This window comes from Myotis nattereri (assembly GCF_964212035.1).
Source record: "Myotis nattereri genome assembly, chromosome: X".
NCBI lineage: Eukaryota > Metazoa > Chordata > Mammalia > Chiroptera > Vespertilionidae > Myotis > Myotis nattereri.
In genome coordinates this window covers 92331730-92403818 of record NC_138078.1, presented here as the reverse complement: position 1 = coordinate 92403818, position 72089 = coordinate 92331730, and the positions used below count along the sequence as shown (strand labels likewise).

The 72089-nt window shown below is 43.4% G+C and overlaps 1 protein-coding gene across 1 annotated transcript; it reads left to right on the top strand.

Moving 5' to 3' along the window:
- Nucleotides 1–39604: 39604 nt before the first annotated feature.
- LOC308512149 (nuclear RNA export factor 2-like) lies at nucleotides 39605–45828 on the top strand. The gene is made up of 9 exons (XM_081081972.1): nucleotides 39605–39817; nucleotides 40201–40649; nucleotides 40770–40828; nucleotides 40933–41048; nucleotides 41143–41185; nucleotides 41745–41817; nucleotides 42362–42544; nucleotides 45364–45424; nucleotides 45559–45828. The coding sequence occupies exons 2-9, from the start codon at nucleotides 40549–40551 to the stop codon at nucleotides 45601–45603; spliced, it is 681 nt and encodes a 226-aa protein (XP_080938098.1). The 5' UTR covers nucleotides 39605–39817; nucleotides 40201–40548; the 3' UTR covers nucleotides 45604–45828.
- The last annotated feature ends 26261 nt before the right edge of the window (nucleotides 45829–72089 follow it).

The window sequence follows — 72089 nt, the reverse complement described above, 5'->3', positions numbered from 1 at the left end:
GCAGTGGGGGGGCAGTTAGGGGTGATTAGGCAGATAGTGGGGGTGCAATTGGGGGTGATCAAGCCAACGGAGTGTAGTTGTGAGCAATCAGGCCATTAGGGGGCACAGTTGGGGATGAACAGGCCTTCAGGGAAGGGCAGTTGGGGGCCATGAGGCTAGCCAGGGATGGCAGGTGGGGGCGGGCAGGCCAGCGGGGTGGGGGGGGGGCGGGCAGTTGAGAGCAAGCAGGTCGGCAGGGGGGGTAGTTGGGTTGAAGAAGGCTGGCAGTGGGGGACAGTTGGGGGTGATAGACCAACAGGGGGTTTGCAGTTGGGGGCGAGCAGTCTGGCCGTGGTGGGCAGTTGGGACCAATCAGGTCGGCGGGGGCGGGGGGGTCAATTGGGGACAAGCAGGCCAGCAGGGGAGGCAGTTGGGGGCCATGAGGCTGTCTGGGGAGGGCAGTTTGTGTGAGCAGGCCAGCAGGGGGAGCAGTTGGGATCCATGGGGCTGGCTGGGGAGGGCGTTGGAAGTGAATAGGCCGATGTGGGTATTCTTTTGGGGGTGATCTGGCCAACAGGGGGAGTGCAGTTGGGGGTGATCAGGCCAGCAGGGGAGCAGTTGGGAGGGATCAGGCCGGCCAGGTAGGGCAGTTGGGAGCCATGAGGCCGGCAAGGGACAGCAGTTGGGGGCCATGAGGCTGTCTGGGGATGGCAATTGGGGGTGAGCAGGCTGGTAGGGGGCGCAGTTGAGGGTGAGCAGGCCATCAGGTGGGGCAGTTGGGGGAAACCAGGCTGGCATGGGGGCAGTTAGGGGCAAGAATGCTGGCAGTGGGGGCATTGGGGGCTATTAGGCCAGCAGGGGGGGCATTTGGGGGCAACCCGGCTGGCAGTCGTGGCCAGTTGGGGGTGATTAGGCTGACAGGGGGGTGCAATTGGGGGCAATCAGGCCAACAGGGAGATTGCAGTTGTGGGTGATCAGGCTGGCATGGGGGGGCCAGTTGGGGATGAGCAGGCCAGCAGGGGAGGGCAGTTGGGCATGAACAAGCCAGCAGGGGTGGCAGTTGGTGGCAGTCAGGCCAGAAGGGGGCAGCTGGGGCAAGCAGGCCGGCAGGGGGGCACAGTTGGTGGTGACACAGGCCAGCAGGGCGTGGGGAAGTTGGGGGCGAGTAGGCCAGCAGGAGGGGCAGTTGAGGGCGAGCAGGCTGGCCAGGGAGGGAAGGTGGGGGCAATCAGGCAAGCGGGCAGGCAGTTGGGGGCAATCAGGCCATAAAGGGGGGGCTGTTGGAGGCAAGAAGGCCAGTGAGGGGGCAGTTTGTGGAGAGCAGGCTGGCAGGGAGAGTGGTAGGGGCACTGAGACAGGCAGGCAGGTGAGCAGTTAGGACTCAGCGGTTCCAGATTGCAAGAGGGATGTCCGACTGCCAGTTTAGGACCGATCTCTGTGGGATTGGGCCTAAACTGGCAGTCAGATATCCCCCAAGGAGTCCCAGATTGGAGAGGGTGCAGGCCCGGCTGAGGGACACCGCCCTCCTGTGCATGAATTTTGTGCACCAAGCCACTATTCCTATATAATAAAAGGGTAATATGCAAATTGACCCTAACAGTGGAACAACCAGGAACGACCAGTCACTATGACACACACTGACCACCAGGGAGCAGATGCTCAATGCAGGAGCTGCCCCTTGGTGGTCAGTGCTCTCCCACAGGGGGAGCTCTGCTTAGCCACAAGCCGGGCTGACAGCTGTGAGCGTAGCGGTGGTGGCAGGAGCCTCTCCCGCTCACTTGGCAGCGCTAAGGATGTTGAACTGATGGCCTAGGCCCGATCCCCCGGGGAGCGGGCCTAAGCCAGCAGGTGGACATCCCCTGAGGGGTTCCTGATTGCGAGAGAGTGCAGGCCAGGCTGAGGGACCCCCCCACCCTGAGTGCATGAAGTTTCGTGCACCAGGCCTCTAGTGTAATATATTTAATTGAGGATATGTTATTTTTATGAAATAGCCAGAATAAGGTCTATCATAAGCAAATGGGAAGCTTGATTAACAGAGCACTTGACAACAAAATTGGTTGCAAGCAAAGGGACCTAAAAGAAATGGGGATCTGGGATAGGTTATCTGACCTACGATCCAATTGAAGTTAGAGGATGAAATACTGGTATTCCATGGCAGGCAGTGGTAAAACAAATGCAGGAGCTATCACCTGTGGACACTTGAATTGAAATGTCATTGAATGCAATTTTGGATGGACCAAGTAGCTGCTGTTAAAGACTCAGAGGACCCCCCTTTCCCCACAGCATAAGGGGAATATCTTCATTTTGAAGTGTTCTGAAGTTGCTGAATTGTGTAGGCCTCGGATGAGATAGGAGATACTGCCATTGACATGGGTCCCTTATTTCAGTGGGTATGGTGGAATTCTGGAGTCGTAGGGCAAGTAGAAGTACTTCACGTCCCAGGTCAAGGTGAGTGCTGTTTACCATAATAGGTAGCAGAGATGGAAGGGTAGTGATGTTTTTTTTGAGCTATAGAAACCTTTAAAGGTGACTTATTGACCAGAAGGGTAGTGATGTTTTTTTGAGCTGTAGAAACCTTTAAAGGTGACTTATTGACCAACAGATCTTTGGGTCTTGAAATATCTGAACATTCTCAAAAGTTGCATTTGATCAGTATAAAGATAAATTAAATCTATCTATATATATAAAAGGCTAGGTGACCAACTGTCCAGCCACCCATCCATCCATCTGTCCATCTGATGGTCCAACCGACCAATGGACCAGTACATATGACACGCATTGGCAATTTAAAAATAAACGTTGACTCACGCATGCATGATACATATAAAGCTCTGAAGTATTAACAGGATCTGTGGAAGCAGAGCTTGTTCTGATTCCAAGAATTAATTTGTCCCCATCTGACACTGGCCTCCTATTTAAATCAATTTGAAGACAGTTTCCCGTGATGCCAGCATTTGTGATGACTATTAATAAATCACAAAGACGAATTCTAGACAGAGTAGGAATATTCCTACCTGAACCTGTTTTCAGACATGGTCAGTTATATGTTGCTTTCTCAAGTTTGAAGAAAGTGTGACATTAAACTTAAAGTTGTAAATACTTCATCACAAGGGAAATTAGTCAAGCACTCTGAAAGTGTTTTTACTTTTAATGTGGCATACAGGGAGATAGTAGAATAAGTTTAATCACTTTATCAGTCATTGTTTTTTTTATCAATGTTGCATTTATATCATGTTTTTGTTGTTTTTATATCATGTCTTTGTTGTTATATCATGTTGTTATTATTCATTTATCAATTTATATATTTTCATATACATTTTTTTAAAAATTGTTTTATTGTTTAAGATATTACAAAGAGTATTACATATGTCTCCTCTTTTTCCCCCGCCCTTGACAATCCTCTGGCCTCCCCTACCTCCTAGTGTCTTATGTCCATTGGTTATGCTTATATGCATGCATACAAGTCCTTCAGTTGATCTCTTACCCCCCACACCCCCCAACCCTCCCTGGCCTTCCCACTGTAGTTTGACAGTCTGTTCCAGTCTGCTCTGCCTCTGTATATATTTTTGTTCATAAGTTTATAATGGTCTTTATTATCCATACATGAGTGAGATCATGTGGTATTTTTCCTTCATTGACTGGCTTATTTCACTTAGCATAATGCTCTCCAGTTCCACCCATGCTGTTTCAAATGGTAAGAATTCCTTCTTTTTTACAGCAGCATAGTATTCCATCATAGATGTACCACAGTTTTTTAATCTATTCATCTACTGATGGGCACTTAGGCTGTTTCCAGATCTTAGCTATGGTGAATTGTGCTGCTATGAACATAAGGGTGCATATATCCTTTTTACTAATTTTCTTTCATCTCTGACACTTCTATTATAAAGAAAGGGCAAATAGTGATATTAAAATATTTCTTCTAATTAATTTCCTTTTAAAAATATTTTAAATTTTATTGCAGTGACATTAGTCAACATGAACATATAGGTTACATATGTGGATTACTAATTTACAAAATTTATATAGTAGTATAGGACCATGTGCCCACCACCCAAAGTTAAATCTTCTCTTGTCACCTCATATTAGGACCCCTTTCTCCCCCCACTCCCCTCGCTCTGGCAACTACCACACAGCTGTTTGTGTACATAAGTTTCAGTTTTATATTCCACATATGAGTTAAATCATGTTGTTCTTAGCTGTATCTGTCTGACTTATTTCACTTTGCATAGTGTTCTCAAGGTCCATCCATGTTGTTGTAAATGAGGCTATTCCATCCTTTCTTATGGCCGCATATACTCCATTGTGTATATATACCACATCTTCTTTATCCAGTCTTCTATTGTAGGGCACTTTGGCTGTTTCCAACTCTTAGCCACTGTAAATAATGCTGCAATGAACATAGGGGTGCATACATCTTTGCATATAAATGATTTCGAGTTTTTCATGTATATAGCCAGGAGTGTGGTTGTTGAGTCATATGGTAGCTCTATTTTTAATTTTTTGAGGGATTACCAGACTGCTTTCCATAGTGGTTGAACTAGTCTACATTCCCACCAGCAGTGAATGAGGGTTCCCGTTTTCCCACAACCTCTCCAACACTTGCTGTTGCTTGTTTTGTTGATAATGGCCACTCTAACTGGCCATTGTAAGATGGTATCTCATTGTTGTTTTAATTTGCATTTCCCTGATTGCCAGTGAGGTTGAACATCTTTTCATATATCTATTGGCTGTTTGTATGTCTTCTTGGGGGAGGTGCATTTTCAGGTCCTCTGCCCACTTTTTGATTGGATTGTTTATTTGTTTGGTGTTATTACGAGTTCTTTATATATTTTGGAAATTAAACCTTTGTTAGAGCTTCTGTTTCCAAATATCATTTCCCATCTGGTTGGCTGCCTGTTTGTTTTGTTGTCCGTTTCTTTTGCTGTGCAGAAGCTCTTCAGTTTGTTATAGTCCCATTAATTTATTTTTGCCTTTACCTCCTTTGCCTTTGGGGTCAAGTCCATAAAATGTTCTCTACCACCCAGGTCCATCAGTTTGGTACCTATATTTCTTCTATGTGACTTATAGTTTCGGGTCTTATGTTTAAGTCTTTGACCCATTTTGAATTAATTTTTGTACATGGGGACAAACTGCAATCCAATTTCATTCATTTGCATGTGGCTTCCAGTTTTCCCAGCACCATTTATTGAAGAGACTATCTTTACTCCAATGTGAATTTCTGGCTCCTTTATTGAAAATTATCTGTCCATATTCATGTGGTTTTATAACTGGGCTCTCTATTCTGTTCCATTGATTTGTGTATCTGTTTCTCTGCCAATACCATGCTGCTTTGATTATTGCAGCTCTGTAGTATATTTTGAAGCCAGGTAGCATGATGCCTCCAGCCTTGTTCTCTTTTTCTCAGGATTGCTTTGGCTATTCTACGTCTTTTGTGGTTCCATACAAATCTCATGATTTCTCATTCTATTTCTTTGAAAAATGACATTGGGATTTTGATGTGAATTGCATTAAATCTTTATATTGATTTGGGTAAAAAGGCCATTTTAACTATGTTGATTCTTCCAACCAATGAACATGGGATATTTTTCCATTTCATTGTGTCTTTTTCAATCTCTTTAATAATGTTTTGTAATTTTCAGTATATAGGTCTTTCTCATTCTTTGTTGTTTATTCCTAGGTATTTTATTCTTTTGGTTGGGATTGCAAAAGGAATTGTTTTCTCCATTTCTTTTTCAGAAGTTTTGTTGTTAGTATACAGGAAGGCAATGGATTTTTGCACGTTGATTTTGTATCCTGCAACTTGACTGTATTTGATATTGTTTCCAATAGTTTTTTGGTAGTCTTTAGGGTTTTCTATATACAGCATCATGCCATCTGCAAAAAGTGAGAGTTTGACTTCTTTCTTCCCTATTTGGATGCCTTTTATTTCTTTCTCTTGCCTTTTTGCTCTGGCTAGTACTTCCAGCACTATCTTAGAAACATGGTAATTAGTGTACGTCCGCTACCCTTTTCATTGGCTAATCAGGGTGATATGCAAACTAACCGCCAGCCAAGATGGCGGCTAATTTGCATACTGCAGGCAGGGCGGGACAGTGCCAACGCCAGCTCGCCTCTATCAGGGGCTGGCGGCAGAGGTCCCCGCCCTCATCCAGGCCTCCTGCGGGGGACCCAGGGTTGGCGGGTGGGACCGCGGTGATCGGGCACCCGCCCTGGTATCCCCTGTGTGAAGGGACACGGGGCGGCAGCAGCGATCGGCCAGCCAGCGCATCCTATGTGCCACCCAACCCGGGGTGGGTAGGTCGCCGGCAGCCTCAGTCAGTACCTCAAGCCCCAGCAGCAGCAGCAGCAGCAGCAGCAGCGGCGGCAGTGGCAGTAGCGGTGGCGGCAGTGCCCTCGACCTGCCCGCCCAGGTGTGAGCGGCCCCAAGCGGGCAGTGCGTTCCATCAGCTGCCACCCGGGCACACATGCATGCAGTTGAAGTCACCGGCGCCTGCAGGTGCTGTGAGCTGGTGATCCCAAAGGCCTGTTAGCCCGGCAGTGGAGGTGGTGTTGGGACTGGGGAGTGGTGAGCGAGCAGAACATGGCCCTGATGGGGCCAGTCGCTATGACACCCACTGTAGCCAGCACACGCCTGATCAGGTGGTGGGGCCAGCAGCCAACTTCGCAGCCCTTCCCCCCTGCAGGCCTTCCCCTGATCAGACTCTCCCATCCACATCAAGAGCAGGGCGAACAGAGCCTGGACCCTTCTTGGCAGCCCTGAGTCCCTGGGGTTGAGAATTCTGATGGCCCTGCCCAGAGAGTAGAGGTGCCTGAGTGGCAGGGACAGGGACCACAGGCCTCCAGGGAGCACTGCAGAGTTGGCGATGAGAGGAGAGGGCCTGTGAAGGGGGGGAAGGTGAAGCCAGTGGACATCAGCCCAGAATCCAGCACTTCCCATCCAGAGGCGGCAGGACCTAACCCAGAACCCCAGCCCAAATTGGAAGAGCCTGAGGGAGCTTCAGGAAGCTCTACGCAAAGCTGCACATTGAGAACGAGAGACTTTGTGAGGCCCTGACCCAGACCACGCTGTGGCTGGCGCAGCTCAAGGTAGAGCTGGAGCGCACCATGCAGAGGCAAGAGCGCTTTGCAGAGAGGCCGGCTATCCTGGAGCTGGTGAGATTTGAGAGCAGGGCCCTGGAGTGCAAGGCTGCTGAACTGGAAGAGGAGCTGAAGGGCCTGTCCAATCTCCAAGCTGACAACCAGTGCCTCAAGGATGAGAATGTGGCCCTGATCTGCGTCATCAGCAAACTGTCCAAGTGACCCCAGAGGACTTGCCCCTGCACTCGCATTTATACAGCTGCTTTTGCCACATGCACCCCTTCCCTGTGTGAACATGAGTGACAGGGCTGTCGAGGAGTCTCTGAGAAGCCATAACCTTCCTTGAGATCTCCAGGTTAGGAGGGGAGGACAGAGCCCCCAGGAGCCAAGGGGGCCATCTGAGTCCAGGATGGAGACAGGAGGCTGATCCAGGTAGGGGGACCAGGGCTGCAGGAGGGACCAGAAAGGAACTGGGGACCAGGAAGTGCCAAGACCAGTAGCCAGGACCAGAGTGGTCACCCAGAGTTCCCCTCTCACGTGTGCTGCCACCAGTCACCCCTCCAGCCCCTGAGCAGAGATCCTAGAATGTGCCAAGCATCCTGCCGGCCTGGGCCAGGTGAGCCTGTATATAGGGCCCGTGTGCAATAGGAAGGGATGTCTTCTATTTTTTGCTGCCCCCTTCCCATCGTTGTCCCGGGCAGGGGGAGAAGGTATTTTTCAGACATAGCACAGGCACCACAAGTAAAAGTTGTGAAGTTGCCAAAAAAAAAAAAAGAGCAGGCTGGCTGGCCAAATACCCCCTCTCTTCCCCCCCCCCCCCCGCGCCAGCCCCGCCCTTGATCAACCTGCCCCACCACAATAGGCTCACAGCCCCTCCCCGTGGCTGTCTGCCCCTGATTGCACCCCCCCCAAGAGGGGGCAGGGCTGGGCGGCCAACGTCCTGCAGCCCCTCCCCAAGCCAGTCCCACCCCTGATCCCCCCACCCCAAGAGGGAGCAGGGCTGGCCAGCCAATCTCCTGCAGCCTCTCCCCTTGCCCAGCCTGACCCCAGATTGCCCCCCCCCCACCACAATCAGGGGCAGGGCTGGCTGGCCAACCACCCATGGCTCCTCCCCCAGACCACTGGCCCCGATCGCCACCCCCAACCCATTTGGGGGGGTGGCTGCCCAGCCCACCAACCACAGCCCCTCCCCATGGCCAGCCACTCCCCCAATCAGCCCCCCAACCCCAATCAGGCTGGCGAGGGGGGGCAGTTGGGAGCAATCAGGCCGGTGACGGGTTAGTTGGGGGCAAACAGGCTGGCAGGGGAGGCAGTTGGGGGGGATCAGGGTGGCAGTTGGGGGTGGTCAGGCTGGCAAACAGAGTGGTTAGGGGCAATCAGGCAGGCAGGCAGGCAGGTGAGTGGTTAAGAGCCAGTGGTCCTGAATTGCGAGAGGGATGTCTGACTACTGGTGCAGGATCGGGCCTAAACCAGCAGTCTGACATCCCCCAAGGAGTCCCAGATTGGAGAGGGTGCAGGCCAGGCTGAGAGACCCCCCTCCCCCCCAGTGCACGAATTTCGTGCACTGGGCCTCTAGTATATAATAAAAGCCTAATATGCTAAGTGTCTGCTCTTCCAGTCAGCTGTTCAACCAATCAAAGTATAATATGCTAATGATATGCTAAGGCCGCTCAACCGCTCACTATGATGTGCACTGACCACCAGGGGGCAGACCCTCTGACTGGTAGGTTAGCTTGCTGTTGGGGTCCAGCCAATTGGGACTGAGTGAGATAGGCCAGACACACCCTGAAGCCCTCTTGTGGTCCCTTCCCAGCTGGCCAACCTCCCGTATCTTTCCCTGGCCCCGATTGTGCACTGGTGGGGTCCCTCGGCCTGGCCTGAGCCCTCTTGCAATCCTGGACCCCTCAGGGGATGTCGGAGAGCCATTTTTGGCACGATCCTGCAGGCCAGGTGAGGGACTGCACTAGTGCATGAATTCATGCACCAGGCCTCTAGTGTTGAATACGAGTGGTGAAAGTGGAAATCATTGTCTTGTTCCTGATTTTAGCAGAAAAGCTTTCAGTTTTTCACCACTGAGTATGATATTGTCTGAGGATTTATCATATATGGTCTTTATTAAGTTGAGGTACTTTCCTTCTATTCCTATTTTATTGAGTGTTTTAATCATAAATGGATGTTGTATCATATCAAATGCATTTTCTGCATCTTTTGACAAGATCCTATGATTTTCATCCTTTTTTTTTGTTAATGTGGTGTATTATGTTGATTGATTTGCGAATGTTGAACCATTCTTGTGCCCCTGGAATGAATCCTACTTGATCATGATGTATTATTTTTTGGATGTACTGTTGTATTTGATTAGCTAGTATTTTGATTAGGATTTTTGCATCTGTATTCATCAGGGATATTAGTCTGTAGTTTTCTTTTTTGTGTGTTATCTTTGCTGGGTTTTGGTATTAGGGTTATATTCGCCTCGTAGAATGTGTTGGGAAGAATTGCCTCTTCTTCAATTTTTTTGGAAGACTTTGCAAATAATAGGCTTTAATTCTTCATTGAACGTTTGGTAGAATTTACTGGTGAAGCCATCTGGTCCTGGATTTTGTTTTTTGGGAGGTTTTTTGATGGTTGTTTCAATTTCCTCATTGCTGATTGGTCTATTTAGATTTACCAGTTCCTCATGATTTAGTCTAGGAAGTTATATATTTCTAGGAACTTATCCATTTCTTCTAGAGTATTGAATTTGGTGGCATAAAGGCTTTCATAATATTCTACTATGATCCTTTGTATATCTGCGATGTCTGTGGTGCTTTCTGCTCTCTCATTTTGATTTTGTTTATATGGGTCTTTTCCCTTTTTCCTTAGTGAGTTTAGCCAGGGGTTAGTCAATTTTATTAATCTTTTCAAAGAACCAGCTCCTTGTTTTATTAAATTTTCTACAGTCTTTTTATTCTCTATTTCATTTAATTCTGCTCTGATTTTTATTATTTCCTTTCTTCTAATAACTTTGGGTTGCTTTTGTTCTTCTTTCTCTAGTGTTTTAAGGTGTGATGTTAGGTTGTTTACTTGGAATTTCTCTTGTTTTTTGAGATAGGCCTGTAGTGATATAAACTTCCCTCTTATTACAGCTTTCACTGCATCCCAGAGGTTTTGATATGTTGTGTTATCATTCTCATTTGTCTCTATGTATCTTGATCTCATCTTTTATATCTTCTTTGACTCAGTCATCTTTTTTAGTAGTATGTTGTTTAATCTCCACAAATTTGTAGGTTTTTTGTTTTTGTTTTTTACCTCCTTTTTGCAGTTGATTTCTAATTTTATGGCATCATGGTCAGAAAATATACTTGGAATAATTTCAGTCTTCTTGAATTTGTTGATGCTTGTTCTGTGACCCAACATATGATCTATCCTTGAGAATTTTCGATGTGCACTGGAGAAGAATGTATAGTCTGATGTTCTGGGATGAAATGTTCTATAAATGTCGATTATATCCATTTGGTCTAGTGTTTCATTTAAGGCCAATATTTCTTTATTGATTTTTTTGTTTGATTGATCTGTCTAGAGCTCTCCATGGAGTATTAAGGTCTCCAAGTATAATTGTGTTTTGATTTGTTTCTCCCTTTACTTCTGTGAGTAGCTGTTTAATATCCTTCAGTGTTCCCTGATTGGGCACATATATATTAAGAAGTGTTATGTTTTCTTGATGTAGTTTCCTTTTATCATTGTAAAGTGTCCATCTTTGTCTGTTACCTTGAGATCTATTTTGTCAGATATAAGTATGGCTACACCTGCTTTTTTGTAGATGTTATTTGCTTGGAGAATCATTTTCCACCTTTTTATTTTAAATCTATCTTTGTCTCTGCTGTTTAAATGTGTCTCTTGTAGGTAGCATATGGTTGGGTTTGTTTTTTGATCCACTCTGCTACTCTGTGCCTCTTTACTGGTGAATTTATACCATTTACATTTAGGGTAATATTGATGTGTGAGGATTTTCTATAGCCATTTTATCTTTTGTTTTCTGGTAACTCTGTGACTCCATTGGTTCTTTTCCTTTATGCTTCTATCTGTTGTTTTTTTCAGGAAAAATGATTTTAAATATAATGTTACACGCAATAAACCTTAATATTTCAAGAAAAATGATCTTAAATATGATACTGTTACATGCAATAAACACCAATTAAAGAAAAAATGATCTTACATATAATATTACATGCAATAAACATTAATATTTCAAGAATAAAAATATTTTAAGTATAATAATATTACCAAAACTGTACTAACTTAGTATGATATCACAAAAGTTGCAGGAAATATTAAAAATCTGTAAATAACAGAATTACTTCTATTATATTCTAGAATATTTTCCCCCTCTGGTGCTATTTTTGTTTATCAGTTTATGTTGTTCATTATATTCCTTCCACAAATGAGTGAGATCATATGATATTTATCTTTCTCTGACTGGCTTATTGCACTTAGTGTGATGCTCTCCAGGTCCATTCATGCTGTTGCAAATGGTAAGAATTCCTTCTTTTTTACTGCAGCATAGTGTTCCATTATATAGATGTACCACAGTTTTCTAATCCACTCATCTGCTGATGGGCACTTAGACTATTTCCAAATCTTAGCTATTGTAAATTGTGCTGCTATGAACATAGGGGTGCATATATCCTTTCTGATTGGTGTTTCTGGTTTTTTTGGATATAGTCCTAGAAGTGGGAATACTGGGTCAAATGGCAGTTCCATTTTTAATTTTTGGAGGAAACTCTATACTGTTTTCCACAGTGGTTGCACTAGTCTGCATTCCAACCAGCAGTGCATGAGGGTTCTTTTTCTCAGCATCTTTGCCAGCACTTGTTGTTGTCCCTCTTCCCCCCCGCCCATAGCTCCCCTCCAACAGTTCCCACCCCACCCCAGGCCCTTGCCACCATATCACCATATTTTCTGTGTCCATAGGTACTGCATACATGCATATAAGATCTTTGTCTAATCTCTTCCTGCACCCTCCCACACTCCCTTCCCTCTGAGAATTGTCAGTCTGTTCCATTTCCATGCCCCTGATTCTATTCCATTCACCAGTTTATTCTGTTCATCAGATTTTTTATTTATTTGATTTTTAGATTCACTTGTTGATAGATATGTGTTGTCACTTTATTCATAATTTTTATCTTTACCTTTTTCTTCTTTTTCCTCTTCTTAAAGAATACCTTTTAGCATTTCATATAATACTGGTTTTGTGGTGATGAACTCCTTTAGCTTTTTCTTGTCTGTGAAGCTCTTTATCTGACCTTCAATTCTGAATGATAGCTTTGCTGGGTAGAGTATTCTTGGTTGTAGGTTCTTGGTATTCATCACTTTAAATATTTCTTGCCACTCCCTTCTGGCCTGCAAAGTTTCTGTTGAGAAATAAGCTGACAGTCGTATGGGTACTCTCTTGTAGGTAACTGTTTTTTTCTTGCTGCTTTTAAGACTCCCTCTTTGTCTTTTGCCCTTGGCATTTTAATTATGATGTGTCTTGGTGTGGTCCTCTTTGGATTACTCTTGTTTGGAGTTCTCTGTGCTTCCTAGACTTGTAAGTCTATTTCTTTCACCAGGTAGGGGAAATTTTATGTCATTATTTCTTCAAATAAGTTTTTAATACCTTGCTCTCTTCTTCTGGCACCTCCATAATTCAGATGTTGGTATGATTGAAGTTGTCTCTGAGGCTTCTTACACTGTCTTCATATTTTTGGATTCTTTTTTCTTTTTGTGATTCTGGTTGGGTGTTTCTTGCTTCCTCATATTTCAAATCATTGACTTGATTCTTGGGATCTTCTAGTCTACTGTTGAATCTCTGTATATTATTCTTTATTTCATTCAGTGTATGCTTAATTTCTGACTGGTCCTTTTCCATTTTTTTAAAAAAATTTTTTGGCATTCTCACTAAGATTCTTGAAGGTCTCACTAAATTCCTCAGAGGTTTCTAGAAGATTCTTGAGTAACCTTATAACTGTGATTTTGAACTCTATATTCAGTAGTTTGCTTTCTTACATTTCTTTCATTTGTGACATGTTTCTTTGTCTCTGCATTTTGGCTGTGTCCCTGTGTTTGTTTCTATGTATTGGGTAGCTGCTAAGTCTTCTTGAGTTGGTGATGATAGCCATTCTGACAGGTGTGAAATTGTACCTCATTGTGGTTTTTATTTGCATCTCTTGAGTGATTAGTGACTTTGAGCATGTTTTCATATATCTCTTGGCCTTCTTTATGTCCTCTTTCGGAAAGTATCTATTTAGGTCTTTTCCCATTTTTTGGATTGTTTATCTTTCTTTTGTTAAATAGTATGAGTTCCCTGTTAATTTTGGAGGTTAAAACCTTATCAGAGATAACATTGGCAAATATGTTCTCCCATGCAATGGGCTTTTTTGATGTTTTGTTGATAGTTTCTTTTGCTTTACATAAGCTTTTTATTTTGATGTAGTCCCATTTGTTTATTTTCTCTTTAGTTTCTATTGCCCTAGGAGCTGTATTGGTGAAGATATTGCTAAGACATATGTCTGCTAGTTTGCTGCCTATGAATTCCTCTAAGATTTTTATGATTTCCCATCTTATGTTTCAGTCTTTTATCCATTTTGACTTTATTTTTATGTATGATATAAGTTGGTGATCTAGTTTCATTTTTTTTGCATGTATCTGTCCAATTTTGCCAACACCATTTATTTTAAAGACAATCTTGACTCCATTGTATGCTTTTGCCAACCTTTGTCAAATATTAATTGAGCTTAATGGCTTGGGTTGATTTCTGGGTTGTCTGTTTGATCCCATTGGTTTATATGTCTGTTTTTGTGCCAATACCAGGCAGTTTTGAGAACAGTGGCTTTGTAATATATCTTGATATCTGGTATTGTGATCCTCCAACTTTATTCTTTCTCAGGATTGCTGTAGAAATTCAGGGTCTTTTTTTATTCCAGATGAATTTTTGGAGAGTTTGTTTGTGGTCTTTGAAATATTCTGTTGGTATATTAATGGGGATTGCATTGAATCTATAGATTGATTTGGGTAGTATGGACATTTTAATGATGTTGATTTTACCAATCCATGAACATGGTATATTCTTCCATTTGTTTATGTCTTCCTGTATCTCATTTTTCAGTGTCCTGTAGTTTTCCGAGTATAGGTCATTTATCTCCTTACTTACGTTTATTCTTAGGTATCTTAACTTTTTCAGTGCAATGGTAAATGTTATTGTTTTTTTAGTTTCTCTTTCTGTGAGTTCATTATTGGTGTATAAAAAAGCCGTAGATTTCTGGGTGTTAATTTTATATCCTGCTACATTGCCTAATTAATTTATTAAATCCAGTAGTTTTTTGATGGAGTCTTTGGAGTTTTCTATGTACAATATCATGTCATCTGAGAATAATGACAATTTTACTTCTTCTTTTCCAATTTGGATGCCTTTTATTTCTTCTTCTTTTCTGATCACTATGGCTAGCACTTCCAGTGCTATGTTGAACAGTAGTGGTGAAAGTGGGCATCCCTGTCTTGTCTCTGTTCTTAGGGGAAATAGATTTAGTTTTTGCCCATTGAGTATGATGTTGTCTGTAGGGTTGTCATATATGGCCTTTGTCATGTTGAGATATGCTCCTTCTATTACAAATTTGCTGAGAGTTTTTATCAAAAATGGATGTTGGATTTTGTTGAATGCTTTTTCTGTGTCTATTGAAATGATCATATGATTTTTGTCTTTCAATTAGTTTACGTGATGTATCACTTTTATTGATTTACAAATATTGTACCAGGCTTCCATCCCTGGAATAAATCCCACTTGATCATGGTGTATGATCTTTTTAATATATTGCTGGATGCGATTTGCTAATATTTTATTGAAGATTTTAGCATCTATGTTCATCAGGGATATTGACCTGTAATTCTCTTTCTTTGTAATGGTTTTATATGGTTTTGGAATTAGTATAATGCTGGCCTCATAAAAAGAGTTTGGAAGCATTCCTTCCTCTTGAATTTTCTGAAATAGTTTGAGAAGTATAGCGTGATAGTTCTTCTTTGAATGTTTGAAAAAACTCCCCTTGAAGCCATTTGGACCCGGGCTTTTGTTGGGTGAGAGGTTTTTAATTACTGTTTCTATTTTGTTATTGGCCTATTCAGGTTTTTTTACTATTCCTGATTTAGTTTTGGGATATTGTATTTTTCCAGGAATTTGTCAATTTATCCACAGGGTCCAGCTTGTTGGCGTATTATTTTCATAGTATTGTTCATAGTATTTTCTTACAATCCCTTTTATTTCTGTGGTGTCAATGGTTACTTCTCCACTTTCATTTCTGGTTTTATTTATTTGGGTCCTCTCTCTTTGTTTCTTGATGAGTCTGGCTAATGGTTATCAATTTTGTTTATCATTTCAAAGAACCAGCTCTTGGTTTCATTGATTTTTGTATTGTTTTTTCATCTTCATGTTATTTATTTCTCCTCTAATCTTTATTATTTCCTTCCTTCTACTCACTTTGGGCTTTTCTTGTTCTCTTTCTAGTTCTTATAGTTGTAGGGTTGAATAGTTTATTTCTGATTTTTCTTGTTTTTTGAGGTATGCCTGTAGCGCTATGAAATTCCCTCTCAGGACTGCTTTTGCTGTGTCCCAGAGATTCAGGGTTGTTATGTGTTCATTTTCATTTGTTTCCAGGAAGTTTTTGCTTTCTTTCTTGATCTCATTGGTAACACATTCATTATTTAATAGCATGCTATTTAGCCTCCATGTACTTGAATGTTTTTGGGTGTTTTTACTGTAGTTGATTACTAATTTCATTCCACTGTGTTCTGAGAAGATGCTTGATATGATTTCAATCTTCTTGAACTTGTAGAGACTTGTTTTGTGTCCTAACATGTGGTCTATCTTTGTGAATGATCCATGTGCACTTGAGAAGAATGTATATCCTGCTGCTTTGGGGTAAACTGTTCTATAAATGTTTTTAAATCCTTCTGATACAGTGTGTCCTTTAGAGTCTTGATGTCCTTGTTAAGTTTTTGTCTGGAAGATCTGTCCAGGACAGTCAGCGGGGGTATTAAAGTCCCCTACTCTGACTGTATCATTGTCAATCTCTCCGTTAAAGTCCTCTTGAAGTTTTTTTTTTTTATTATTTAGGTGCACCTATATTGGATGCATAAATGTTTACCAGCGATATATCTTCTTGTTGGATCAATCCCTTTCGTAGTATGTAGTGACCTTTGTTGTCTCTTGTGGCCTTTATTTTAAAGTCTATTTTGTTGGATATGAGTATTGCTACTCCAGCTTTTTTTCTTTCCCATTTGCATGGAAAATTTTTTTTCTATCCCTTCACTTTCATCCTGTATGTGTCTTTTGTTTTGAGGTGGGTCTCTTGTGGACAGCATATAGTTGGGTCATGTTTTGTATCTATTCAGCTACCCTACACCTTTTGATTGGAACATTCAATCCATTTACATTTAGGGTTATTATTGAGAGGTACTTATTTATAGCCATTTTAATTCTGTATGGCTGGATTTCTCTCTCTGTTTCTTCTTCTCAGCAATCCCTTTAGCATTTCTTGTAATGCTGGCTTGGTGGTGATGAATTTCTTTAGCCTTTTTTGTTTGTTTGTTTTTTGTCTGGGAAGCTCATTATTTGACCATCTATTTTGAATGATAGCCTTGCTGGATATAGTAATCTTGGTCTCAGATCCTTATTTTCCATTACCTTGAGTACTTCATGCCATTCCCTTATGGCCTGTAGAGCTTCTGATGATAAATCGGGTGTCAGCCTTATGGGAACTCCTTTATAGGTAACAGTTTTCTTTTCTTTTGCTGCCCTTAAGATTCTCTCTTTGTCTTTAATTTTTAGCATTTTATTTATGATGTGCCGGGGGTGGGTCTGTTTGGGTTCTTCTTGTCTGGTGTTCTCTGTGTCTCCTGAACTTGTGTGACTTTTTCCTTTACCAGGTTAGGGAAGTTTTCTACCATTACTTCTTCAAACACCTTCTTTATTCCTTCCTCTCTTTCTGCCTCTTTTGGCATACCTGCTATTCTAATATTGTTATGTTTCACATTGTCCCACAGCTCCCATAAGCTGTCCTCCTGTTTTTTAATTGTTTTTTTTTTCTTTTTGGTTCTCTAATTGAGTGATATTTTCAACTCTGTCTTGTAACACAGCTTCCCCTAATCTGCTCTGTGTTCCTTTCAATGTGTTCTTTTTTAAAAAAATATATTTTATTGATTTTTTACAGAGAGGAAGGGAGAGGGATAGAGAGCTAGAAACATCGATGAGAGAGAAACATCGATCAGCTGCCTCCTGCACACTCCACACTGGGTATGTGCCCGCAACCAAGGTACATGCCCTTGACCGGAATCAAACCTGGGACCCTTCAGTACGCAGGCCTATGCTCTATCCATTGAGCTAAACCGGTTAGGGCTTTCAATGTGTTCTTTATTTTGTTATGTCATTCCTTATCTCAGACTTTTTTCATAGTTACTAAAACCTTTTTTATACTGTTGAACATTTTTACCATCGTTACTCTGAACTCTGTTTCAGATAAATTGCTTTTTAAAAATATATTTTTATTGATTTCAGAGAGGAAGGGAGAGGGAGCAAGAGATAAAAACATCAATGATGAAAGAGAATCGGCTGCCTCTTGCACACCCCCTACTGGGGATCGAGCCCACAATCTGGCATGTGCTCTTGACTGGAATCGAACCTGGGACTCTTCAGTCCCCAGGCTGAAGCTCTATCCCCTGAGCCAAACCATCTAGGGCCCATACATTTCTTATCTTTGCTTCATTTATCTCTTCTTCTGGAGAAATCTCTAGTTTTTACATTTGGGGGTTGTTTCTTTGTTTCCTCATTTTGGTTGTCTGTTTCAGTTTGTGACTATGTATTAGGTAGATTCTCTACACCTCTCAATCTCTAGTGCAGGACACTGTTAAAGGCTGTTTCTCACTAATTGAAACAGGCAAAGACTCAAAGCCTCCAGAGATTGCCTCTGTCTACAGCAGTGGTTCTCAACCTTGGCTGCACATTAGAATCACCTGGGAATCTTTTTAAAATCCTGATTTCTGGGCCTCATCCTCCGGAAATTCTGTTTCTTTGTTACTAATGTTGTGGTCCCACCCCATAACAAAGAAACAGAATTTCCGGAGGATGAGGCCCAGAAATCAGGATTTTAAAAAGATTCCCAGGTGATTCTAATGTGCAGCCAAGGTTGAGAACTACTGGTCTACAGACTAATAGGATTCTGAATTGAATTGCCCCAGGCAATTGTCCTCAGGTTCAGTGAGAGTTTTTTCAACAGGGTGGGGCAGTTTCTTCTGCCTGGAGGCTAATTGTTACTTTTAATCTCTTAAGTGGCCTCAGGGCAAGGTGTTTTCCAATAGGGTGTGTTGACTGTCTCCCCCTGAGGCAAGACAAATGTCTATGTGAGAAAGATGTCCTCTGCTGTGTGAGGGAATGACTCAGCCCCAGAAACTTGGGGTGCCCGCCTTCTGAGCTCTACCTCTCAGTCCCAAATCCTGGGTTCTGCTCTCACAGCTCCAGTCCACTTCACCCTCCCTCTGTCAGAGCAAAAGGTGTGTGGCTCCACAGGGAATTTTTGTGTGTTGGCCCTTCAAGAGGGTTCCAAACTTTCAGCTGCCACTCCCTGGACACACCCCACTGCTTTTCACAGCTAGATTTTATGTGGGTACCCTCCTCAGTTTGGTGCTTTCTGTTGGGGATTAGAACCCAGAGTTCTCAGTGGCACCCCCCCCGCCCCCCCCCCCCCCCCCGCAACTTAGATATCTCTCCTGGACTTCAGTTGCCATTTGTGGGCACCCAGCCAGCCCTTTTATGCCTCCGCCCCTCCTACCAGTCTCTCTGTGGTCTCCTCCTTTGGTCCTTGGGTATCAGGGTTCTCTCCTGTGAGTTTTCTTTTTGATTATTCAGGAAGCCTTTCCATATTTCAGTTGTAATTCCAGCTTGTGCCTGGGAGCATGTCCTTGCAGCATCCACCTACTCTGCCACCATTTTTAATCTCTCCTATCTGTTGTTTTTGTTTGGTGGTATTCTATACATCTTTCCTCTGTTTCCTCTCATTTTTTTAAAGCTATATGTCTTGTTTGGGGAATTTCTGGGTGTGGTTGTCATTAGTTTTATAAAAAGTGAAGTTGCATATATACCATTAGTGGCCTGGTGCACGAAATTCATGCATGGGGGAGGGGGTGTTCCTCAGCTCAGCCTGCACCCTCTCCAACCTGGGACCCTTCGAAAGATGTCCTACTGCCAGTTTACAGGGATCGGGCCTAAACCGGCAGTCGACATCACTCTCGCAATCCAGGACTGCTGGCTCCTAACCGCTCACCTGCCTGCCTGTCTGCCTGATTGCCCCTAACCACTCTGCCTGCCAGCCTGCTTGCCCCCAAATGCCCCCCTGCCAGCCTGATCACCCCCAACCGCCCACCTGCTGGACTGCTCACCCCCACCTCCCATCCCCACTGGCCTGCTCACCCCCAACTGCCCCCTGCTGGCCTGATCACCTCCAACTGACCCCCACTGAAGGCCTGCTTGCCCCCAACTGGCCCCCCTGCTGGTCTGATTACCCCCAATGGCTCCGCCCCCTACCAGCCTGATCACCCACACCTGCCCTCCCCTCTTGGCCTCTAACCGCCTCTACCTCGGCCCTGCCACCATGGCTTTGTCCAGAAGAACGTCCAGAAGGTCTCCCAGTCTAATTAGCATATCACCCTTTTATTAGTATAGAAGATAGAGGCTTGGTGCATGGGTGGGGGCCAGCTGGTTTGCCCTGAAGGGTGTCCCAGATCAGGGTGGGGGTTCCCTTGGGGGGTGGGGTGGCCTGGGCAAGGGGTCTGTGATGGTTTGCAGGCTGGTCATGCCCCCATGGGGTGAGGGTCCCTGCTGGGGAGGCGTAGCCAGTCTGGGTGAGGGGCTGAGGGCTGTTTTCAAGCTGTCCACACCCCCTTCAGGGCGGGCGTCCCTGCTGGGTTGCCTGGCCCACCTGGGTGAGGGGCTGATGGCTGTTCGCAGGCTGGCCACAGCCCCTTCAGGGTGCGTGTTCCCTCTGGGGTGCCTGGCTAGCCTGGGTGAAGGGCTGATAGCTGTTTGCAGGCTGGCCATGGCCCCCAGCGACCCAAGCTCCCAGCCCCTCCTTTTTTTCTGTTTTTTTTTTTTTTTTTTTCCAGTGCCTCCTTGAGTGGAGGGAAGCAGGTATCTGGGATTTAGTTATCTTATATAATTGAAACTTTGTAGCCTTGAGCGGAGGCCAGGGCCGGCCAGGGCGGGCAGGAAGCTTGGCTTCCTCCATCGCTAAGGGCAACCCAAGCCTCCTATTCACTCCAGTTCCGTGGCCGCCGCCATCTTAGTTGGGTTAATTTGCATACTTGTTCCTGATTGGCTGGTGGGTGTGGCTTGTGGTCATAGCAGAGTGATGGTTAATTTGCATGTTTCTCTTTTATTAGATAGGATAGTTTTTTTCCCTTTTCAGTACATCTAATCTTCATCTTCCTTTGCATGTTCATACCTGTCCCTCTCCCCCTTGTATGTTTTTATTGTCACAAATTATCCCTGTTTATGCTGTGAGTTTTTGGCAATCCTACTGGTAATGTTATGACCTTATGCTCTTTGTTTCAGGTAGAATAACTCCCTTGAGTATTTCCTGGAATGGAGGTTTTCTAGTGATAAAATCCCTCAGTTTCTGTATGTCTGGAAATGCTCTTATTTCTTCTTTGTATTTAAAGGATAATTTTGCTGTATATAATATGTGTGGCTGGTAGTTTCTCTCTTCCAGACTTTTGAATATTTGGTTCTACTCTCTTCTGGCTGGTAGAGTTTCTGCTGAGAAGTCAGGTGAAATTCTGATGGGTTTTCCTTGATAGGTCACTTCCTTCTTTTCCCTGGATGCTTTGAGAATTTTTTCCTTGTCACTCTTTGACAGCTTCATTACCAAAGGCCTTGCAGAGGGCCTCTTTGGATTGAGGTAACTAGGTGTTCTGTTTGCTTCCTAGATTCGAGGATCTAGTTCTTTCCATAGATTTGGGAGGTTCTCATCCATTATTTGTTTTAATAGACTCTCCATTCCATTCTCTCTCTCTTTTTTCTCTGCTATGCCTATGATTCTGATGTTATTTTTTTTTTTTTTTATGGAACCAGAGAGGTCTCATAGGGCTATTTAATATTTCTTTATTGTCAGGTCTTTCTCTTCTTCCTTATGCATCATTTCTTGATTCCTCTCTTCAATATCACTAGTTCTTTCCTCTAACTGGTTGGTTCTGTTTTCTATGCTCATCAAAGTACTCTAAATTTCTTTATTTGCCTGCTTCATTTCCAGGATTTCTGCTATATTCTTTTTTTTTTAATTAAATTTCTTTGGAGAAATGCTCATTTTGTTCATTGATTTGTTTTCTGAGTGAGCTGAAATTCCTCTCAGTATTTTCTCGCATCGCATTGAATATTTTCAGAACTGCAGTATTGAAATCTCTGTCATTCAACTTGCATAATTCCATGTGTTTCAGGCTGTTTTCTGGGGATTTTTCATTTTCTTTCTGGTCATCATTGTTCTCCTTTGTTTTCCCATTTATCTCTGAAGAGGTCTTTCTACTCTGTTCCAGTAGATGGCACTGAATTGCAAGATTTTTTTTTCCCCTCTGTGGCCTCAGTTTTGAGCCTCTGTAGCTTCCATAGGGCTGTAGGACCTCTTCTGCATGGGGCGAGGTTTGTTTTTCCTTCACAGTAATGGTGACCCCTGACCTCCACAGGTCCAGCCCAAGCACTCCTGCTGGGGTTCAGTCACAGAGGGAAACTGTGTTTCTACTGCAACAGCTCTTGGCCTACAGATAATACACTCCTGGAAACAACTCCAAGGGCAACGGGAGGTGAGATTTGGGAGTCTAATCAGTGGCAGGGCTCTGCGATCTACTTTCTTTGTCTGAAAGCTGGCAGCCAGGCTCAGCCATGGAGAGTGACTCTGTAGGGAGGATGTTTGCTGACTAGCAGCTCATGCATGCAACTCATACCATTCACAACGCGCCCCCACGGCTCAGATACTCTCTCACTGTGTGCATGACCACATAATGCCGCTGCTCCAGTGGCTATTTCAACAGTCAGCCAATTGCTGGGTTAGTTCTCTGTTGGTCCAGACCAGCTGAGGGAAATGCCCGCCAACTGCTGCTGTCAGTTCCCAGATTCGCAGCAGACACACTGCTGTGCTGTAGTCATGTTTCACTTCCCACCCTTCTCTTGCCTCCCCGCTTATTCCAAGGAGCCCACCTTAGTTGTTCCAGTGTGCAGGTCTCTCAGGCATGCATTTGTGTAGGGGCAGGGACTTCTTTGTTGAATTATAGGTGATTGTTTTGCTGAAATGTTAGTGGTAGAGCATAGACACACCCTTAAGCCACCATTCCTCCTAATTTCTTTCCAATGTGCATGAATCTGTGCACTGGGCCACTGGTATGATTATAATAAAATATAAGAAAATAGAGGTGACATCAGATTTATGGTGTCATGAGAGATTCTCTTGGTCTTTTCCCCTGAAATTTCAATAAGTTAACCAACTATAATTTAACAAAGAATTCCCTATTCAATATAGAGGCGTGCCTGAGAGACTCTCACATTAAAACATCTAAAAGTGGGCAACCAGGAATAAAAAGGGAGGAAAGAAGTGAGGAAAACTGAGACAGCCATAAACACAGTCCTGCAACTGAGAGCTCATGGCTCAGCCTGGAGAAGGGAGGAAACTGGGGTAGCAAGCACTCCTTCAGCTGGGAGAAACAGAGTTGCACTGGGCACTCCAGCAGGGTGAGCAGAGTGAATAGTGTATGAGGCAGCAGAGAAACTTAGATAAGAACAGAGCACAGGGGTCCTATGGCACAGCTGTCCACTGCCGGCCAATGGTGTTTCAGAGAAAGAAAAAGAGCCACAGAGCATTGCCACCCCTTGGACTTCTAAAACCTCCCTCCTGTTTCCCTTGGTGTTGGGTGGAGGAGCACATTATCTGTAATCCGTGACCTATTGCAGTAGAACTGCTGTTTGCCTCTGTGATTGTTCTCCAGGTAGGGTACTTGCGGGGAGGGATACCATGGAAATCAGGGTCGCCATTACAGTGAAGGCAAAGCAAACCCCATACCCAAGCAGCTTGGCTGCACTGTCTTACTGAAGCCTTGGAGGTCAAGTCTGGGAGATCACAGAGGTTAAAATCTTGTGATTCAGTGCCACATAAGTGGAAAATAGATCCATTCAGTGAAAGCTACCAGAGACGGTCCATTAATATATACATACATTCATGCTTAGACAAAGGAAACCAGCAAATACCATGAATAACCATGGTAAAGAGAAAACTAAGAAATAAAATGAAAAATCCCCAGAAAGCAAGCTGGAACACATGGAAATATGTGATATAAATGTCAGATTTAAATATTTCAGTTCTGAAAAGACTAAATGAGATGCAAGAAAATACAGACAGACAATTCATTGCACTCAGAAAACAAATTAAGGAACAAAATGAGTACTTTACTAAAGAGTGGCAGAGTGGATCAAACAACAAACCCAACCATACAAGAGATACATCTAAGCTACACAGACAAAGGTAGATTCAAAGTAAAAGGGTGGAAAATGGCCCAGCCATAATGGATCAGTTGGTCGTGTATTGTCTGATGCACCAAGAGGTCACTGGTTCAATTCCCAGTAAGGGCACATGCCTGGGTTGTGGGCTTGATCTTCAGTAGGGGGTGTGCAGGAAGCAGCCAATTGATATTCCTCTCATTGATGTTTCTATCTCTCTCCTCCTCTCCCTCCCTCTCTCTATAAAATAAATAAAAACATATTAAAAATTAAAGGGTGGAAAATGATTCTCTAAGCAAATAACACCCACAGAAAATCAGGTGTAGCCATATTTATATCTAACAAATCAGTTTTCAAGAAAACAAGAGGCAAAGACGAACATTTTATAATGATAAAAGGGGACATTACATCAAGTAAACAACATTTTAAATATATATGCACCCAACCACAAAACAATCTGTATATATAAAAGCCTAAGCAACCAAACGACTAAACAACTGAATGACAGGTTTACTGTTCGCTATGATGCACACTGACCCACCAGGGGGCAGATGCTCAACACATGAGTTGCCCCCTGGTGGAGAGTGTGCTCCCACAGTCAACCTCCTGCAGCCCCTCCCCCTGGCCAGTCAACCTTCCACGGCCTCTCCCCCCACACCCCACCCCCTGCCAACCTCCCGCCACCTCAATCGACCCTGATCACAGGTCAGGCCAAGGGACCCTACCTGTGCACGAATTTGTGCACTGGGCCTCTAGTGAAATATATAAAACAATGACTCAGAACTAAAGGGAGAAACAGATCAAAACTCAACCATGTCTGGGCATCTTAATATTCCATTGACAATTCTAGATAGATCAACCAAGCAGAAAATCAATAAAGAAATATTGGCCTTAAATGAAACACTAGACCAAATGGACATAATTGACATTTAGAGAACCTTTCATCCCAGAAGATCAGATTATACAGTATTCTCCAGTGCACATGGAACATTCTCAAGGATAGACCATATGCTGTGTCACAAAACTAACATTAACAAATTCAAGAAGATTGAAATTATACCAAGCATATTCTCTGACATGATGCCTTGAAATTAGAAATCCGCTACCAAAAGGAAGTAAAGAAACCAACAAATTCATGGAGATTAAACAATTACTACTAAAAAGTGATTGGGTCAAAGGGGAAATTAAAGATGAGATCAAAAGATATATAGAGAAGGTAGGAAACAAGATAGCAGTATAGATAAATGCACTACTTGCAGCCTCCCACAACCACATCAAAATTACAACTAAATTACAGAACAACCACCATGCAGAGCCACCTTAAATCTGACTGAATGGAAATGCTACAAATATAGAATTAAAGAAGAAATCATATTGAGACTCATAAGAAGGGTAGACGTGAGGAACAGCCTGTCTGACACCAAGGTGTGGTGTATTTTTAATCGGGAAGGATTTCTTGCCTGATGAGGCCTACTGTGAAGAGAAAGGGATCCCAGAACCATTAGCCCAGGGTTTCAATGCCAGGAAGAGAAGCTCCCATAACTTTGGGCTGCGAAAACCAGCGGGGATGGTGGCTGAGTAACATGGAGGCAGCAGGAGACCCAGACAGTTGCTTTTAAAGGGCCCACACATGGACTTTGACTCATTCCCTCTGAGCTCCAGCACTGCAGCAGCAGCTTGAAAGGATCCCGGGACATTTGGGGAGGAACTAAATTGTCTGGCATTAGTGCAAGAACTGGGAGGGTGGGGGAAGGGTAGCTTTCTCCCAGACAAAAGTGCTTGCAGAGGTCATTATTCCTCTACTGAGACCTCCCTGATCCACAGAGCTGACTGGCAGGTACCATATCTGAGTCTTTATCAACCTAGCCCATGCTGCTCACTCCACCCTGGTAAATCCCTGAGATACCAGCCCACCTAATTTGCAGCCCCACCCAAGCTGTTTGCAGTGGCTTTTCTATATGAATGGCCTGTCCTGGCTCAGGCTTCAGACTTTCCAAAAATCTCATATAAAAGTAGCAGCTGGACTCAGCATTCCCCATGCCTCTCAATAAGTGGCCCTAGGTCAGGCACTGGCAGTAACCTGCCGTGCTTCACAGTTGCCTCTCCTGGACACCTCTAAGCCCAACAGAAGAAGCAGCCATATGCAGATTGTTCTGTAGCTTGTGTCAGGTGCACCCAGGCAAGGCACAGACAGTGGCTGCCTTTGCACCCGCCGGGAGTCCCCAGAGCCAGTGCACCTGCATAGCCGCAGATGATGCCAGACTACAACTCTGCAACAGCCATGAGTAACACACACAAGGGGCAGACTAGGTGAGCACTAAAGCTTCACTGAAGTAAGTACTGTTTGATAGGGGTATCTCTTGCACAGCAGCTCTTCTGTTATAGTTGTAGCTGGTCCTCACAGCTAATTGACCTGTGAGTAAATTCTTCCCTGTGACACCAATAGCAATAAAAGCTCAACTTTTATTTACAACAGAATAGTGCTCACAGGGGCATACCTAGAATGCCCAGTTCAGTTGACTGGGTAGGCTGAGCCACTGGGCTTTACAGGACACCTGCTACACAAGACTATTCTACCAATTCCAGGAGACACAGCAGCTCTACCTAATATGTAGAAACAAACACAGAAAGGCAACCAAAATGCAGAGACAAAGAAACATGAAACAAATGTAAGAAGAGAAGAAACCTCCCAGAAACAAAAACAAAATCAAAAACAAAAACTGAATGAAATTAGAGCAAGCAAACTACTAGATATAGATTTCAAAACAATGCTTATAAGGATGCTCAAGGATCTTATTGAGAGCTTCAAGGGACTTAGCGAAAATTTCAAGGATCTTAGAACACCAAAGACATGAAAAAAGACCAGTCAGAAATTAAGAGTACACTAACTGAAATGAAATATACATTGCAGGGTATCAACAGTAGAATAGATGAAGCAGAGGATCAAATCAGCGATTTGGAATATGAGGAATCAAAAAACACCCAATAAGAACAGCAAAAAGAAAATGAATCCAGAAATATTAAGATAGTATAAGAAGCCTCTGGGACAACCTTAAGAGTACCAACATTCACATCATGGTGGTAACAGAAGGAGAAGAGAGGGGGCAAGAAATTGAAAACCTATTTGAAGAAATAATGATAGAAAACTTCCCCTACCTGGTGGAAAAAAACCCAGACTTACAAGTCTAGGAAGCACAGAGAGTCCCAGATAAGAGGACCCCACAGAGGCACACAACAAGATACATCATAATAAAAATGCCAAAGGTTAAAGATAAAGAGAGAATCTTAAAGTAGCAAGAGAAAAGCAGTTAGTTACCTACAAAGGAGTGCCCACACGACTGTTAGCTGATTTCTCAACAGAAACTTTGCAAGCCAGAAGGGCATGGCAAGAAATATTCAAAGTGATGAAAAGCAAGGATCTACAACCAAGATTACAAAGCAAAGCTATCATTTAGAATTGAAGTTCATATAAAGAGCTTGACAGGTGAGAAATATGTAAAGTAGTTCATTACCACCAAAGTGTTAAAGTGTCTTTATTAAGAAAAGAAGAAAAAGATAAAAAATATGAACAATAAAATGATAATAAATACATATCTACCAACAGTTGAATCTAAAAATTAAAATAAATGAACAAGGAATCTAATGAACAAATAAGCTGATGAATAAAATACAATCATAGTCAAGGAAACAGAACAAACTGATAAATCTCAGAAGCAAGGGGAGGAGAGGGAGAGGAAGAGATTAACTAATGAACTTATATGCATACTAGGGACCCAGTACACGAATTCATGCACCTTGAAAGGAACTGTGGGCTGCAAGGCTGTGGTGGGCACAGGAGTGGGTCTCAGCCCTTCCTGTGTGCCCCTGCCCAGACCCTCCTGCCACAGCCCCTGATCCCCTGTCTGCTGGCAGCCCCCCTCCCGCCACCGCCACTTCCACACGCTGATGGCGCTGGCCCTGCTCACATCCACTGATGACGTGAAGCGATTGGGGCTGATGCCAGCAGCAAGTGCAGGCAGGGCCAGCACCATCAGTGGGTGAGAGCTGCGGCTGCTGCCCCAATCACCTCTCAGGAGCAGGGGGAGGTGGAGAAACCCTGAAGGCCGATCAGGGCCGACAGCTGCAGCTCGCACCTGCTGATGGTGCTGAGCGATCGGAGCCAATGCTGGGTGGGTGCTAGCGGTGGCTCTGGCACTGGCAGTGGGTGCGAGTGGGGCTGGCACCAGCGTCAGATGCGAGTGCCAGGTGGGACTGCGGCACATAGGAGCAAAAAACTTTCGGTAACCACTAGAGGGTCACCCCGATAACAGCGACCGGCACCCCACCTTGGTCTGGTGCCCCCACTCATCTGCTCCACCATCCTGCCACAGCTGATGCCCGCCATGTTCCACACATGCCCCCTGGTGGTCAGTGCATGTTATAGCGACTGGTTGTTTGGTTGTTCGGTTGTTCTGGTTGTTCCTCTGTTTGGTCTCTTTGCATATTAGCCTTTTATTATGTAGGATAAGCATTACACATGCACATACAATAGGATGGTGAAGGCCTGGGGCGGGGTGGGATTTAGGTGGAGTACGGCAATAGGGGGAAAAAAGGGAGGAGCATATGTAATACTCTCAACAATAAAGACTTTTTCAAAAACAAAAGATATATGGATACAATTGAGAGTGATAATACGACATATCAAAACGTCTGGGATGTAGTGAAAGTAGAAATAAGGTGAAAGTTTATATCATTATAAGCCTATCTCAAGAAACTAGAGAAATCCTAAGTAAACAACCTATCATGACATCTTAAAGTACATGAAAAAGAACAAAAGCAATCCAAACAGCAGAAAGGAAATAATAAAAATTAGAGCATAATTGAATGAAATAGAAAACAAAAGGACTATACAAAAAATTAATATAACAAACAGCTGGTTTGAAAATATTACTAAAATTGACAAACCTCTGACTAGACTTACTAAAGAAAAAAGGAGAAAGGCCTATACAAATAAAATAAAAATTTAAAGTCACCACAGGCATCACAGAGATACAAAGAATCATACTAGAATACTATTAAAGACTAAATGCCACCAAATTCAATAAACTAGAAGAAATGGCTAAATTCCTAGAAATAGATAACCTTCCTAGACTAAATCATGAATAACTGGAAAATCTAAATAGACTGATCAGCAGTGAGGATATTGAAACAACCATCAAAAACCTCTCCCAAAAATGTTAGACCCAGGTGGCTTCACCAGTGAATTCTACCAAATGTTCAAAGAAGATTTAAAACCTATCCTTCTCAAACTCTTCCAAAAAATTGAAGAGGCAATAATTCTTAACAAATTTTCTGAAGCCAATATAACCCTGATACCAAGACCTGTAAAAGATAACAGAAGAAAGAAAACTACAGCCCAATATCTCTAATGAAAACAAATGAAAAAATCCTAAACAAAATACTAGTAAATGGAATAAAACAGTACATAAAAAATAATACATCATAATCAAGCGGGGTTCATTCTAGAGGCACAAGGATGGTTCAACATGCCTAACTCAATCATTCAATACACAATATTCACAAAAGAAAGGGTAAAATAATATGATCTTATTAATAGATGCAGAAAAAGCATTTAATAAGATACAAAATCCATTTATGATTAAAACACTTAATAAACTAGGAATAGAAGTACATCAACATAATAAATGCCATGTATGATAAACCCTCAACTAATATCATATTCAATGGTGAAAAACTGCACGCTTTTCCTCTAAAATCAGGAACAAAAGAAGGACACCCACCCTCACCACTCTTAATCAACATAGTTCTGGAAGTCCTAGCCAGAGCAATAAGGCAAAAGAAAGAAATAAAAGGCATCCAAACAGAGAAGGGAGAAGCAAAACTCACATTTTTTGCATGTGACATAATTTTGTATATAGAAAGCTCTAAGGACTCCACCAAAAACAATTATTAACAATAAACATATACATTAAAATTGCAGGATACAAAATTAAGGTACAAAAATCCATTGCCTTCCTGTCTAGTAACAACAAAACTTCAGAAAATGAAATGAAAAAACAATCATTGGGCAATTGCAACCAAAAGATTAAAGTACCTAGGAATAAAATTAACAAAAAACACGAAAGACCTATGTACTGAAAACTACAAAGCATTATTAAAAGAGATTGAAAACTACACAAGAAAATGGAAAAATATCCTGGATTGGAAGCATCACCATAGTTAAAATGGCCATATTACCCAAAGCAATATACAGATTTAATGCAATCCACATCAAAACCCCAAATGTTATTTTTAAAAGAAATAGAACAAAAAAGTAATATCAGATTTGTATGGAGCCACAAAAGACCCAGAATAGCCAAATAAATCCTGAGAAAAAAGAACAAAGCTGGAGGTATCACGCTACCTGACTTCAAATTCTATCATAGAGCTACAATAATCAAAACAGCGTGGTATTGGCAGAGAAACAGATACACAGATCAATGGAACAGAATAGTGAGTCCAGTTATAAAACCACATGAATATGGACAGATAATTTTCAACAAAGGAGCCAGAAATGCACATTAGAGTAAAGATAGTCTCTTCAATAAATGGTGCTGGGAAAACTGGAAAGCCACATGCAAATGAATGAAAATGGATTATAGTTTGTCCCCATGTACAAAAATTAATTCAAAATAGATCACAAAGACTTAAACATAAGACCCGAAACAATAAGTTACATAGAAGAAAATCTAGGTGACAAACTTATGGACCTTGGTTGTAGAGAACATTTTATGAACTTGACCCCAAAGGCAAGGGAAATAAAGGCAAAACTAAATGAATGGAATTATATCAAACTAAAAAGTTTCTGTACAGCAAAAGAAACTGAAAAAACAAAGAGGCAGCCAATCAGATGATATTTGCAAACAGTAGCTCTGATAAAGGTTTAATTTCCAAAATATTAAAAAAAACACGTAAAAACTCAACACCAATCAAACAATCCAATCAAAAAGTGGGCAGAAGACCTGAAAATACACCTTTCCCTAAAAGAAATATGAACAGCCAATAGATATATGAAAAGATGTTCAACCTCACTAGCAAATGGGGAAATGCAAATAAAAACTAAAATGGGATAGCACCTACTACATGTTAAAATGGCTATTATCCGCAAGACTAGTAATAATAAGTGCTGAAGAGGTTGTGGAAAAAAAGGGAACCCTCATTCACTGCTGGTGGGAATGTAGACTGGTATAGCCACTCTGGAAACCAGTCTGCCGGTTCCTCAAAAAATTAGGAATAGAGCTACCATATGACCCAGCAATCTCTCTCCTGAAAAAACTTGTATGCACCGCTATGTTCATTGCAGCACTATTCAAGGTGGCCAAAACATGGAAACAAACAGTTTCTGGTGATAGAGGATTAGATAAATAAGAGGTGGTACATACACACAATGGAATACTACCCAGCCATAAGAAACGATGAAATACTGCCATTTGCAACAACATGGAAGGACCTTGAGAATATTATGCTAAGTGAAATAAGTCAGTCAGAAAAATCTAAAACCATATGTTTTCATTCATATGTGGGATATAAAACTGAAACTCATTAACACAAACAGCAGTGTTGTGGTTGCCAGAGGGAAGGGCTGTTGTTGTGGGGATTGAAGGGGGCCAAATATATGGTGATGGAAAATGATTTGTCTTTGGGTGGGAAGCACACAGTGCAATATACAGATCTTATAACATAGAAACTCACGCATGAATCCTTTATGATCATATTAACCAATGTCACCCCAATAAATTTCATTAAAAATAAAATATAAGAATATATATATATATATATATATATATATATATATATATATACACTCTAGATCTGGGAACTTGAGTCATATTGATGCCGAATGATGGTCTTTACTCAATTCCCACACCTGGCTCAGAAAGCCATGAATGAATAGACTACTTAGGAAAGACCCTACAGTGAAGTTACAAGTATCTACAGTAAATCTTCCTGAGCTTTGTCAAAGGGACCTCCAGCCACTTACCAGAGTTACTGTGCACTTGCTCTAAGGACACTGGCTCTAAGCCATTGCTGAACAAACTTCTTCTGGAAAGTTTGTTCTTCAGATCATAAATATTTGAGGCCTGTGGGCCCTTTGGTCTCTATTGTAACCATGCAATTCTGCTATTGTAAAGTGAAAGCCGCAATAGAAACAGTGTTGCAGCAAAACTTGATGTATGGATGCTAACATCTGAATTTCAAATAATTTTCACTTCTCAAACATTATTATTTTAATTTTTCAAACATTCAAATATGTAAAACATTCTTGTCTTACAGACTCCAAAAATCAGGCCACACATCAGGTTTGGACTATGAGCCATAGTTCGCCAGTCTCTTATCTAAGCTAATGCAATCACTAGCTCCCAAAACAACACTGAGTCGAAAGTTAGCAAAACGAAGTGGCAACCATTCCTAGGAACATATGGCAAGCATAACCCAAAAGCTGGTATTTTAACACAGTGGTTTTCAACCTCAGTTGCACATTGCAGTTATGTGGAGAGTTTAAAAATGTGTTTGGCTAGATCTGACCCCTATTCTGCTTTAATTATTGTGGGTGTAGGCTGGTGCTAGTGATTATTTCAATCTCTTCATGTGGCTGAATTGTTTAAACAAGTCTGAGAACTACCTTAAAATTCAGTGTTGAAATTGACCTCAAGGGGAGGGAAGTAAAGACCAAAACAAATGAATGAGACTATATCCAACTAAAAAGCTTCTCCGCAGCAAAATAAATCAACAACAAAACAAAAAGGCAACCAAACGAATGGTAGATAATATTTGCAAATAACAGCTCTGACAAGGAGTTGATATCCAAAATATATGAAGAACTCATACAACTCAACACTAAACAAACAATCCTATTAAAAAATGGGCAGAGGACCTGAACAGACACCTCTCCCAGGAAGACATTCAAATGGCCAACAGATACATGAAAAGGTATTTAAATTCACTAGCTATTAGGGAAATGCAAATCAAAGCTACAGTGAGGTGCCACCTTGCACCTGTTAAAAATAGTTCCCATTGAGTGTGAGAAAAGAGAGGCAGTACAGGGGAACTGTGTGCAATGATGGGTCTCTTTGACAGACGGCTGGAGTTCTAGGCATCTTGGTCCCAGTTGGTCCCAGACACTGTAGCTATCACTGCCTAAGAGCCTTTGAGTGAGTCTCATCCCAGGGCATACTGCAGCCCTAACACAGAGTCACACATTCTGGGCAAAGAATTTCAGGTCAGCTTGGTCAGTCAGGGTTTGAATCCTAATGATAAATTCTATGGTCCAAGTCAAGTATCTTTGACTCAGATAAATTTTTGTCCTTAAATCGAGGCTAGTAACAGTCTCTAAGTCATGAGGTAATTGTGAGAATTGAGTTAATATATGGAACTACACTGAAAGCCCCTGGAGAAATACCTGTGACTCAATAAGCCTCATGAGTGTCTCAGCTTTACTAGGCCAGGAACTTAGCACAATGGCCGGTGTTTAGCAAGGGGAGAATATGTGTTATTATTGTTACCAGTCCCATAGAAAATGGAAGAAAAATGGGTGTATGGAAGAAGATGCTGATGTCAGCTGTTAACATTTCACACGATTCAACACCATTTCCTAATTTTTTGAAAAACTACCACAAACAAGGAATAGAAGGAAACATCACTAACCAACAGAGAAATGCAAATAAAAATCACAATGTGTCAACAATAAAAAAATACAATGTGTGTCCTACCCATGTGGCTTATTTGGTTAGAGCACCATCTCATACACCAAAAGATTGTGGGTTCAATTCCCAGTCAGGGCACATACCTTTGTTGCAGGTTAGATCCCAGGTTGCGGTGCATGTGGGAGGCAACCATTCAATATTTTTCTCTCACATCCATCTCCCTCTCTCTCTCGCTCTCAAAATATTCATTAAATAACATTTTTAAAAATCAAGGATATAAGAGATCAGAATATAGAAATTTCACTGCCAGTGCCACCCATGGAAGGTCTAAAAGTCTGTGAGTTACAGGATTGTTCTAACAGTGGGCCACACAGTGACAGCAATGACTCCACAGTGGAGTTATCTGAGGCCTGGTTGTCATCAGTATGTCGTGGAATGATCAGCAGTGAATGGATTTTTACTCATAAATGGCCCTGAGGCCATATGGAGTAATGGATGTACAACACACAAACCTAGAGAATATGAAATATGAGACCCCAAAGGAAGCTGGTTTCTAACAGTCTAATTCCCGTAATCTTCTTGTCTCCACAAACCACCAGTGTTGTTTTCTGCTGGCACACTGTTTCGGTTGAATGTGGTAAAAATAAAATACCCTTAGTGAATCCACATATGAGAGAGACAATTGAAACTACCTAATTTCTGTAGATGGTAAAAAAAATTCCAAATTCTTCCACATAGTGAATTACATATGTTGGCTGGAGTATATGTGTGGCGAGGGATGGAGAGCAACACAACTCCTAGGAGTGAATACAGAGTGCAATATAACCAAGTCATTTTATGTACATACCTGTGACTACAATCTCCAATCCTATATAATAAATAGCCAGGGTGTAATGACCTTTATGACCTAAAGCTCGACCAGACCTAAAGTCAGTGCTGGGTTGCGGTGGCTGCCAGTCAGCTATGCTGGGCGGGAGTCAGTCCCTGTCCTGGCCACGCTGGGAGGGCGGGAGTCAGTTCCGGGCAGGAGTCAGTTCGGGTGGAGTTAGTCCCAGTCCCGGTTGAGCCAGGCGGGCATCAGTCTTGGGTAGGAGCCAGCCCGGGTGGGAGTCAGTCCTGTGTCATGTAAGTGGAAACCGTAAGAAATAGAAACAAGGCAGACCTATCCCTCCACATGGGGAGATATTGGCATAAGAATAGCAGGGAGCCAGAACTCCGACAATGTCATAACAATAATGAATACCCATCCCCCTCCCCTGACACACACACCTACAGACCTTGGGCCAAGTGGGGAACCTGGACTTCTACTCTCTTCTTGAAGTAATGAGGTGGCATCTCACCTTCCCTTACCAGAGCAGTATCAAAGCAAAGCCAGATAACACACGGTTGAAAAAGATCCAGAGTTTCATAATGCTCAAAATTTCTAGGTTTTAATTATCAAATTATTCATACAAAGAAGCGGAAAGATCTAAAACTGAATAAAAAAGATAATCAACACTAACACTGAGATAGTAGAGATGACAGAGTTATTTGATAATAAGTTTAAAGCAGCCATCAAAACAATCTTTACATGAGTGATTTTGAACATCCTTAAATCACTGAAAGTCGCTTAAATGGGAAAAAAAGAAAGTTCTGGCAAGTAAATAGAAAGTCTCAGCAAAGAAAATGAAAGTATAAAGAAGAACCAAATGAAAATTATAGTACAGAAGAATATAATAACTGAAATAAATAACTCAGTGAATAGGCTCAAAGCAGAATGGATGGAACAGAGGAAACACTCAGGGAACTAGAAAATATAACAATAAAAATATCCAATGAGAATAAGGAGAACATGGGCTTGAAAACAACAACAGAAAAAGATCAGAACCACAGGAACCAGTGGAGTCATAACAACAACAACAAAAATAAATAAATAAATAAAACTGTAACATTTGGAGTCCAGGAATAAATTAAGGGAGATGGAGCTGAAAGAATACTTGAAGAAATAATGGCTGAAAACTCTTCCAATTGGTCAAAAGACAGAAATCCTCAATTTTAAGAAGATGAGGAAATACAAAAAGAGATAAACCCAAATATAGCAACACCCACATCATAGTCAAACTTCTGAAAAATAAAAATAAAAACAAAGAAAAAAATTGCACCATATTAAAAGGTTCACACAGTTACTTCTTTCTCCTCCTATCTCTCCTCCTGCTCTTGCTCCTCCTTCCTCATCCTGTACCATTTCTCCCCTGATAGCACCATCTGTCAGATATCTGGACAGGCAGAGGTGTTTCCTTTCTGGGGCTTGTGGGATTGATCTCTTAGGACAGGTAGTACTTTGTTGCCCTGCCATGGTGTTATCCTAAGATGTGGAACATGGTTATTGAGTACAGACGTGTCTCTAAACTTGTAATTTTGTTCCTTGTTTCAGAAGACAATGATGGTGATAGCTCATCTCAAGGAAGAGAGAAATATCGGGATTCTTTTCAAGGTGATTTTGGAAAGCAGACCCATCATTATCAACAGGGTGGATATGAGCTTCAGCCTCCACACCTCCTGAAGGATTATGGATACATGAAGAGGAGCGAAGGCCAGAGGTACCAAGTCAGACAGTAAGTGACTGGGCAACTCTCACTGCCTTTGGTTTTCTTTTAATTCTCTCACTGGGAAACTGAAGAATATTAGAAGTGAAATCATGGTTGAGCAATCCTAATTATAGTCCTGGTGTCAGAGATGAAGGATGTATAGAAGACTTTCTTAGCATTCATGGCCACTCTTTTTCTTTTCACTTCCCATCGCCGCCTGCAGCACTCCCTATGACGTCCAACACAACAAAAGGGGAATGAAATTGCATAATGAAGGCTGTAGTGATGTTACTGTGTGGAGAGGCAGAAAACATCTGGAAAGAGAAATGGAGAACACACAAGATGAAACCACAGAGAGATGGTTCAAGATCATAGTGAGTGTCATGGCAAGTTCTGCACTACATGGGATATCCTGGAACCTTATAAAAGGAAGACCACATTAAACACCTTACATGCATTACTTGGAGGAGAGATTTTGAACGAAGAAAAATGGTTTAGGAAATCCACATTTTGAACAAAGATAAGAAATCATGCCCAGGGTCCCTTCTTTAGAAGCCCTTTAAAGCTGAGTAGAAAAAAACAAAACAAACCAAAAACAACCTGAGTGGAAGGTTGGGAAAGAACACTGTGTTGGGTCATTCTCCAAGCTTAGTTCATGTTGTTTCTCCTATCTTTGTGCCTTCTTTTGACCCTTAGATTCCCTATGGAAGAAAGTATGAAAAGACATGGCTAATGGATTCCATCCAGAAACATTGCAGTGTACCCTTCACTCCAGTGGAGGTAAGAGAGGACAGTGAAACCACATGAGGGGCATAGGAAATGGGGAGAGACCTGGCTCACCTGGGGCCCTTGGCCTCTGATACTATTCTTTCAATCCTTGTAGTTTCACTACGTGAAAAACAGGGCCCAGTTCTTTGTCCAGGATGCTCGCGCTGCCTATGCATTGGAGAACATCAGCTACAAGATTTGTGATGAGGAAAACTGCAAGGTGTGTGTCGTGGTCTTTATCTGTACTTAGTCCTGGGGCAAGAGGACAGGCAGTGCTGGTCACCTTCTGAAGGACTAGAGTTCCTGGTGCTAACCCAGACTCTTCTTCCTGCAGGTAGCTATCTTTGTCAATACTTCTGCTGCACCCTACTCTGTGCGGGATAAACTGGCGCCAGAAGAAATGGAACAGCTAAAGGTAATGCAGACTCAAGGCATATGTATGCCCACATTCAGACCCACTTGTTCCTCCTCCAGCTCCAATTTCCTTGTTCACACCACAGCCTCAGAGCTCTCTCTCCATCTCCCTCTGCAGCTAGCCATGAGAAAACGATATGATGTCTCTCAGAAGGCTCTTGACCTCCGGAGTTTCCTCTATGACCCAGGTACTACTGACAGCAATAATTCTAGGGCAGATGAGGGCAGAGATTTCTGCCTTGGAGGGAGACTTAAGGATGGTAATGAAGGAGGGGTTGGTGGTGCTCTTGGACCCTTGTCAGCCTTGTGATTCCCCACTCTCACATTCTTGAAGGATTTGCACACCTTGATATTGATATAATCCTGAATCGGAGAAACTGTATGGCTGCAACCCTGCAGGTCATTAAAGAGAATTTCCCTGAGGTGAGGCCTTAGACCCAGTGCTGGTGTTATGGTAGGGGGTGTAACAGATGGGACAGAGGGCAGATTTGTCTCTGAGGTCCTACATAGTAAGCATCACTCTACCTCTTCCCCAAAGCTGTTGTCCCTGACCTTGCGCAACAACAAACTGTACCAACTGGATGGCCTGTCTGATATTGTACAGATGGCACCCACAGTCAAGATCCTGAACCTTTCCAAAAATGAGGTAAGAAGAGGGACAGATCAAAGATGGGTTGAGAGTGGGTGCTAGTGGCTATTGGAGTGATGACAGGAAGTAAGCAAAGGTACCTGTAGGGAGGGGAGTGGGCTGTGGGTTCAGGGGCTGGGATGTCCCTTTTCCCTTGGACTATTCTTCAGTTTCTTACCCATATTTCTCAGCTGAAATCCACCTGGGAGTTGGACAAGATCAAAGGCCTGAAACTTGAAGAGCTGTGGCTGGAAGGGAACCCTTTGTGTGACACCTTCCAAAGCCAGTCTACCTATATCAGGTCAGTGTGAGCCCCTCTCATCATTCCTGGGATCCTTAGACTCCTAACAGCATGGACTACCCCTGACAGTGCCATATCGCAGATGGTGGCAGCCCTGGTCCTCTGGGAGAACTAGAGGCCCCACCTTCTCTTCTCTATGTCCCTCACATCTGCTAAGAGGTCTCCTCTCCTTCCTCTGATGTGCTCACCTGTTCTCAGGGTCTGGGGTCTGGTTCCTGACTTTGCATCTAGTTTTCTCTGGCAGTCCCACCAAAATGAGCCCTAGGATGCAGGGCTCCACCACTACCCAGGACTAGGACTGTTGAGCCTTGAGGCAGATACTGCTGATCTGGACTGAGAAACTTCCTCCACCCAGACTCATGCTGAGATAGTCTTTCCTGTTTCTGAGATTACAGAGTATCCCCAATCTATTCTGGGAGATACCTTCTTTCCCTTGCATGTAAAGGGTTTCCCCTCAAATCCCAGGTTGACGTGGGGATGTTCCCACCCCATGCCAAGGTCCCAGGCCCCATTCATTTCTTTAGTGCGATACCAGGGATGGGCCATCTTTGGTAGAATCCAGAGTTCCCTAGTCAAGGGGTCAGAAGTGAGTCACTAGCAGTGAGCAGAGGACCTTTTGAGGCAGCAGTGGAAGGCAGAGAACAGAGGGGTTTAAGGAGACAGAAGGGCATTCCTCTCCGGGTCAGCGGTCCTCCATCCAGACATCACATCATCTGCCTGGTCCTTCAGAGGAGCCCTGGGTAGCCTTACACAGGTAAGATTGCTCAGATAAGGAACCAACTAACAGGCACAGATGCACAGGAGCCATGAGGAGAGAAGGTTGTGAGCATAAGAAGGGTCCACAGACTCCTGACCCCATGTTCAGCTGGGGACTGACCCATTACCCTTTCTGGAAAGATCCTGTGGGTGGTGCATTTCCCATCCCATTTCACATTGAGCTCCCACAGGTAATAAAGGTTCAACCAGAGTCCTATGGCCATCATGCCAATAGGTGCATGTTTTCCATTCCTATCTGGAGACCCAGGGCCAGCCAGGGGCAGATGGAGGAAAGAGCTGCTGCAGGGGAGCCATATCCCTTTCCTCTTTTCTTCTTCTCTGACCCCACCCCCACTGCCAGGGCAGAACATTTTTCCCTTTCCTTTAATTTTCTTTCTGTTTTTCCTTTGTCTCTACACTTCGATGTCTTCCAATCTCTGCTCCTATCTTTACTCTCTTTCTGTCTTCATCCCTCTCCCTTCCACTCCCTGTCTCCTAATCCTTCTCTCCATCACCCCCTTGCCCCAGAGTACTGAGCCATCCTCGGGGCATGTGCTGTTCATGGCAGGATGCTGGACCCCCAGTGAAGTAGCAGAGCCCTGGACCCCCACCCCATTCCCTCTTCTCTCTGCAGCCATCAGTGGTGGCCTGGAAGGAGGAAAGGGAGGCAGGGAGGGAGAAGAAGCTCTGGAGTCTGGGCTCCAAATGCTGTGGTTTGTGGCAGTGGGGAAGGAGTCAGGGCCCTCTAGGCAGGAGTTAACCAGGAGGCTGGAGAGGGAGAGAGAGGGAAGGAGGGAAAAGGCGAGGGGCGCAGGAAGGAAAGGAGGTAATATGAATGTGAAGGTGTGAAGAGAGGTGAGGAGACTGTGTTTCAGGGATTCCATATGGCAGATGGTCAGTGCTCAGCAGAGAAATGGACCCAGAAGCCTTGAAATCTGAGGCTGAGGAGGGCAAAGGGGATTCTGCGTGGGCAGAACACCTGTTTCTGTTCATTCCATCAATGTTTTAAGTAAATTACAGCATTGCAATCTAAACTGTCAACCACTTTTTCTATTTTTGCATTTGGACAGCGCCATCAGGAAATATTTCCCCAACTTGTTACGCTTGGTAAGTGCCTACAGTCATCATCTCTTACTTACATTGACAACCTCCACACCTGCCCTCAAGCCCTTTATGTCTTGCTTAGATTACATATTTACATCAGAGCCTTATCCATTGTGGGGGACATGGGCTTCTGATAAACACATGAAATGATCTCTGCAAAAATGTGCCCACACACACACACACACACACACTCAGAAGTTACATAAAACAGTAGAGACTTCCAGGACCTCAAGATGCCGATGTGCACTGGAATCTTGCCCATGGAATTTCCAGGGAACTATTACTACAGACCTCTGACCTTCACCATCTCCTTGGCACATCCTTTCCGCTAATCATCCAAGACCACCTTCCTGGTCTTCACTGCTAACTTATCTTTCCTTCTCCAGGATGGCCAGGATTTGCCCCCACAAATTGCCACTGACATTGACAGACCCCACTTGATAAGTCCCTCAACAAAGGTAAGGAAGAACAATATTTGGGCTATTGTAAGAGAGGCTTTCAGCCACATGGTCTCAAATGTCTTTGATTCTAGGAAAGCTCTGAAAGATCAGATGCTATGAAAAGACAAGTTGCGCAATTCGTGCAGCAGTAAGTACCCTGGGGACCACCAAGAATGAGGAGGGCTTGGACAGTCCAGGCCACCCAAGCACAGGTCTGTTCCTGAGAGTTTTCAAGTCCCCTTTGAGGACAATTCCATAGAGGTACACTCTTCATTGTTCCCTCACAGATATTACATGATCTATGACACTGGAGACAGACAGAATCTCCTCGGTGCTTATCATGATGAGGCCTGCTTCTCTTTGACCATTCCCTTCATCCAAGACATCGCAGCCCCGTGAGTATCACAGTTCACACTCTTATTTGGGGCGGGGGTGTGTCTCCCCAGCAGAAACCTGCCAGTTCATGGAAACACCCTCACTGAACAGACAACCACATCCTATTCTTTTTCTCCTAGAAGCAGCTTGTTTGAGTACTTCAAGGATAACAGGAATATGAAGAACCTCCAGGACCCCAGTGCGTGTGGGATGGGGAAGACTGGGCAGGGAAAGGGGGCATGAAGGGTCAGTCATAGGGCCCAGGGAGTGGCAACATTGACCTTTGCTGTACTTCCCTCACAGACCTGCGTTTTCAGTTGCTGAAACATACAAACCGTGACATTGTGAGCTCTCTCTGTGTGTTTCCCAAAACACAGCATGATCTCAACTCCTTCCTGGTGGACATGTGGTTGCAGTCGGTAAGCAACCTCTTCCTCCTTGGGACAGGCCCAGAAAGATGCAGGTGGTGGGAGGTGTCAGTGTAGACTGAGCACCTATGCCCTTACTTTTTAGGAAAGGATGCTCTGCTTCTGTGTCCATGGAGTGTTCAAGGAAGGTGAGTGTATGTAGGTCCCCTCCCCAGGTCCCCCACTGCTCCCTCCTCCTGGCTGGGCTCCCTCTCAGAACTCTCACAGCTTCCCTCATTCCTTCCCTTTTCTTAATATTCCCTCCATGTTCTCCTGCCTCCAGACACTGCCCCCAAACTAGCCTGGTCTGACCTGCATCCATGCCTATAGCTGGGGTGATGGGTACACAGATGTGGGGTTTGATGGCTGTCATCCCAGATCCTGACTGTGCAAACATAGGTCCATTATCTAACCTTTCATTTTCCTCATTTGCAAAATGGGGATAATAAAACACACCCCTTGGGTAGCTTCCAAAAATGAATCAAATGAACTAGTGAAGTGGTTGTCCCAGGCCCAGGACATGGTAGGTTCCTTCTCAGTGGAAGCAGATTGCTCCTAATGTTGCCCTCCCTATTCCTCGCACCCTGACTCCCAGAAAATAGTTGTCTCCTTGGGCATGAGTATGCAGTCCCACCCTGACTTGGGAATGCTGAGTGAGTGTGTGAAGCATGTGTGACCCTAAGGAGGTATTATTGTTTGTTGTTGAAGTGGAAGGAAAGTCTCAGGGTTCTGTGCGTGCCTTCACCCGGACCTTCATCACTACCCCTGCCAGCGATTCCAGGTGAGTGTTATGCTCTGGGTGGGAACATATAGCCCAACCTGGGCTCAGGCTGTGGGAATGTGGCAGTGCATGTTCTCAGGGTTTTCTGCGTGTTGTGGGAAGCCAGCAGGTTGATCCAAGGAACAGTCCTGCAAAGGGGTTAAGAGCTTGGGCTCTGGAGTTAGAACACTGAAAGTGTTTCAGGTTTCTTTCAGGTTCTCTTCATGACGCCAACACTCACTAGATTTGTACCTGAGTGAAATCACATGACCCTCTCTGTGACCTATGTCTTCCTCTGAAAATGGGATTAGATTGTCTTCTCCCGTGGGCTGTTTCACTGAGTAAATGTAATGGGGTTAGCGGTAACAATCTAGTGAAGCTGGTAGACAATCTCTCTAAGTGTTGGCTCAGTGGGAGTGGCAGAGCTACCAGGCAAGGAATCTGGGCAGCAGATACAGGTGGGTATAGGAGGAATCTGGTTGCTGAGTGGCAATGGAAGCAGGATCATTGTTGAGGGTGTGGGGTTGTCCATCCATCAGTTGTCTGAGGTATCATTTTTCTCCAGTATATTAATCGTAAATGATGAGCTGTTTGTGAGGGATGCCACCCTGGATGAGACTCAGAGGGCAATTTCCATCCCAGTGCCCACACCCTCCTGCAGCACTGGGCCCACCCTCTCCCAGGAGCAGCAGGAAATGGTGCAGATTTTCTCCATCCAGTCTGGCATGAAACCGCAGTGGTCTCAAAAGTGAGTATTGGGGGTGCTCAATGGTAAGAGGTACTTCAGGCAGTGTGGGGCTGAATAATGGAAACCCATAGGCAGTTTGGAAAAAGAAGCATTTTGATGTTTTGCTTCCAAAAATAGTAGGCCCATGAACAATGTATCCTAATTTCATGGTGATATGGAAAGAGTTTTAAAAATAGTGTAATGCTCAGATGACATGATCTTGTATATGGAAAATTCTAAGGAACCCACCTAGAAACTATTAGAATAAACAAACAAGTTTAGCGCAGTTTCAGGGTACAAGATCAATATACAAAAATCATTTGTATTTCTATGTTCTACAATGAGCTATCTTGAAATGAAATTAAGAAAATAATTTCATTTATAATAGAATTAAAAAATAAGACTAAAGTAGTGAAAAACTTACACTTTAAAATCTTCAGAATATTTTTGGAATGAATTAAGTAAGACCAAAAAAAAAAGGAATGACATGCCATGTTTATGATTTGCAAGACTTAGTGTTGTTAAGATGGTAACTGGTCCACAGATCCAACACCATTCCTATCAAAATTTTAAGTGGTTCCTTTCAAGAAATTAATATGGTGATCATAAAATTCACATGGAAATGCAGTGTACTTAAAATACTAACAATAGTAAAAGGGAAGAATACCGTTGGAGGAGTCATAATTCTCAATCTCTAGAATTTCAAAGCTTACTATAAAGTGGCTATAATCAAGATTACAATGCTACTAACATTTGGTTATACATATAGTCAATGCAATAGAACTGAGAGTCCAGAAATAAACCATGACATATATAGTCAATTGATTTTCAATTAGGTGCCAAAAATTTTTAATTGAGAAAAAATAGTCTTTTTAACTAATTGAGCTGGAACACCTGTATATCTACATGCAAAAAATGACTTTTGGCCCTTACCAAACACCATGTACAAATATTACTCAAAATGGATCAAAGACCCAATGTAAGGTCTATAGCTATGAAAACTCTTAGGATAAAACATAGGTATATAACTTCATCACCTTGAGTTAGGCAATGGTTTCTTATGTATGACACTTAAAACACAAGCAACCAAAGAAATAAACAAATCGAACTTTATCAAAATTAAAAATTGTTGTGCATTCAAAGGACACTATCAAGAAAATAAAACTACAACCCACAGAATGGGAGAAAATATTTACAAATCTCATATCTGATAAGGTATACTTTCCAGAATATCTGAAAACACTAACTCAACAATAAAGAGACAACCCAATTTGAAAATGGGGAAATGATTTAAATCAAAATTTCTGTAAAGATGGCATACAAATGACCAACAAGCACATGAAAATATGCTCATCATCATTAGTCATTAGGAAAATTCAAGTCAAACAAGGAGGAGATACCACTTCATACACACACTAAGATGGCTTTTGAGTGAAATGGAACATAAGTGTAGATAAGGAAGTGAAGATATTAGAATTTTCATATATTACTGGTACAAATATAGAGTGGAACATTCACTGTGGAAAACTTTTTGGAAGTTCCTCAAAATGTTAAACATGGAGTTACCATATGAACTGCCAATCTGACTCCTAAGTAAATAATAAGAACAATGAAAACATACATTCATGCAAAAGATTGTACAGGAAGGTTTATAGCAGCATTACTCCTAACAGCCAAAGAGTGGAAACAACCCAAATGTCATTTAGATCATGAATGAATGAAGAAATATGGTATATCCATATAGTAGAATATTATTCAGTCACAAAAAGAACATAGTTTTTATATACGTCATGCCATAGACAAACCTATGTCATGCCAAAGACATTACACTAAGTGAAAGAAGCCAGTCACAAAAGGTCACATATGTGTGATTTTGTTTACATGAAATGTCCAGTACAGTCAAATCCATAGATACTGAAAACAGATTTGTGATTGCCAGGTTCTGTATCAGGGGCTGGGAACCTTTTTCTGTCAAGGGTCATTTGGATATTTATAACATCATTCATGGGCCATACAAAATTATCAACTTAAAAATTAGCCAAAAATTGGTCAAACATTTAATTAACTCCTAATACCTTGGCAGGGCCAGACCAAATGATTTCTCAGGCCTTATACATCCCTCTGACTGGACATTCCCCACCCCTGGTCTAGTGAAGGGGGTGGAATAGGGAGTGATCTCTTATGCTTAAGGAGTTTCTTTTTGAGGTAATGAAAATATTTTGGAATTAGATACTTGTGATTATTGCACATTATTGTTATATACTAAAAAGTACTGCATTGTACACTTTAAAATGGTGAATGCTATAAAATACCATTGAAAACATATTTTCTAAATTTTCATTTGTTATTTTATTTTTAAAAAATATTTTTATTGATTTCAGAGAGGAAGGCAGAGGGAGAGATAGAAACATCAATGACGAGAGAGAATCATTGATTGGCTGCCTCCTGCATGCCCCCCACTGGAGATCGAATCTCAACCCAGGCATGTGTCCTTGACCGGAATCGAATCTGGGACCCTTCAGTCCACAGGCTGATGCTCTATCCACTGAGCCAAACCAGCTAGGGCTTGTTATTTTCTTGAATATCTTTATCAATATATATTAAGCTCCCTTGTTCTTTTGAAGAACTCTGTTTTTCTGTTTTGGATTCTAGTGGGAATGAATGCTAGTGACAGATGTTTTGGTTTTCACTAGGTCTTTCTTCCTCCTTGCACATAGTGCTCGTTCTGGTACATGTGTCCCAGCAAAGATTTACTGGCATAGGTTTAGTGGTGGAATTGCATGGTCAGCGTGTCTGTACTGTGGTACTAATGGAGATCACCTGATCTTCTCCCACTCCAGGTGCCTTGAGGACAATGAGTGGAACTACATCAAAGCTGCTCAGGTCTTCGCTATATTCAAGGTGAGGTCTGGGCATCAAGTGGCTTAAAGATAGATGTTTCTGGGCCTTTGGGGAGGCCAAGAACATGAAGGCTGGTGCCCTGGAATAAAACTCAGGGAGCTGGCTCTTCTGACACCTTGACTCCTCCTCTCCAGGCCCAGGGCAAGATCCCAGAGGAGGCATTCAAACAAACCTCTTAAAAAGAGCTCTTGGATGTCATCTTTGTCTTCATGCACATCATTTATCTTTTCTCCTGCCTAAGGCCATACCCATGACTGGGCCTGGAGGCCTGGATGACCAAGAAGCCAAAGTTACCTAACCACCTGAAGTGTCATTTGTTCTGTTTATTCTTCCCATTCATGATCACTGTGGTTGTGCTGTTGTTTTATTCTTTTTCATAATAAAGAGTGATGTTACACATTCTATGTTATGTGTCTTGGATCTCTCTTCCTGTGCCCAACCATGAGCAATGGGTCCAGGACTGAAAGGCCCCTTCGCTCTCCATCCTCAGCTCCCCCATTCACTCCGGCAATCTCTAGCAGATGCATCAGTCTTGACTACATGGGCAGTTTGTCAATAGATTCTAATAAGAATGGACACACAGTACTTCCAGAGATTGCCCTTCGGAGACAGTGTGAGTCAGTGAGATGCTCTATTTGGAGGCCTGCGGATGCAGACTTGGAACCTGGAACAAAGGGTTTTGCCAGGAATGCCTACTGCTTAGTGAGGGCTGTGAGGGAAGGAAGAGGGGACTCATATGTTTTACTCCTTCCAAATCACCTGAATGTTTTCAAAGGCCATTCTATGAACAAGTTTACAATTTGCACACAGGTAATTGGGAAATGGGCCTTTTCACACCTCTCACCATGCTTGTGTTTGTCTTTTCATCTGTCCACTGTACAGCCCCTCCCCCCTTTTTGAAGATGCACTGTGGATGGGATCTTGTTGTGCCCAGATTTCAAAGTTCCCAAGACCTCCAGGGAGCCAGTCAGTCCGATGCAAAAGCAAAGAGTCATTTATTTCAAACCTAGGTTTGGCTCCCCTGCCACACTCACCGATGCAATGGTAAGCTCCAGTGGCCGAGAGAGAGAGAGGCCTGATGGGACAGGGGGTTTTAAAGGGGGGTGGAGTGAGGGCAGGAGAGGGGACTGTGGGCCCCGCTGATTGGCCAGGTGCGAGTCGGTACAGGATGTGGTCATAGTGATGGCGTGCACTTCCCTTGATTATTATTGGTTAGTCCAGAGAAATCCTGGGTGTGGCTAGCAGCGGCTTCTTCCCGTGAGGAAGCACATGGCACCGTCCCAAAATGGAGGACCCAAGGCAAGATGGAGGGCACAGTCCTTGTCCGGCTCCCGCTGCTGCCGCTCGAACTCGCCACAAGGCAGGATGGCCCTCCCGCACAGCACCCGCAGCTGGCCTGCGGGCAGACTGGGACTCCAGCGCGTCTGGGCGGCACAGGCCCAGCAAACGGGGTGCAGCCGGCGGAGTGGCCCAGCTCTGGAGGAGTGGCATCCACTCAGAGCAGGCCCGGCCCACGGGGCCGGTGCACTGCAGCATGGTGGCCTCCCCGGGCTAGGGCACGCGCCCCACTCCGCTGCCGCCACTGCTGCACTGGGCCCGGTCCGGGGGGCAGCGGGCGGGTGGCAGCCCACGCCGGGCTCCTGCCATGGGCCGGGGAGCCAATGCCCCCCTCATGGGGCCCGGCGGTCGACCCACGCAGGCCCCGGTCCCCCCGACCGGGCCCCAAGGGCCGCATGGGCCCCCGGCCCCAGCACAGGCAAGCGGGGAGCCGCCCACGGGGGAAGGGAGGAAAGAGCCAGGCGGTGAGGCCTTCCGCTCCCATGACCTCCCCCATGGTCAGTCGCCGCCCGGCCCCACCCCTCGGCCCGCTGCCGGCCACCACGCAGCCGGTCCGGACACTCGGACCCGCTCCGGGGAGGCCAGGCCCTAAGGCGGGCGCGGAGCGATTTCAGAGCCCAGCGGCCAGACTCCTCCTCCCGCACCGCCTGGAGAGGCGGGCGGCGCGCCTTTCATTCCCCCCTTGTCTTGGAACTTCTGGCTCAATCATGAGACGGACTGCAATTCTATTCCACCAAAACTATCAACTGAACTATCCCTATAAGGTTAACAAATGGTCTGGTGGAAGTGAAAGAAACCATTTTAGATTTAATAACTTCTATTGAAATAGGATCTTTCTTCTTAGAATTCCTCCATGGTTATCATAGAAAACCAAATCAAGATTTAGTATTATTTGCCTTAAAGAGGCTCAAGCATTCCTGTTTGTTAGGCTAGGTTTAAATTTAGAGTCTGTTGAACTAAGCCTCCGTTTTTCTGGGCACCATTTTCAGCTGGACCAAGTCTCTTCTGTTATTTGGTTCCTGGTCTGGGCTGGGCATGGGAAGCAAGAAGCAGCCACGGGGATAGGAGACCTTCCTCAGAAGGGGCGAGTGTTCAAGCCCCTGCACCATTGCGGGGGTGAGGATCTGTGCCTCACCTCTGTTGAACTCCAAGTTCTCTCCTACTGGCCCTCGGCTGTGTCTGTCTTACGTCGCCCCACCTCTGTGGAGTCTTACCCGTCTCTGACTACCAACCATCTCTGGGCCAAGTAGGGTGATGTGAGGTTCAGTTCTGTCTCCTTGTTAGCCTATGCCCCCTGTGGCCTCCACGCCCAGTACCCACCTTGGGTTCCCCTCGCCTGCTGGCGGGGCCCCGGCATTGATCACATCTCTTGGGAAACCCAGGTTTCTTCTCCAGAGAGGGCCCAGCTTACGCCATTGGGCAAGAGACAGATCCATGGTACCAGCTTTTCATAAACCCAGCTTGAACGGAGAGCTCAGACAACAGCTGTAGACAATTGGGATCCTTTTGGCAATACAGAATGCTTAAGTGCCCTCCCAGGAGGGAATAAATCCCTTCACATATCGCCAGATTCCGGAGGAATTACATAAGGAGAAGAACATACTGATCTACTCTAAGATTTTCTGACTTTCCTTGCTAATTCCTTTTCATGGATTTAAAACAAAACAGTAACTGTTGGCATAAAACCTTCTACCCATGCATAACTATGCCCCAGACCTTCTATTCTAAACAGGCTTTTTTCCCAGCTTTACTACCCCTGACATGGGCATGGTGACTCAGACCTGCAAGGCAGTATACAGGCTGCCAACTGTTAGCTGTCTCTCAACAGAGTCCAAAACCTGATGGGCACCCTTTCCTGCCCAGTTGGGCACCTGCCCCCTTGGCAGCTAGACACCCTTTACTTTTGGGGGTCACCCTACACAGCTCCCTTCCAAGACAGCCAACACACACTCAAACCTGCAAAAGAATCAAAGGTTAATATAACATATCAATACAATGAAACATCATGGCCGCTTTAGGCAGCCAAATCTTCTGCTACTAAACATGTGACCCCATAAATTGTCCTTGTCTCTTTGGAGCCTTGTCCATGAAGATGCAGGCATTATCTAAGTGTATTACACAGTATTCTGGGGGCTCCTGGTGACAGGAGTGATTGCGAGCCATGTTACCGGCATCAGGCAGGTCAAGCACGCCGTAGCTTGAGCTTGAGCGGGTTGCACTGATCTCGATCGATGCTCCATTTGGTGATGAAGTCTTTCCGGGTCATGGATGGATCCGCTGACCGGACGTGAGTGTGATGGATGCAGGTCGCGACGCCGTCTACCTTGAGAGCGGTGGGGGTCGTCAGCACCACAGTGTAGGGACCCTTCCGACGTGGTTCTAGGGTCTCCCGGCGGTGCTTTCTGACGTAGACCCAATCTCCTGGTCTGTAGCTGGGGAATAGCGCCTCTATCTGCCTTGCATCCCCAGAGGGCTGCTTGTCTGGCCCCAGATCTATAGAGGGCCGGCCTACCCTAGTGGCAACATAGGAACAGCAGGACTGGCGGATGTCGCAAGGTCCTGCAGGTTCTCCCCCTCTCTCCCTGAAGGACCGGGGGAGCCTTTCCCTTCTGGGGCCCGGCCAAAAGAATTGCCTGTCTCTGTCCCAATTTTCCCCTCGGGAGGCATGCCCTCATCCACCGGGGTTTCTTGGACAATATGTCAATCTAAATCTGAATATAAGGAATTTGATCAGGATGCCCTGGGCGGCTGTATATGACATAATGGACCCGGTAGGCAGCGGTCAGATCAAAAGACCCTGCATCCGGCCACCCTTCCTGGAAAGTGGGCCACTCCCATTCACAGAATCGCTGTAAATCAAAATCATTAACATTATAACTTTTAAATCTACCCCAGAACTTCAGTTTAATACAGTAAATTACAACCCAGGTAAGAGCAACTGATAGACAGAAATCTTTATTAACTAAGTAGGCTGATTCCCTTTAACAGTGAGCAAAAGACTCTGAGAAAAAAATAATTCTCGCAGCTGCAAGAGGCTTTGAAGACTATTAAAAGGGCCAGACCAAACGTTCAGCCAAGCATGTCAACAGAAAGCAGAATAAATCAAAGTAGCTTTTACTTCACACAGACCAGTAATGATTTACACTTTCTTAGTAGACCAGCCCAGGCTGGAGCTGTATCTAGTCCTCCTCCTCTGTAGTAATTTGGCTAGTCCCAAACAAACTTTTTCCCGACCCCATGATGATCGGTGGTGAGAGACAGACAAGGGAGGGGGTGACCTGTTTTCATAGATCCTCATGCAGATGCCCGCCTGGCCGCGTCCCTTGGGAGCTTAGATTCGTCGTAGCTAAGGTGCACCCATATAAACCCCGGACCTGGTCACTTCCACATGGGGGTGAATCACCGTTATGCCATATGACGAATCGTGGAACCGCAGGTTGGGGCCCACTCGGACTCCGTAACCGAAGTCGTGGAGCCACACAAAGGAGAGGAGAGGGCAGGCCCCCTCCCTCCACACTCACACACTTTCACCAGACATTCACTCAGAGTTTAAACAATCCACCCAATTCCTAACAATTTTCCAATTCCTGAGAGAGCTCTATAGCTTCCCGGGAGGTGATCAAGCTCCCCTTCCACTCACCCGGAGTGGGCCTGACTGATAGGGGGTCGATGAAGATGACTGACCCTATCCCATTTGACAAAGACAAAGACAACAAAGAACAAAGACAAAATAAATCAGCCAAATGCAACCTAAGGTTGCCCGGAACCTGCAGCTTGCTCCCTGAAGTCCTGAAAATTTTCAAAAAACATTGCAGCAGGGTGTACACAGAAGCAGACAACTTTTTGACAATAAACACCAAGACAAACAAATACCAGACAGACAAACCCAGTGCAGCCTACCCCGGCCACCATCATGGCCGCGGGTCAGGACCAGGAGTACCGCTGTGTCCAGCCCTCCGTATAGGTCCTTCCGTGGGATGTCCCAATTCCAGTTTAACAACTGGTCCTTACCTCTCTCGAGAGTCCAGGTGGCTCGGTTTCTGAATTGAAAGTTTTTGGGTGGACTGGAGGCCTCCTTGGTAGTCGTAACCCACAGGTGTGGGGTATCTCTCTGAGTGCCCGGCGACAAGTGGGGGAGAGCCTCCTGCCCTAAACAAGGGGTCCCTCTCACCCCTGCCAGGGGAGAGCCTCCTGCCTTGAATAGGGGGTCCCTCTCCTCCCTGCCGGGTATCTCGCTGCGGGCCTCCAAATGTTATGGGTTGGCGCAACGAGATAGACCACCGACTCAGAATTTAAATTTAAGAGCCTTTTATTAAGCTGGCCAGCTGACCACAGTGCCTATCTCCCTGGAACAAAAAGTCTGCCACCGGTCTTTCCGAACCTCTGCACTGAGGTCCCTGGCTCTTTCCCTTACCTCTCTGAAATGATCGACCATAATGCTTAAAAGAGTAGTTTGAGTCTGTCCCATAATGTCCATCCAGTGAGTCCACAAAATAAAACCAAAAAGACACAAACACAAACAACAAACGGGCCCGAAAATACAGTCTTCCAACTCCATGGAAGCAGAACCAAAACAGGCTTCTAACTCCATGGAAGCCAAACCTGAAAGCTAGACAATGGCCTTATACCAAACTAGCTAGCAGGAGCGACCTGCTTTCCGCGAGGGGCATATCCATCCCTCTGAGGGGCATATCCATCCCTCCTGGGGGGGCGGAACGTCTTCCAACTCCCCCCCGCCTGCGGTCTTTTTTGGGCGCGTCCGCCTAGACCCCCTCAGGCAATTACAGATTCTAGAAATGAGCTCACACCGAACAGAACACACAACAAACAACAACACACCTACCGCGCGGTCAGTCAGACTCTTCGGACTGGGGGTCCCTCAATGGTCCTGGGAATCCTGGGCAAGCCCCCAAAATGTCGTGCCCAGATTTCAAAGTTCCCAAGACCTCCAGGGAGCCAGTCAGTCCGATGCAAAAGCAAAGAGTCATTTATTTCAAACCTAGGTTTGGCTCCCCTGCCACACTCACCGATGCAACGGTAAGCTCCAGTGGCCGAGAGAGAGAAAGGCCTGATGGGACAGGGGGTTTTAAAGGGGGGTGGAGTGAGGGCAGGAGAGGGGACTGTGGGCCCTGCTGATTGGCCAGGCGCGAGTCGGTACAGGATGTGGTCATAGTGATGGCGTGCACTTCCCTTGATTATTATTGGTTAGTCCAGAGAAATCCTGGGTGTGGCTGGCAGCGGCTTCTTCCCGTGAGGAAGCACATGGCACCGTCCCAAGATGGAGGACCCAAAGCAAGATGGAGGGCACAGTCCTTGTCCGGCTCCCGCTGCTGCCGCTCGAACTCGCCACAAGGCAGGATGGCCCTCCCGCACAGCACCCGCAGCTGGCCTGCGGGCAGACTGGGACTCCAGCGCGTCTGGGCGGCACAGGCCCAGCAAACGGGGTGCAGCCGGCGGAGTGGCCCAGCTCTGGAGGAGCGGCATCCGCTCGGAGCAGGCCCGGCCCACAGGGCCGGTGCACTGCAGCATGGTGGCCTCCCCGGGCTAGGGCACGTGCCCCACTCCGCTGCCGCCACTGCTGCACTGGGCCCGGTCCGGGGGGCAGCGGGCGGGTGGCAGCCCACACCGGGCTGCCGCCGTGGGCCGGGGAGCCAACGCCCCCCCCCCATGGGGCTCGGCGGTCGACCCACGCAGGCTCCGGTCCCCCCCCCACTGGGCCCCAAGGGCCGCATGGACCCCGGGCCCCAGCGCAGGCAAGCGGGGAGCCGACCACGGGGGAAGGGAGGAAAGAGCCAGGAGGTGAGGCCTTCTGCTCCCATGACCTCCCCCGTGGTCGGTCGCCACCCGGCCCCACCCCTCGGCCCGCTGCCAGCCACCACGCAGCCGGTCCGGACACTCCGACCCGCCTCGGGGAGGCCAGGCCCTACGGCGGGTGCGGAGCGATTTCAGAGCCCAGCGGCGAGACTCCTCCTCCCGCACCGCCCGGAGAGGCGGGCGGCGCGCCTTTCAATCTCACTTCAGCACCCAAGAGTGAGGGAGAGTCAGCTTGTCTCCTCACTTCATTTCTCAGATAGCTGACACTGGGTGCTTTGAGTCTATGTGCCTAAGGGGGTTCAGCCCTTTGTTTTCATTTCCAAACAAACAACAATAACATGGAATCTCAGATTATGGTCAGTCCTGTGGGACTTTTTTCTGTCTGACTTATTTTGCTTAGCATGATATTCTCAGGATCCATTCTCATTGTTGCAAATGGAAGTATTATTCTTTCTTATGGCTGAGTAGTATTCTATTGTATATATATACCACATCTTCTTTATCCAGTCATCTATCGAAGGACACTGGTTTTTTACCCATGTCTTGGCCACCACGAATAATGTTGCAATGAGCATAGGGGTGCATATATTTTTGCAAATAAATGTTTTCAAGTATTTCCAGTAAATACCCAGAAGAGGGGTTACTAGATCATATGGTAACTCTATTCTTAATTTTTTGAGGAACATCCATTCTGTTTTCCATAGTGGCTGTACCAGTTTATATTCCCACCAGCAGTGAATTATGGTTCCTATTTCTCCACAAGCTCTTCTTAACAAATTTAAGAAGACTGAAATCATACCAAGCATATTCTCTAAGCACATTGCTTTGAAAATATAAATCAACTGCAAAAAGGAAGTGGAAAGAAACACAAATATGTGAAGATTAAACAACATGCTCCTAAAAAAAAAAACTGGGTCAAAGAAGAAATAAAAGAATAGATCAAGAGATATATAGAGATTAATGAGAATGACAATAAAACATGTCAAAAATGTTGGGATACAACAAAAGGGGTAATAAGAGGAAAATTTATATTATTACTGGAATATCTCAAGGTACAAAAAAAAAATCCTAAGTAAACAACCTAACATTAATTCTTAAAGGACTAGGAAAAAAGAAAAAGAACAAAATCAGCCCTAAGTCAGCAGAAGAAAAATAATAAAAATTAGAGCAGAATTAAGTGAAATAGAGAATAAAAAGACTATACAAGATTGAGAACCAAGATGGTGGCATAGGTAAACACCAGAGATTGCTGCCTTGCACAACCACTTCAAAAATACAACTAAAAGACGGAACGGACATCACCCAGAACCACAGGAAGGCTGGCTGAGGGGAAATTCTACAACTAGAAGGAAAGAGAAAAGCATACCGAGACTCAGAGGAGGCGCAGTGCGGAAGTAAAATACTAAGGTGCGGAGGGGCGCGTGGAGTTGGCTGGTGGCTGAGGGCGTGGTTGTCTGTTTCAATCGGGAGGGGTCTCAGACTCTGAGCTCCAGATCCGAGCGAGTCTCTAGGGACCCAGAGTTGACCCAGACTCAAACGGGAGAAGCGGGACTGTCTGGCATCCGTTGGAACTTGAGGGCAGCTTTCTCTCCGAGGTTTGCCGTGGTTGCTGGGACACTGAGAGGCAGAGCCTCTGGGGACGGGACTGAGAGCAGCCATAACTGCTCCCTCCACCCGCCCTGTTGATCCCCTGGGACCCACCCGCCCAAGCCCTGCACAGAGGCATTTGCCAGATAGCCTCAGGCAAAGGCTAGATTAGCACCTCCCTAGAGGACAGAAGTTCTCCCACTGCAGACACAGCTGATTCTCACAGCCAGTTGGCCTGGAGGTCAAATCCCCCCCAGTATTACCTACAACAATCAAGGCTTAACTACAACAAGAATGCGCACAAAGACCACTAGAGGGTGCACCAAGAAAGCATAAAAAAATGCAGAGACAAAGAAACAGGACACAAATGTCAGAAATGGAGGATATAGAGTTCAAAACCACACTTTTAAGGTCTCTCAAGAACTGTCTAGAAGCCGCCGATAAATTTAGTAAGGCCCTCGAAAAGACTGGTGAGACCGCCGATAAATATAGTGAGATCCTCAAGAAATCTAATGAGACCCTCGATGTTGTGATAAAGAACCAACTAGGAATTAAGCATACACTGACTGAAATAAAGAATATTATACAGACTCCCAACAGCAGACCAGAGGAGTGCAAGAATCAAGTCAAAGATTTGAAATGCGAAGAAACAAAAAACAACCAACCGGAAAAGCAAAATGAAAAAATAATCCGAAAATACAAAGATAGTGTAAGGAGCCTCTGGGACAGCTTCAAGCGTACTAACATCAGAATTATAGGGGTGCCAGAAGATGAGAGAGAGCAAGATATTGAAACCCTATTTGAAGAAATAATGACAGAAAACTTCCCCTACCTGGTGAAAGAAATAGACTTAAAAGTCCAGGAAGTGAAGAGAACCCCAAACAAAAGGAATCCAAAGAGGACCACACCAAGACACATCATAATTAAAATGCCAAGAGCAAAAGACAAAGAGAGAATCTTAAAAGCAGCAAGAGAAAGAAACTCAGTTACCTACAAGGGAATACCCATACGACTGTCAGCTGATTTCTCAACAGAAACTTTGCAGGCCAGAAGGGAGTGGCAAGAAATATTCAAAGTGATGAATGCCAAGAACCTACAACCAAGATTACTTTATTCAGCAAAGCTATCATTCAGAATTGAAGGTCAGATAAAGAGCTTCACAGATAAGGAAAAGCTAAAGGAGTTCATCACCACCAAACCAGTATTAGATGAAATGCTGAAAGGTATCTTTTAAGAAGAGGAAGAAGAAGAAAAAGGTAAAGATACAAATTATGAACAACAAATACACATCTATCAACAAGTGAATCTAAGAATCAAGTGAATAAATAATCTGATGAACAGAATGAACTGGTGATTATAATAGAATCAGGGACATAGAAATTGAATGGGCTGACTATTCTTGGGGGGGAAAGGGGTGTGGGAGATTCGGGAAGAGACTGGACAAAAATCGTGCACCTATGGATGAGGACAGTGGGTGGGGAATGAGGGCGGAGGGTGGGGTGGAAACTGGGAGGAGGGGAGTTATGGGGGGAAAAAAGAGGAACAAATGTAATAATCTGAACAATAAAGATTTAATTTTTAAAAAAAGACTATACAAAATAATGCAACAGAGAGCTGGTTCTTTGAAAAGAACAATAAAATTGACAAACTGCTTGTTAGACTCAATAAGGAAAAAAGATAAAAGATTCAAATAAAATCAGGAATAAAAGAGAAGTTACCACAGACCCCAGAGAAATACAATGGATCACAGAAAAATACTATGAAAGACCATATGCCACCAAATTCAATAACCTAGAAGAAATGGGTAAGTTCCAAGAAATATATAACCTTCCTAGACTGAGTCACAACGAACTGGAAAATCTAAATAGATCAATCAGCAATGAGGAATTGAAACAACTATCTAAAAATATCCCAAATAATAAAAGTCCGGGAGCAGATAGCTTCACCAGTGTATTCTACCAAACACTCAAAGAAGATTTACTACTTCTCCTTCTCAAATTCTTCCAAAAAACTGAAAAAGAAGCAATACTTCCTAACACATTTTATGAAGCCAGCATAACCCTGATACCAAAACCTGACAAGGATAGCACACACAAGAAAAAGAAAACTACATGCCCTAGCTATTTTGCTCAGAGGATAGAGCGCTGGCGTGCACACTGGAGGGTCCCAGGTTTGATTCCAGTCAAGGGCACATGCTCAGGTTGTGGGAGGGTGTGCAGGAGTCAGCTGATCAATGATTCTCTCTCATCATTGATGTTTCTATCTCTCTCTCCCTCTCCCTTCCTCTCTGAACTCACTAAAAACATATTTAAAAAAAGAAAACAAAACTACAGACCAGTGTCTCTGATGAATACACATGCAAAAATCCTAAACAAAATACTAGCAAATCAAATACAACAATACATAAAAAAAAATAGAACATCACAATCAAGTAGGTTTCATTCCAGGGGAACAGGGATAGTTCAACATATTTTGGAATCATTTAAGAAGGGTAGTTATAAGTTCTTTAATTGTTTGATAGAATTCACCTGTGGAAACCTGCTTGTCCTAGGTTTTCGTTTTATTGGAGGTTTTTGTTTGTTTGTTTGTTTATTAATGCTTCTAATTCACTACTAGTAATTGGTCTGTTCAGATTCTCTGTTTCTTTTTGGTTTAATCTTGGAAGATTTTGTGTGTCTAGAAATTTATCCATTTCTTCTGGAGTTTCCCATTTGTTGGAATATAATTGGTCATAGTATTCTTTAATGATCCTTTGTATTTCTGTGGTGTCAATCATAATTTCTTTCATTTCTGGTTTTGTGTTCTCTCTCTTTTTTTCTTAATGAGTCTTGCTAGAGGCTTGTCAATTTTACTTATCCTTTTAAAGAACACATCTTCTTTTCATTAATATTGTCTATTTTTCTATTTTATTTATTCCACTCTGATCTTTATTATTTCCTGTATTCTATTCATTTGGGGTTTTGTTTGTTCCTCTTTTTCTAGTTTCTTAAGGTGTAAATTTAGATTGTTTTTTTGAGGGGGATTTTTCCAGCTTCTTTTTTAGAATTTATTTTGATTGTTAACACTATTACAGATGTCTCTCATGTCCCCCTCCCCTTTGGTGAGCTCCTCCCAACCCCTGCACCCACCCAGCCCCGCCATGGCCTTCACCACACTGTTGTCTGTTACCCTGGTCTATGCATATATGTCCTTTGGCTAATCTCTTCACCTTATTTTATCCAGTCTCTCTGACATTCCTCAATCTGATCCAATGCTCCATGCCTTTGGTTTTATATTGTTTATTTTGCTCATTAGATTCCACAAATAATCAAGATCATGTGGTATTTGTTTTTCTATGATTGGCTTATTTCACTTAGCATAATTTTTCCACAGTGGTTGCACCGTTCTGCATTCCCACCAACAGTGCACTAGGGTTCCCTTTTCTACATGCCCTCAACAGCACTTATTGTTTGTTGATTTGTTGATGGTAGCCATTCTGGCAGGTGTAATGAGATGCCTCATTATAGTTTTAGTTTGCATCTCTCTGATCATTAGTGACATTGAGTATTTTTTCATATCTCTATTGACTATCTGTACGTAATCTTTAGAGAAGTGTCTATTCAGGTCCTTTGCCCATTTTTTAATTGGGTTGTTTGTCTTCCTGGTGTTGAGTTGTATAAGTTCTTTATATATTTTGAAAATTAATCCATTACCAGATGTATTGTTGGCAAGTGTGTTCTCCAATACTGTGGGACTCATTTTCATTCTGTTGATATCTTCTGTGCAGAAGCTTTTAAGTTGGATATAGTCCAATTTGTTTATTTTTCCTTTGTTTCCATTGCCCTTGGAGATGTATCAGCAAACATATTGCTACCAGAGATGTCTGAGATTTGACTGCCTGTGGTTTCTTCTAGGATTTTTATGGTTTCATGGCTTACATTTAAGTCTTTCATCCATTTTGAGTTTATTCTTGTGTATGGTGTAAATCAGTGGTATAGTTTCACTTATTTGTGTACCTCTTTAATTTTCCCAACACCGTTTATTAAAGAGACTGGTTTTTACTCTATTGCATGTTCTTGTTTCTTTTGTCAAATAGTAATTGACCATAAAGGCATTAGTTAATCTCTGGGGTCTCTGTTCTGTTCCATTGTTCTATATGCCTGTTCTTGTGCAAGTCCAGGCTGTTTTGGTTAATAAAATGACTTTGTAGTACAGTTTGATATCTAGTATTGTGATCCCTCCAATTTTGTTTTTCTTTCTCAAGATTGCTGAGGATTTTAGAGGTCTTTTTTGTGGGGGTTCCTTATACATTTTTGAAATATTTGTTCTAGATCTGTGAAATATGTCATTGATATTTTAATAGGAATTGTGTTGCTCTACATATTGCTTTGGGTAGTTTGGACATCTTAATTATGTTAATTATTTCAATCCATGGACATGGTATATGCTCCCACTTCTTTGTATCTTCTTCTATTTCTTTTTAAAATGTCCTTTAGTTTTTTGAGTACAGGTATTTTACCTCCTTGGTTAAATTTATTCCTAGGTACCTTATTTTTTGTTTTTGTTGCAATGGTAAATGGGATTGTTTTCTTAGTTTTTTTGAGAGTTCATTATTAGTATATAAAAATGCCACTGTTCATGAAAAAAAATGAAAAATAAAATAAATGCCACTGATTTATGCATATTAATTTTGTACCCTACTACTTTGCTGAATTCATTTATTGGATTTAGTAGTTTTATGGTGGAGTCTTTAGGGTTTTCTATGTACAATATCATGTAATCTGTGAATAATGACAGTTTTCCTTCCTCTGTTCCAATTTGGATGCCTTTTTTTTTCATTGTCTGATTGCTGTGGCTAGGACTTCCAGCACTATGTTGATTAAGCGTGGTGAAACAGATATCCCTGTGTTGTTCTTGATCATAAGGGAAATACTTTAATTTTTTGCCCATTGAGTATGATGTTTGCAGTAGGTTTTTTCATATATGGCCTTTATTATGTTGAGGTTTGATCCCTCTATTCCCACTTTGCTGAGATTTTTTATCATAAATGGGTGTTGGATATTGTTGAATGCTTTTTCTGCATCTATTGATATGATTATGTGACTTTTATTCTTTATTTTGTTTATGTGATGTATCACATTTATTGATTTGCAAAGATTGTACCAACCTTCCATCCAGAATAAATCACATTTGCATGGTGAATGATCTTTTTAATGTGTTGCTGGGTCTTATTTGCTAATATGTTGTTGAGGTAGCATCGATATTCATCAGGGATATTGGCCCAAAATTTTCTTTCTGTGTAGTGTCTTCATTTGATTTTGGAATTAGGATAATACTAGTCTTGTTAAAAAAGCTTGAAAATCTTTCTTCCTCTTGAATGTTTTGGAATTGTTTGAGTAGGATATGTTAGTTCTTCTTTGAAAGTTTGATAAAATTCTCCTGTGAAGCCATCTGGCCCAGAACTTTTGTTTGCTGGAAGTTTTTGGATTACTGCTTCAATTTTACTTGCAGTTATCAGTCTATTCAGGTTTTCTGATTCTTCCTGATTGAGTTTTGGAAGAATGTGTGTTTTTTGTCCATTTTTCCCAGGTTGTCCAATTTGTTGGCATATTGTTTTTCATAGTACATGCTTACAATGTTTTGTATTTTTGTGATATCCGTTGTTATATCACCTCTTTCATTTCTGATTTTATTTGGGTCCTCTCTTTTTTTCTTGATGTGTCTAGCTAGAGGTTCATCAATCTTGTGTACCTTTTCAAAGAACCAGCTCTTGGATTTATTGATCTTTTGCACTGTTTTGTTTGTTTGTTTAATTTTTGTTTTTGTCTCTATGTCATTTATTACCACTCTGATCTTCATTATTTCCTTCCTCCCTCTGGACTTTTCTTGCTGTTCTCTTTCTAATTCATTTAATTGTAGGGTCAGATAATTTATTAGTCCTTTTTCTTGTTTCTTGAGGCATGCCTGTAGTGCTATGAACTTCCCTCTCAGGAATGCTTTTGCTGTGTCCCATAGGTTTTGGGTTGTTGTATGTTCATTTTCACTTGTTCCAGGAAGTTTTTATTTTCTTGCTTCATCTCATTGGTAACCCATTTAATAACATGCTATTTAGCCTCCATGTGTTTGAGTTTTGAATTTTATTATTATTATTGTGGTTGTTTTCTAACTTCATGCCATTGTGATTTGAGAAGATGCTTGGCATTATATCAATCTTCTAGAATTAGTATAGACTTGTTTTGTGCCCTAACATGTGGTCTATCCTTGAAAATGTTCCATGTTCACTTGAGAATAATGTATATTCTATTGCTTTGGGGTGAAATATTCTGTAAATATCAGTTAGATCCATCTGAACTAGTGTGTTACGTAAGGGCTCGGTTTCCTTGTTAATTTTTTGTCTGGAAGATCTATCCAGTGATGTCAGTGGGTTGTTAAAGTACCCTACTATGACTGTATTGCTGTCAATCTGTGAAATATGTGACAGCCATGACCTGCATGGCTAGGATTCAGGACCTGGAGAAGGGCAACACAAACATAACGAGACTAGACAAGAAATATGAATTTGGAAATTACAGGGGGGGGGCAGGCAGAGAGTCTTTATCAAGAGGAAAGGCTTCACTGGTGCCCAAGCCCTGCTAGCTTTTTATTCAATTTTAGATACACACCTTGCCTTAGTCAGGTAGGCAATTCTGGTAGCAGACAGACTATCTTAAAGGTCAGTAAATATTAGTAAAGATTCACTTTGAGATTATTAGGTTAGGAAATTGCTTGAGCCACCATTGTCTCAACTAAACAATTGGTGCATAGCTTTGGCCCTTCCCAAAGCTCAAGGTCTATCAGCCTTCTGGGTTCCTTATTTACACTGTCCTGATAATGTAGACAATGGATAGCTACCAGCATCAATCTCTCTCTTAAAGTTCATCGTTGTTTTTGTTTGTTTGTTTGTTTGTTTGTTTTTTAATGTACTTGAGTGCTCCTATATTGGATGCATATATGTTTACATGGGCTATACTTTCTTATTGAATCATTGCCTTTAGTATTATGAAGTGACCTTCTTTATCTATTATATGGCCTTTGTTTTGAAGACTATTTTTTTCTGATATGAATATTAGTACCCCAGCATTTTTTTTATTTTAGTAAATCTTTATTGTTCAGATTATTACATTTGATCCTCTTTTTTCCCCCCATAGCTCCCCTCCACCCAGTTCCCACCCCACCCTCTGCCCTTACCCCCCCCCCCCACTGTCCTCATCCCTAGGTGCACAATTTTTGTCCAGTCTCTTCCCGCATCTCCTACACCCCTTTCCCCACCAAGAATAGTGAGTCCATTCACTTTCTATGTCCCTGATTCTATTATAATCACCAGTTCATTCTGTTCATCAGATTATTTATTCACTTGATTCTTAGATTCACTTGTTGATAGATGTGTATTTGTTGTTCATAATTTGTATCTATTCTATTCTAGTTGTTTCTTTATCACAACATCGAGGGTCTCCTTAGATTTCTTGAGGATCTCAATAACTTTATCGGCAGCTTCTAGACAGTTCTTGAGAGACCTTAAAAGTGTGGTTCTGAACACAATATCCTCCATTGACAGTTTTTGTCCTGTTTCTTTGTCTCCGCATTTTTTATGCTTTCTTGGTGCACCCCCTAGTGGTCTTTGTGCGCAGTCTTGTTGTAGTTAAGCCTTGATTGTTGTAGTTAATACTAGGGGGATTTGACCTCCAGGCCAACTGGCTGTGAGAATCAGCTGTGTCTGCAGTGGGAAAACTTCTGTCCTCTAGGGAGGTGCTAATCTAGCCTTTGCCTGAGGCTATCTGGCAAATGCCTCTGTGCAGGGCTTGGATGGGGCGGGTTGCACGGGATCAATAGGGCGGGTGGAGGGAGCAATTATGGCTGCTCTCAGTCCCGTCCCCAGAGGCTCTGCCTCTCAGTGTCCCAGCAACCACTGCAAACCTCGGAGAGAAAGCTGCCCTCGTGTTCCGACCGATGCCAGACAGTCCCGCTTCTCCCGTTTGAGTCTGGGTCCCTAGAGACTCGCCCAGAACTGGAGCTCAGAATCTGAGACTCCCTCCCGACTGAAAACGACTACTGCGCCCTCAGCTACCAGCCCGCTCCGCGCGTACCTCCGCACCTTTGTATTTTCCGCACTGCGCCTCGTCTGAGTCTCGTACGCTGCTCTCTTTCCTTCCAGCTGAAGAATCTCCCCTCAGCCAGTCTTCCTGTGGTTCTGGGTGATGTCTGTTCCGCCTTTTAGTTGTATTTGTGAAGTGGTTGTTCGAGGCAGCCAACTCCGGTGTTTACCTATGCCGCCATCTTGGTTTTCTCCCAGGGAGCCAGCGAGTCCAATGCAAAAGCAAAGAGTCCTTTATTTCGAACTAGTTCGGCTCCCCGACCACACTCCCCCCAGCCTTTTTATCCTTTTCATTTACATTGAATATATTTTTCCATCCCTTCACTCTCAGTCTGTGTGTTTCTTTTATTTTGATGGGGTCTCTTGTAGACAGCATATATATGGGTCATATTTTCTTATCCATTCAGTCACCCTATATCTTTTGACTGGACCATTTAATCCATTTACATTTAAGGTTATTAATGATAGGTATTTATTTATTGCAATTTTTATTTTCTTTATGTCTAAGATTCTTCTCTCTCCTTTTCTTCTTCTTAAAGCACTCCCTTTAACATTTCTTGCATTACTGGTTTGGTTGTAATGTACTCCTTTATCTTTTTTTCTGTCTGGAAAGGTTTTTATTTCATCTTCAATTTTAAATGATAGCCTTGCTGGATACAGTAGTGTTGGATTTAGGCCCTTGTTTTTCATTAGTTTGTGTGCTTCTGGTGTTCCTATAATGTGGATGTTGTTATGTTTCATGTTGTCCTAGAGCTCCCTTAAAGTATCTTCCTGGTTTTAATTCTTTTTTCTATTTGCTACTCCAATTGGGCATCTATTTCTACCTTATCTTCCAAATCACTAATTCAATCCTCTGCTTCATCCAGTCTACTTGTAATATCTTCCAGTGTGTTATCCCCCCCCCCCCGGTGTGTTCTTGATGTCAGATATATCATTCTTCATTTCTTTCTGGTTCTTGTTCATGGCCTCTACTTCCATTTTCATCATGTTATAATTTGCACTAATTTCCTTAAGCACCTTTATAACTATTGCTTTGAACTCTATGTCTGATAGGTTGCTTGCCTCCATTTCATTTAGTTATTTTTCTGGAACTTCCTTCTTTTCTTTCCTTTGGGGGTTGTTTCTTTCTCTCCCCATTTTAGTTGTCTCTGTATTTGCTTCTATGTATTAAATAGAATTGTTATGCCTCCTAGTCTTTGTGGGATTGCCTTATGTAGAAAGTGTCTTGAGGGGTCCAGTGGTGCAGTCTCTTTGTTCTCCTGAGCTGGATGTTCTAGGAATGCCCCCTTGTGTGTGTTATTTGCACTCTCCTGTTGTAATTAGGACTCGATTGTTGATATCCCATTCATGGGATGGATCTCCCCTCTGACTTGCTGTCAGTGAGGTTGAACTCAATGTCATCATGCCAGCTGTTATACAGGTGCTTTGGGTCCACTATTTTTGGGGCTTGCTGGATTTTGCTCTGATGTTGAATCTGGTCCCTTGGTGTGCCTATTTTGGGCCTCCTGGGTACTTCTCTAGTGCAAGTGAATGTGAATCACTGTCCCTTTCTGGTTCTGGGCAAACTGATTGAGGTTCAAGAAGTTGAAATCCCTACTAGTCCAGTGGTTGGGGACCCTTAGCTCAGTGGCTGGGTCTGCCTTGAGTCTCATGCTTCAATTGTTCCTATTCTGAGTTGTATTCCCTTCCCCACTGAGCTGGTGCTGCTGGTGTCAGCTGCAGTCACTTTGAGGTCTCGCTGGCTTTTGCCTTGCTGAGTGGTCCAGGATAGTGTCCATAGCGGGGTGGGAAGGGGAGGGAAGGTGCAAGGTCCTGCTGGCATTCATCTCCCTGCACCATCTGGGACAGTGTCTGTGGTGGGGACCCAAATGCAGTTTCTGACTAATTAGATCAGGCAATGACTCCAAGCCTCCAGAGCCCCACTTCTGCCTGCAGAATGATTGGATTCAGTCTTGAGTAATCTTAAGCAATTGTCCACAGGTGGGGTGAGAGGTTTTCCAACAGGATAGGACAATAGTTTCTGCCTGGAGGCTGTTATTCTCAGTCTCTTAATGGTTGTCTGAAACTCCATAGGGTGAGGCAAGGGGTTTTCCAATAGGGTTGGTCAACTGTCTTTCCCCCAGGCAAAAACTGCCTGGATAGCAAAGTTTTGCCTGACAAAGATGATGACCTTTGCAGTGTTAGGGATTGACTCAGCACAGGAAACTAGAGAGTCTGCCTTCCAAGCTCTAACCCCCAGAGCCCCCACCATGGCTTATACTTACATGGCTCCAGTATACTCTGCCCTCCCTCTATAGGATCCAAAGGTGAGTGGCTGCACTCAAAATTTTGCACATTGGCCCGCCATTTCTCCCTGGCAGACAGCAACCCTGCTGCTTTTCACAGTCAGATGTTATGTGAGCACCTCCTTTCTCAGTTCTTGTGCTCTCTGCTGGGGGTCCCAGCTTGGGAATTAGACCCTAGAGTTCTCAGTGGCGACCCCCAATAGCTTAGATATCTCTCTGGAACTTCAGCTGCTGTCTATGGGATCATGACCAGCCCTTTCACACTTCTGCCTTTCCTACCAGTCTCTATGCACTCTCCACTTTACCTCCTTGATTATCAGGGTTCTCTCCAGCTAGTCTTCAGTTGATTATTCACAATGGTGGTTTTTTGTTTTGTTTTGTTTTGTTTTGTTTTTGTATTTTAGTTGTAATTACAGTTTTGTCCTGGGAGCATGTCTGTGCATTATCCACTTACTTCACTGCCATTTTAATCTCTTCCACCCGATAGCTTTTGATTTGAGCATTTAGTTCATTTACACTTAAAATAATTATGCATAGGTATGTGCTTTTGCCATTTTGTTAATTGTTTTTTGGTTTTCCTTTGCTATTCCTATCTTCTCTTAATCTATTTCCTTTTGATTTGTTGGTTTTATTTATTGTTTTGATTAGATCCCTTTTTCTTCATTTTTGTGTATTTTTGTATGTTTTTTATTTATGGTTACCATGAGGTTCATATATACCTATCTATATCTATGGCAGTCTATTTTAAGGTCATAGGCATTTAAGTTCAATCACATTCCACAAGCACTAATTTTTACTAACCCCTCTACTCTGTTTTTGACATCATGTTTTATATTTTTTGTTTTACGTATCCTGATTATTTATTGTAGCTATAGTTAATTTTGCTATTGTTTTCTTTTAACCTTCATATTAACTTTTTAAGTGGTAATTTCACTGTGATTATTATATATTTGCCTTTACAAGTGATATTTTTTTCTTTCCTGTACTTTATTTCTGGTTACAGCCTTCTCTTTTCTGCATAAAGAAAACCCTTTAATATTCCTTAAAGGCCAGTTTACTGGTTGTGAACTCTTATTTTTTGGTTGTCTGGAAAACTCTATTTTGTCTTCAATTCCAAATGATAACCTTGCCAGTTGTAGTATTCTAGGTTGTATGTTATTTTTTTCTGTACTTTAAATAGCTCTTGCCACTCCTTTCTGAGCCGTATAGTTGCTTCTGAGAAATCAGCTGATAGCCTTATGGGGTTTCCCTTGTATGTGACTTGATGTTTCCTAATAGCTGCCTTTAAGATTGTATCTTTATCCTTATCTTTTTCCATTTTAATTAGAATGTCTTGATGTAAATATCTTTGGGTTCATCTTGTTTAGAACTCTCTGTGCTTCCTGGACCTGGATGTCTGTTCCCTTAGATTAGGAAAATTTTCAGACATTAGTTTTTCAAATATTTTTTCTTCCCCTTTCTCCTCTTCTCCTTTGGCAATTCCTATAACGTAAATGTTAGGGTGCTTGATGTTATCCTAGAGATCTGTTATATTAAGACATATTATTTTATTATTTTTTATTTTTATTTTTATGTTTTTCCCTTTATTGATTAAGATATTACAAATGCATCCTTATCCCCCCAATGTCCCCTCATCCCCCCGATCCTGCCCTCACCCTCACCCCCTGTTGTCCACATCCATTGCTTATGCTTATATGCTTACATACAAGTCCTCTGGTTGATCTCTCCCCCTCACCCCACCCTCCCCTACCTTCCCTCTGAGTTTTGAGCATCTGTTCAGTGCTTATCTGTCTCTACATCTGTTTTTGTTCATCAGGTTATGTTGTTCATTATAATCCACAAATGAGTGAGAGCATGTGATATTTATCTTTCTCTGACTGACTTATTTCACTTAGCATAATGCTCTCCAGCTCCATCCATGCTGTTGCAAATAGTAGGAGTTCCTTCCTTTTTACAGTAGCACAGTATTCCATTGCGTAGATGTGCCAAAGTTTTTCAATCCATTCATCTGCTGATGGGCACTTAGGCTGATTCCAAATCTTAGCTATTGTAAATTGTGATGCTATGAACATAGGGATGCATATATCCTTTCTGATTGGTGTTTCTGGTTTCTTGGGATATATTCCTAGAAGTGGGATCACTGGGTCAAATGGAAGTTCCATTTTCAGTCTTTTGAGGAAACTCCATACTGTTGTCCAAAGTGGATGCACCAGTTTGCATTCCCACCAGCAGTGAACGAGGGTTCCTTTTTCTCTGAATCCTTGCCAGCATTTGTCATTTGTTGATTTGTTGGTGATAGCCATTCTGACAGGTGTGAGATGGTACCTCATTGTAGTTTTGATTTGCATCTGTCGTTTTGATGATTAGTGACTTTGAGCATGTTTTCATGTCTCTCAGCCTTATGTATGTCCTCTTTCAAAAAGTGTCTATTTAGGTCAGTTGCCCATTTTTTGATTGGGTTGTTTATCTTCCTTTTGTTAAGTTGTATGAGTTCCCTGTAAATGTTGGAGATTAAACCTTTATCAGAGATATCATTAGCAAATATGTTCTCCCATGCAGTGGGTTTTCTTGTTGTTTTGTTGATGGTTTCTTTTGCTGTGCAAAGCTTTTTATTTTGATATAGTCCCATTTGTTTATTTTCTCTTTAGTTTCCATTGCCCTAGGAGCTGTGTCAGTGAAGAAATTCCTTTGGCATATATCTGAGATTTTGCTACCTGTGGATTCCTCTAATATTTTTATGGTTTCCCGTCTTATGTTTAAGTCCTGTATCCATTTTGAGTTTATTTTTGTGTATGGTGTAAGTTCGTAGTCTAGTTTCATTTTTTTGCATGTGTCTGACCAAATTTCCCAGCACCATTTATTGAAGAGACTGTCTTGACTCCATTGTATATTCTTGCCTCCTTTGTCAAATATTAATTGAGCATAGTGGTTTGGGTTGATATCTGGGTTCTCTATTCTATTCCATTGGTCTATATGTCTGTTCTTGTGCCAGTACAAGGCAGTTTTGAGAACAGTGGCTTTGTAATACAGCTTGATATCTGGTATTGAGATCCTTCCTACTTTGTTCCTCTTTCTCAGGATTGCAACCCCAACTTTTTTCTCATTTCCATTTGCCTGAATTTTTTTTTTCCATCCCTTCACTCTCAGTCTGTGTGAATCATTTGTTCTGAAGTGGGTCGGTCTCTTGCAGACAGCAAATATATGGGTCATGTTTTCTTATCCATTCAGCTACCCCGTGTCTTTTTATTGGAGCATTTAATCCATTTACATTTAATGTTATTATTGAAAAGTACTTGTTTGTGGTCATTTTTATTCTTAATGTTTGTGTTTCTTCTTGTCTTTCTGTTTCTTCTTTTTACAGCAGTCCCTTTAGCATTTCTTGCATTGCTGGCTTGGTGATAATAAACTCTCTTAGCCTTTTTTAGTCTGTGAAGCTCCTAATTTCACCTTCAATTTTGAATGATAGCTTTGCTGGGTATAGTATTCTTGGATTCATTCCCTTGCTTTGCATCACTTTGTATATTTCATTCCATTCCCTTCTTGCCTGGTGTGTTTCTGTTGAGAGGTCAGCTGATATTCTAATAGGAGATCCCTTGTAGGTAACTTTCTGTCTCTCTCTGGCAGCCTTTAAGATTCTTACTTTGTCATTTGTGTTTGCCAGTTTAATTATGATGTGTCTTGGTGTTGGTCTTTTGGGGTTCATCTTGTTTGGCACTCTATGTGCTTCTTGGACTTGTGTAGTTTTTTTCTTTCCAGTATCAGGGAAGTTTTCTGTTATTATTTCTTCAAACAGGTTTTCTATTCCTTGCTTCTCCTCCTCTCCTTTTGGTATCCCTATTAAGTGAATGTTGTTTTGTTTTGCATTGTCCCAAAGCTCCCTTAGGCTCTTCTCTTGCTTTTTAAGTTTTTTTTTCCAGTTGCTCCTGTGTTTGTGTGTTTTTTCCTACCTTGTCTTCTAATTCTCTGATGCAGTCCTCAGCCTCTTGTAGTCTGCTGTTTAAGCCTTCCATTGTGTTCTTTATTGCAGCTATGTCATTCTTCATTTCCTCTTGGTTCCTTTTCATGTTGGTGACATTCTCATTCAGCTCCTTATAATTCTCATTGAGTTGTGTGTAACCATTACTCTGAATTCTTTCTCTGATAAGTTAGTAGTCCCAATTTCATTTAATTCCCTTTCTGGTGATGCCTCTTTTTCTTTCCTTTTGGGATTGCTTTTTTTTCTTCCCATGTTTCGCTGTAATGTTTTAATTGTGGGTCTGATTGCTTTGCTACCCAGTTTCTTTAGGGTATGGCGCTACTCGTGTGACCTCTCAGGTCTCCTGGGTTTGGTAGTCTAGTGTAGCTCCCTACTTGGGCTATTTGGGTTCTCTTGCTGTAGGCTTGCCAGCTGAAAAGGCATAACTGAGGTGTCTAGAAGTCAGCAGCTGTGGAGGTGGTGTTCCAATTTTTGCTGTCTTGTGCCCTTGGTTGAAATCACGCGTGCCCAGCGGGGACTCACAGTGGCACCCAGGAACCATCTGTTGGGGTGATGGGGCTCAGGAGGCCTGCATTCTGGAAAGGCGTGACTGTGGTGTCCAGAGTTCTGTAGTTGTGGGGTGGGCAGACTCATCTTTTGCTGCTGCCTCCGTGGTTGGATACACAGGAATTCATTAGCAGCTCACAGGGGCACCTGTGGTGTGTTTGCCAGCAGGGTGTAATGACACACTCTGAAGGGCCATGGCACTGAAGCCACTGGAATGTAGTGTCTGTGGGCAGGTATACCAGAAGAGGGAATTCAGCGTTTCTACAGCCCAGCAGTGCACCCCTGTTTGTTTAAGTGCATGTACAGCGAGGCTCACAGTGGGGCCCTAGAGCTGCCTGTGGAGCGGCGGTCTTGGGAGACCTGCACCCTGGAAAAGCATGCAACTGTAGTGCCCAGAGTTCTGCAGCTGTGGGGTGGGGAAACTCAGTTTTTGTTGATGCACCTGTGGTGGATAGGCTCGCATTCCCAATGGTGGCACACGGGAGCACCCGCCGTGGGTTTGCTAGCGCAGGCGCACTGAAGCACTCTGAGGGGCCCTGGCACGCTTAATCGAGGTGTCTTTGGGCAGGTATCCAGGGTGGGTGAATTCAAGATTTCTACTGCCCAGGGGAGTGCGTCCCTATTAGTCCAAGATCAGACCCAGCAGAGGCTCACTGCGGCTTCCCAAAGTGCCCTGTGGATAGATGGGCTCAGGGGGAATGAGCAACTGTGGCAGTGCCTTTGCCAGGCGCTGAGCTCTGCCGCACTCTGAGGGGCCCTGGCACTGAAGGGCCCTGGCGCTGAAGTTGCGCAGTTGGGTGTGTGTGGGCAGTTATCCAGGCAGAGGGAATTCAGAATTTCTACTGGGGGGCAGTGCGTCTGTGTCTGTACAAAATCACACCCAGCTGGGGCTTACAGTGACTCCTAAGAGAAGTCTATGGAGTGGTGTGCCTCAGAGACCTGTGCTCTGGAGACACAGGAATGCCGCTGGGGAGGGGGAGACTGCACTTACTGCTGCAGGCGCGGTGCTCCTTTGGAGGTGGAGATCTCAGGGTCTTGAGTCTGTGGGTGTGGCTGCAGGATTTTGGCTGGAGTGGCTGTCGGGCCACAGGCAGTGTCCAAGGGCTGTCTGGGTGGTGGTGCTAATGAGTTCCTAGAAGAGGTCGCTCTCCCCTTCAAGAGGTGGCTTGGGCTCGGTGCCCGAGTCCCGCAGTCCGGGGAGTGTCTGCAGTGGTGATAGTCTCTCCCTGTCCCAGAGAGCCTGGTCCACTAGCCTCTGCTGCTCCTGCCGGATTTAACTGTCCCTCACTCACTCACACACACACCACACACATCCACACACTCTCCTTTCATCCCCTCACTCACTCACTTCCTATAACTCACCTCCGTCCTACCAGCCGCCATCTTTTCTCTCTCTAAACATATTTTTTAAATTAATTTTTTAATTTTGCTCTTCTGATTGGGTAAATTCTACTATTCTATCTTTCAGGTCAATAAACCATTTTCCTGTGCTAACTAATCTGGTTTTGATTCCTTCTAATATATTCTTTTTAAAATTAAATCCTTATTGTTCAGATTATTACAGTTGTTCCTCTTTTTTCCCCCCATAGCTACCTTCCACCCGGTTCCCACCCCACCCTCTGCCTTTATCCCCGCCCCCACCATCCTCATCCATAGATGCATGATTTTTGTCCAGTCTCTTCCCACACCCCCCACACCCCATTCCCCCTCGAGAATAGTCAGTCCACTCCCTTTCTATGCCCCTGATTCTATTATATTCACCAGTTTATTCTGTTCATCAGATTATTTATTCACTTGATTTTTAGATTCACTTGTTGATAGATGTGTATTTGTTGTTCATAATTTGTATCTTTACCTTTTTCTCCTTCTTCTTCTTCTTCTTCTTCTTCTTCTTCTTCTTCTTCTTCTTCTTCTTCTTCTTAAGGATACCTTTCAGCATTTCATATAATACTGGTTTGGTGGTGATAAAGTCCTTTAGCTTTTTCTTATCTGTGAAGCTCTTTATCTGACCTTCAATTCTGAATGATAGCTTTGCTGGGTAAAGTAATCTTGGTTGTAGGTTCTTGGTATTCATCACTTTGAATATTTCTTGCCACTCCCTTCTGGCCTGCAAAGTTTCTGTTGAGAAATAAGCTGACGGTCATATGGGTACTCTCTTGTAGGTAATGATTGTTTTTCTCTTGCTGCTTTTAAGATTCTCTCTTTGTCTTTTGCTCTTGGCATTTTAATTATGATGTGTCTTGGTGTGGTCCTCTTTGGATTCCTTTTGTTTGGGGTTCTCTGAGCTTCCTGGACTTGTAAGTCTATTTCTTTCACCAGGTAGGGGAAGTTTTCTGTCATTATTTCTTCAAATAGGGTTTCAATATCTTGCTCGCTCTCTCTTCTTCTGGCACCCCCATAATTCGGATGTTGGTATGTTTGAAGTTGTCCCAGAGGCTCCTTACACTATCTTCATATTTTTAGATTCTTTTTTCTTTTTGTTTTTCCGGTTGGGTGTTTTTTGCTTCTTCGTATTTCAAATCTTTGACTTGATTCTTGGAATCCTCTTGTCTGCTGTTGGGAGTCTGTATAATATTCTTTATTTCAGTCAGTGTATGCTTAATTTCTAGTTGATCCTTTTTCATAACCTCAAGGGTCTCACTAGATTTCTTGAGGGTCTCACTAAATTTATCGGCAGTTTCTAGAAATTTCTTGAAATACCTTATAAGTTTGGTTTTGAACTCTATATCCAGTAGTTTGCTTTCCTCCATTTCTGTCATTTGTGACCTGTTTCTTTGTCTCTGCATTTTTTATGCTTCCCTGTGTTGATAGAGTGGCTTTCTGTGCTAGGTGTCCTATAGGGCCCAGTGGCTCAGCATCCCCAATTACCTGAGGTGGACACTCTTGGTGCACCCCTTTGTGGGCTTTGTGCAGAGTCTTATTGTAGTTAAGCCTTGATTGTTGTAGGTATCACTGGGAGGAATTGACCTCCAGGCCAGTTGGCTGTGAGAATCAGCTGTGTCTATGGTG

Coding starts and splice junctions, on each gene's coding strand:
- LOC308512149 (XM_081081972.1), top strand. CDS start 40,549: ATGATCTATGACACTGGAGACAGACAGAATCTCCTCGGTGCTTATCAT. Junction 41,818..42,361: donor ACCCCTGCCAGCGATTCCAG/GTGAGTGTTATG, acceptor ATTTTTCTCCAG/TATATTAATCGTAAATGATG. Junction 45,425..45,558: donor AGGTCTTCGCTATATTCAAG/GTGAGGTCTGGG, acceptor CCTCCTCTCCAG/GCCCAGGGCAAGATCCCAGA.